This window comes from Dama dama, chromosome 23, assembly GCF_033118175.1.
Source record: "Dama dama isolate Ldn47 chromosome 23, ASM3311817v1, whole genome shotgun sequence".
Lineage (NCBI taxonomy): Eukaryota > Metazoa > Chordata > Mammalia > Artiodactyla > Cervidae > Dama > Dama dama.
Window position 1 is genome coordinate 59,497,424 of NC_083703.1, and position 71,744 is coordinate 59,569,167.

General features: G+C 47.0%; 1 protein-coding gene and 1 non-coding gene across 2 annotated transcripts; both read right to left on the bottom strand.

Annotated features, from left to right (window-relative positions):
• Nucleotides 1-11,815: 11,815 nt before the first annotated feature.
• Nucleotides 11,816-21,365, bottom strand: TFAP2C (transcription factor AP-2 gamma). Its single transcript, XM_061125810.1, has 7 exons — nucleotides 21,156-21,365; nucleotides 19,049-19,534; nucleotides 18,852-18,903; nucleotides 17,476-17,692; nucleotides 16,762-16,880; nucleotides 14,440-14,584; nucleotides 11,816-13,332 (listed from the first exon to the last, which is right to left on the bottom strand). Exons 1-7 carry the CDS (start codon nucleotides 21,201-21,203, stop codon nucleotides 13,047-13,049), a joined length of 1,353 nt encoding a protein of 450 aa, XP_060981793.1. The 5' UTR covers nucleotides 21,204-21,365; the 3' UTR covers nucleotides 11,816-13,046.
• Nucleotides 21,366-32,125: 10,760 nt separating this feature from the next.
• On the bottom strand, nucleotides 32,126-32,232 carry LOC133045285 (U6 spliceosomal RNA). Its single transcript, XR_009690165.1, has one exon. It is a non-coding gene; the product is annotated as a U6 spliceosomal RNA (small nuclear RNA).
• Nucleotides 32,233-71,744: the final 39,512 nt, after the last annotated feature.

Here is a 71,744-nt window from a genome sequence, read left to right on the forward strand (position 1 = left end):
GCCAAAAGAAAAGAGAGAGAGATCATAAACTGGAAACTCTCTTTCCTACATTATAGTCAGAAAATCTTTAAGGAAAAGCAGCTGAAAGTCAAAGTGTTGGTTGCTCAGTCATGTCCAACTCTTTGTGACCCCCACAGCCCACCAGGCTCCTCCTGTCCATGGGATTCTCCAGGCAAGAATACTGGAGTGGGTTGCCATTCCCTTCTCCAGGGGATCTTTCCAACCCAGGGATGGGACCCTTGTCTCCTGGATTGCAGGCAGACCGTCTGAGCCACCAGGGAAGCCCCTGGAAAAGCAGCTAAGTGATTTCAGAAGAAACTGTAGACTCAGTAGGGAGCCTCTACCATAAGTTCCAGAATCCACCTTCCCATATGAGTGTTCTGGGGCCAAAAGCCACAGAGCAGCAGAAGTCTGGTGAGACATTTTTGGATTCATAAACTCTGGATCTCACTCTAATTGGCAGCCCGGCCCATAATTAAGGTCTTCTTACCTCTCTTCAGGGACCATTTCCTGAAAGCCTCAATCAATGTAATTGTGCTTCCTCAGAAACCACCACCCAGCAAAGTCAACCACAAATCACAAAGCAAGCAGCTGGCCCAAGTGCTTCTGGCTGCATGGTGATGATGCCCTTGGGGTTGGACATTTGATCTGGTCAGCTCTATGTGGGCAGAGGCTGCCACCACCTAAACTGTGAATTCATGCATTTACAGGAGAGAATCCAGATAGACCCCTCTAGCCCACCTACAGCGGGGCGCACACTCAGTCCTGCGGAAACCAGTGTCATTTGCAGAGGAAACAAGACTCCTGCAGAAAAAAAAAAGACTCCTGCAGACTCGGGAGTTGAAACTGTTGGGTCTTTCTCTTTGGCCTTCTTTTTAAAAAGCAATTTTATAAATGTTGTAACTTATATACCACAGAAGTCACCCACTGTGTGTACACAGTGCTGTGACTTTCATTAGCTTTTGGAGTTTGCATCTCCATTGCCTCTATCCAGTTTTAAAATATTTCTATCATTTAAGAAATTTCTACTTGCATTGAAATTTTTACGTGAAAGTGTCAGTCACTCAGTCGTGTCCGACTCTTTGTGGCCCCATGGACTATAGCCCTCCAGGCTTCTCTGTTCATGGGATTCTCCAGGCAAGAATACTGGAGTGGATTGCCATGCCCCTTCTCCAGGGGAATCTTGGGCTTCGCAGGTGGCTCAGATGGTAAAGAGGTTTTTAAAGCCAATCACTTTTACAGGTGGCTCAGACAGTAAAGAATCTTCCTGCAATGCAGGAGACCCAGGTTCAATCCCTAGGTCAGCAAGATCCCCTGAAGGAGGGCAAGGCAACCCACCATAGTATTCTTGCTTGGAGAATTCCATGGACAGAGGAGACTGGTTGACAGGCTATATAGTTCATGGGGTCACAAAGAGTTAGAAACGACTGAGCACATAAACTGTAACTCCAGAAGCTAAACCTTGGGCAATCCTAGGGTAAAATGTTCTCATGAAAGACCCAGGTTAGGCCCCATTTTTCATGGGAGGGAGCTCTTTGGGTAGGTTGCTACTTAAGTTGCATACTGGGTGCTATTTAATTTGCATGCTGTACCCTGGTGCCTCACAGGATGAAAAAAAAGGCATGAAAGTGGACAGTTGGGAGCTTCCCCAGAGATCACGTGTGGGAAAGAATAAGACAAGAGGTTTCACCTAAGAGAGACATCACTCACTGAAAAGTTGACACAAATCTTTTATAATCTTTTTTTCTGATCACTGATGTGTCAACCATAGCCAGCATCTCAGGTTGTCAGGCTCTGGGCCCCTGAGATGTTGACAGCAGTTGAGGGATGGAGGAGGGATTAAATGATGTCCTCGGGACTTCCCTGGTGGTCCAGTGGTTGAGACTCTGTGCTTCCAATATAGGGGTGCAGGTTCAATCGCTGGTCAGGGAACTAAGATCTCACACGCTGCACAGCACAGCCAAAAAATAAATAAATTTAAAAATAAATAAATAAATAAATGATGTCCTCAAGTTCAGGTAACAGTGGGTTAAACAAAAGTTTCTTCACTGCAGGATTTACCAGAGCCTTCGGTTCCTTAAAGAGGACAGTTAATCTCCAAAAGGGAGATTTGGACCACAGAAGCGATTTTTCAAGGAGGATGGTACTGGTGTTTATGAAGTACCCCACACAGCTCAGGCTTTTGCATGGTAGCAGGCAATATATAAGAAAAGATAGCAGGAGACATTACACGTTGGGTGCCTGCTTCAAAATACTGTTTTGGGGCCTTTGTGTCAATCTTCTCTTTAAATAACGCAAAAACACATTTCGCAGAAGGTGGGTCTGAAACTGCAGTCCCTACTCTGATGTCTCAAATCACCTCCCTGATGAAGTTATCCCTGTCAGATTCCTCACAGACACAAACACACAGTAAATGCTAAAAACAATAATAATAATGTCATGGATGAACAAACTGTCACATGTAGTTTCATTCACCTAATCATTTGAAATGATGCCTAGCTCTGGTCCATCCATACAATGGAATAAATGGTTCGTCCATGCAATGGAATACTATACATCTACACAAAAGAGTGAGTCACTTCTTTATGTATCAACTGGTAAAGATCTTCAAGAAATATCCTTAAGCAAAAAAAAAAAAAAAAAAAAATGGAAAACTGAAATGAAATAGTGAATATAAAACATTTGGCCTAGATTCCAGTGCCTAATACGTGATAAACAAACAATACCTGTTATTATCAAAATTCTTTTAAATAACCATTTGAAGGGCATAAGGAATTTACCATTTAAACAAATTTTGTTTTTCCAAATCAATGGCTTAGCCAGGGACCTCTAAGGTTCCTTCCACTGTTAACAGTCAATAAAGTTCTGATGAGCCCCACCCATAGGCTCAACCCCACCCTCACCTCCTGGACAGACACAGTAAGCTTGAGGAATTTTTAATTCTGAATTAGACAAGACCAGCCCCACACAGCATGCTCATTTCTCTGCTTCCTGGTCCTGGTGTGACAGGGCATCTGGAGGCGTCAGTCTTCAGAGCTAGTTTGGAACTCATCTTGAGCCCCAAAAGCAGCCACCTCCAGGGCCCTGTCTTCTTTTTTTTTTTTCTTGGCTGCAGCTTGGGGGACATTTCCTGACCAGGAATCAAATCCAAGCCCCTGTGTTGGGAATCTTAACCACTGGATTGCCGGGGAAGTCCCAGGGCCCTGCTTTAGTGTCTAGCTGTTGTTGGTGTTCAGTTGCTAAGTCATGTCTGACTATTTGCAACCCCATGGACTTCAGCACACCAGGCTCCCCTGTCCTCCACTATCTCCCAGAGTTTGCTCAAATTCATGTCCATTGAGTCAGTGATGCTATCTAAATATCTCATCATCTATTGCCCCCTTCTCCTTTTGAATTCAATCTATCCCAGCATCAGGGTCTTTTCCAACAAGTCAGCTTTTCACATCAGGTGGCCAAACTACTGGAGCTTCAGCTTCAACATCAATCCTTCCAATGAATATTCAGGGTTGATTTCCTTTAGGATTTAGTGTGTAGAGTTCCAGCCAAAAAAAAAAAAAAAAAGCCAGTGGCAACTTCCATGGGTTTTTATTCCCTGTGATTGACTTTCTGGGTCTTACTTGCACAAAGCCAACATACTGAATCTTCCGCCATCTCAGTAAATTTTGCTGAGGCCCAATCCTGGGAGTTTTACATGATCCCTCCTGATCCTTCAGCCCAAATATCACCTCCTTGGTGAGAGTTCCACATAAAGCAGCCCCTAGCCCCACTTCATCACCCCCAGCAGGCCCGTTCATGTAGACTCTACACTGCAGACTCCAGGGATGAAACCCTGTATCCAAGAACCTACCAATAAAGACCTCTGTGAAATGGCTGGTAAACAGGTACGCTCCCCGCCACTTTGTTTATAACCAAAGAAGACTAGAAACTTTCTAAACCCGTCAGAACAGGATGAATTATCTGTGCATCATGCACAAAATGACATCCTGCAAAACAAGGCAGCTCTATATGAACCAGTGAGGAGCCATCAAGGTGATAAATCAAGTGAGAAGAGTGAGGTGCCAGACTGTGTGTACAAAATGCCACCATTTGGGTTAAAAAAGAAATACATGTCATGGTGTGTATGTGCCTAAAATAGCTCCTTACACACACCTAACTGGTAATGAGATTCGTCTCCAGCCGGGGAGATGGGGGTGGGAGGGAAACACCCTCATCTCTGTGTACCGTTGCATTTCCTCCTGGGGACCCCACTTTATACTAATAACAATAATATAAAAAGCTACCCATTGCCCTGATGTGATCTATCTTCTATGTCTGGCCCCTTCCTTAACGGCTCAGAATCCGAGGCACAGAGAGTCCCTCCCAGGAAACTTCCCTTGACCAGCAAACCTGAAGGACAGGCTGCTGCTTCCCAAGACAGACGCTGGAGTTGGAGCGCCAGCCTGGGCTGCCCATCCATCAAGGAAGGGACCTTGCCCAGGCAACTCACCACTTGGAGCCTCAGTTTCTCCATCTGTAAAATGGGGCTGTAATGCCTACATCCTATGGTTGTTGGGAAGAGTAAACTAGTTTAATATGAAAAAGGTCTAAAACAGCAGTTGGCACATTCTACATGCTGGATAAGGTAGTATCTTATCCAGACAGGAAAGCACGGGGTCAGAAGCAGAGCCCCTGGAGGCAGCCAGGCCTGTTCTGGAAGCTACGAGAGCTTCAGCATCTCGCTCACCTTTGTCTGAGCCTCTGGCACCTCATCTGCAAGTTGGGCTAAAATAGGATTATTAGGTGGGTTTCCCAGGTGGTGCTAGTGGTACAGAACCTGCCTGCCAATGCAGGAGACATTAAAGAGTTCAGTCACTGGGTCGGGAAGATCCCCTGAAGGAGGAAATGGCAACCTACTGCAGTATTCTTGCCTGGAGTATCCCATGGAAAGAGGACCCTGGTGGGTTACAGTCCATAGGGTAGCAAATAGTTGGATATGACTGAACAACTTAGCAAGTATGCATGCAGGGTTATTAGGGAATTAAATAACATGGTGCATATGTGTTTTCTGCAGGTTGTATTACAGTAAGCGTCACATTTTTAGCTGGTTTTTCTGCATTTTCTTTCTTTCTTTTTCTTTCTTTTTCCTTCTGACCACGCACACAGCTTTCGGGATCTTAGTTTCCTGACCAGGGATTGAACCCACACCTTGGCAGTAAAAGTGTGGAGTCCTAACCACTCAGCCACCAGGGATTTCCCTAGATTTTATTTGTGTGTGTGTGTGTGTTTTACTAAACCTAAAGTTTTTATTTTCTTTGTAGATTTGATACCAGGTTTTGCTGGTTTTGACCACATTCAAAATGTGGTTTTGCTGGGTCCACCGAGACGTATGGTGGTGATGGTTTAGCCACCAAGTCATGTCCGACTCTTGCGACCCCATTGACCAGGCTGCTCTGTCCATGGGATTCTCCAGGCAAGAACACTAGAGTAGGTTGCCATTTCCTTCTCTAGGGGACCTTCCCAACCCAGGAATCAAACCTGGGTCTCCTGCATTTCAGGCAGATTCTTCACAGACTGAGCTATGAGGGAAGCCCTGTTTTGACCACATTCAAGTTAAAACATTTAAACTGGACAACATGACAGAGAGTGGAAGATCGTCTGCCAGCCACCCTCAACCCCCAGCCCTGGTGTCAGCCTCCCAGATCCCTGCCCAGGATAACCACTTCCTGGGTGCTCATCTGTACTCCCAAAGATATTCTAAGTGTTTACAAGAGTGTGATATGTATTACTTTTGTCAACAATAAAAAGGAAATTGTTTGTGACACTTTAATTCATTCTGTCATCAGCTAGAAGTAGTTAGCAACAATGGATAGTGAAAACAATAATTAAAAGGGAACAGTTGAAAAAATTCTGTCTTTCTAAAGATCTTCTTAAACAGTTGGTGTGTGCCACCAGTGAATTTTTCCTGTTTTGTGGTTAAACGAATATGCCTGGATATTCGCGATGCATCAAAATCTCTGCTGGAAGAAAATCAGAATTCCTGGCCAAAGAGAAAAAGAAACAGAGGGAATGCAGGGGGAGGTGGGAGAGCAGCTTCCTACCCTTCCTCGCCTGTTCTCCAGGAAATTGCTTCCAGTGAGAAACTGCACTGATTCCAAAGTTAGGAAACAGGTAAAAACCCTTTTTTTAAAAAATTTTCAAAAACAAAGATAAAAAATAGTTGCACAGGGGTGCAGGTCTCTCTTGAGATCTTAGCACAGGCTTTCTTTACTTATTCATCTAAATATGTATTTTTCACATAATATTTATTCATTTGTGTAATTCTGTATTACATTCTGTCATCAGTTAGAAGTAGCTAGCAACAATGGATAGAGAAAACAACAATTAAAAGGGAACAGTTGAGAAAATTCTGTCTTTCTAAAGATCTTCTTAAACAGTTGGTGCTTGCCACCACTGAATTTTTCCTGTTTTGTGGTTAAACGACTATGCATGGCTATTAGTGATGCATCAAATTCTGTATTCATTCATTATTTATTAATTTATTTATTCATTATGTACTTATGAAAGTAAAGCCTATTGGTTTTTTAAAACTTTTAGACTCACATCAGGTAGAAACTGAGACGGTAATCCACCTTGAGGAAGCAAATCCTGTGATCCCTTTGAGTAACGCTTCCAGGTTTTATTTACAGCACCATTTCTCTACCTCTGGATGGCTGACACTCCGGGGGATCCTTTGTGGGGGGAGCTGTCCTATGCCCTGTAGGGTGTTTAGCCATCGACCCACTAGGATGCCAACAGCAATTTTCTCTCCCCCTACTCTTGACAACCAAAAATATCTTCAGACATTGTCAAATGTGGGGAAAAATCACACCCCGTCTTCAAGTCCTCAGGCCCAAACATGATTCCCTCCTGGTTCCTCAAAAAGGAATGGCTGGGCTAAGTTGTAATGAAACGGAGCCCCACTCTGGGCCATCACCACCCCCACCTCCAAGAGGAGATGGAGGAGAGGTGGGGGAGGGGAACGGGAGGACTGGGACAAAAATAATGACACAGTGACAGGCTCTGCTCTCATCAGAGGCTAAACATCCAAAGTCAGGGTGTCCGCAGGACCACGCTCCTTCTGAAATCCGCGGGGAGGAGCCTTTCCACCTCTCCCAGCTTCGGGAGGTGGCCAGCCACCCTCCACCTCTGCCTCCGACTTCACGTGGCCATCTCTGCTCATATGTCTGTGCCTCTCCTCTCTCTGTAAGGATACAAGTCATGATGATTAAGTCCCACTGGACTCTAGCACAACCTCATCTTATTTACCCACAACACGCCTATTTCTGAATAAGGTCGAAACCAAGGTACAGGGGTTATGACTTGGACATACCCCACTTCTAGGGAGTACAGTTCAACTCCTAACATCTGTGACGTCCCAAAGGCCTTCTAATCTCAGCAAGGGCCAGATGCCAAGACACCTTCTTCAACCCACCACTTCTCAGACTCGCTTTTGGGACCATTCCTTAAGACCAAGATCTTCCCTTGGAAAATGTTGGAAAGCCACAAGGAACACTCAGTGCATCATGATAAAAGAGAACAAGGGAATCCCTTCCCAATCCCCAGAGGTTGGGACTCCGAGTTCTCACTGCCAAGGGCCCTGAAAGCCCAGGTTCAACCCCCTGTCAGGCAACTAAAATCCCACAAGCCTGAGACGTGACCTTGTAAACATTCTTACCAAAGGTCTTCCTTAAACACGTTCCTGGAACTAAGCCTTTCAACTCTTCTCAGTTTTCACACTTTTATCCCATCCATCTCCCACATCAAAATGTTATCCAAAAGAGGCAAGAAAACTAGTGTTTATGACATAATTGAACATTCGATGAAACTATGGACCCCAGTGTAGTTTTTAAAAGTCATGAGATCAGGTTTGTTTCTGCAGATTATGTTCCATGTTACTAGAAGACAGAGGTTTGATACGCCTTGCATCCATGGACCATGAACATAATGCCAACCTGGGTTGGCAAAGCCAGGAAGGGGTCAGGTTTTGGTGACTCCAAGTGTCACCAAGCCTCCCAGCCTGGTGGCCTATGGATTTCAGAGAAGTACATGAAAACTGTCAACTGGAAGAGAAATCCAAAGTATCTGAGATCTGAGAAAGTAAATCAACAATGATCAGATCATCAGAGAGCAGAAGCCACCCCTGAGAATAGCACATGGGTGCACTACGGCATTGAAATTTTGAAAGCAAACCTTTCTTATCTCCAATTAAGGAGACAAACCTCACCACCCACTCAGCACAGGCAACTGGAGAGGCATTGGCTGAGGGTCATGGCCACCCCAGGGATCACAGAAAGCTCCCTCACCTGGAAACCATGCTTAAAAGTACCTCAAACTGTTCTTCCCCTTGTAGCCCAGGACAGCTGTTTCCTGGGTTCTCCACCTGCTATTGTTATTCAGTCGCTAAGTAGTGTCTGACAGTTTGTGACCCCATGGACTGCAGCACACCAGGCTTCGCTGTCTTTTACCATCTTGCGGAGTTTGCTCAAACTCATGTTCATTGAGTTGGTGATGCCATCCAACCATCTCATCCTGCCACCCCCTTCTCCTCTTGCCCTCAATTTTTCCCAGCATCAGGGTCTTTTCCACCTGCGGTAAAGGAAGGCAAATTAAACTGCCACTTCACCACCCCAACACACCCCTGGGAAAAGGAAAAGACTAGAGATGCTCCCTGACTTACAAGGATTTGACTTATAATTTTTCAACTTAAGGATGGAACAAAAGTGACTGCCATTCAGTAGAAACCATACTTCAAAATTATAATGTTGCCCTTTTCCTGGGCTAGTGAGACCCTCTCATGATGCTGGGCAGCAGCAAGGGTCAGTGACTGATACACTCACAACCATTCTAGTTTCCACCTTCAGTAGAGTAGTCAACAAATTATATGAGGACTTCCCCTGCAGTCCAGTTGTTAAGACTCCACTTTCCAATGTAGGGAGTGAGGGTTCAATCCCAGGTTGGGGAATTAAGATCCCACATGCTTCCAGGGAAGTCCAGTTGTTAAGAATCCGCCTGCCAACTCAGGGGACATGGGTTCAATCTCTGGTCCAGGAAGATCCCACATGCCAGGAGGCAACTAAGCCTGTGTGCCACAACCACTGAAGCCTGGGCACCTAGAGCTGCAACAGGAGAGGTCACCACAATAAGCCCCACTTGGAAACTAGAGAGCAGCCCCCACTCACTGCAACTAGAGAAAGCCCGCGCACAGCAACGAAGACTTAGCACACCAAAAATAAAGAATTCAGCAAATTAAAAAAAGATCCCCCATGCCAAGGGGTGTGGCCAAGAATTTAAAAAAAAAGAAAAACAATTATGATATATTCAACCCCTTACTATAAAACAGGCTAAGTGTTAGATGATTTTGCCCAACTGTAGGCAGAACTGTGTTCTGAGAAGGTTTAGGGTAAGCGAGGCTAAGTGAAGACAATTGATAGGTCAAGTGAATTAAATAATTTTTTAAACAATTGAGGTGTAGGAAACTCCCTGGCAGTTCAGTGGTTAAGACTTGGCACTTTCACTTTCAGGGCCCAGGTTCAGTCCCTGGTCAGGGAAATAAGATCTTTCAAGCTGCACAGCACAGCCAAAAAAAAAAGCTGATGTACAATAATACACTTTGAACTTGAAGCAATTTTAACTTCTGATGAGTTTATTGAGATGTAGGGCCATCCTCTATCAAGGATGATCAACCCGGAAGTCTTCAGGCATCACAGCAATCCATACAGGAATTCCTAACAGCTGGTAACCAACACTTACCCCAGGAAAAAGGCAGTGGGTTCCCCACCAGCATTCCCACCACTACTGAGCCTTAGGAGTTTCTGCTTCTCACCCATCTGTGACCTTATCTTGTTTTGTTTTTTAATATCCAAATACAGGATCTCAGATCTCACCCTGACACTAGACCCCCAAAACGGAAAGAATGATGGTTGTTATGAAATCATTTCAAATGAGAAACAGACTAATCGTCCCTTTCCTAAGTCACAACTTAAACTGTATGCACATGGAGAGAAGACAGCCATGAAGGGCTATTGACAACACCCTATCTGACCTTCCAGAGAACCTCTAAGTGTCTGTGAGACAGGCAGGCATCTATCTCCAAGGTGCCCAGATGGGCAGCTATCCAGTCTGTAGATGCAGAGACCTGCTGAGTCTCTCTCCTAAATGAACTCTGGATCAGGCGTGTCTTTGAACCGCAATGGGTTTTCTTTCAGTGCAACCATGAGGGAAAAAAAGGAGCATCTTCATTCTTCTCCTGGAGTACAAAAAGACTTCAGCAGCATCATGTGTCTTCATAAAAAGCAAATCAACCTGTCAAGGAGCCAGGAAGGCAACAACAGCACAGGGTGAAGGGAAAATGGAGAAAGAAACATAATTCTTACCAACACAGGGCTTAAAAACAAGAGACTGTATGTCTGACGGCCTGAGGTTAGAGGCCATGGGAGTCAGACGTGCCCAGAGGGCAGGAGAGAAATCAAGGCAGCCAAGATTTCGGTAGGGACCTCGTAAGGGTGCTCAGTTGCTCCCCATGGCATCAGCTCAGAGTGTTGGGAAGTAAAACCTGTTACCACACACTGGACCCAGGAAGCCAGTGGCTGTCCTGCTGGTGTTAGGTGGGAGCAAAGAAAAAGAACTGAGCACTGAGCCAGGCATAAGCCCTGCTTTATGACTCATTGAATCCTGGGTTGACTTTGGGGTGATTCCAGAACATTGTCTGCACGGCAATTCAGCACAGCTCCTCAAAGCCAGCGTCTAGTCCAAAAGCAAGCAGAGATGCTGATAAGCAAATAGTCCTTTTTCCTTCAATCCTTTGCTCCCTTCATCTCCTCTTAACACCCAAGGTCTCACATCTCGATTGAGAAATAACTGCCAATGTGAGACCTCTTTTCACTGCTCTAAAGCAAAGCAATTGTAATCCTGAGATAGCAACCAGATAAATCCAACTTAATGGGAATGTTCAATGGCCAGGGACAAGCTGCCAAGAGCAAAGTATTAGGTTGGCAGAGTTTAAGTTACTTAATAACATCCAATGCCAATATTAAATCAGGAATTGCTAAGCATTTGGTAGAGTTATGAATCAAGGATTATGAGTCTGGAGTTGAAGCAACAGCCTTATCCGACGTGGAAAACCCTTTTGCTCCCACACTCCCTTTGAAGCCCAGCCACTCAGGCCAAACTATAAACATATCACTTCCTGGAGGATGTGCCAGGCCACTTCAACTTGAAACCTAAGGACTGTCGGTGAACATCCAAGATCCTAGCAAACATCCCACAAGCACACAAGCCCTGCCAGTCTCTTCTGCTCCCCAAGGACAGAAACCCAACCTCTGATCTGCGCAGCAGACAAAATGATTAGAATGTCTATGTGCAAGATCATGTTTTCAAAGATGGAGAAATTTCATAGAGAAAACATTCAGGGCACCTACCACACACCTCCACTGCCTGCATCTGACTGAATGCCTAGTCCTCCCAAGGAGGATCTGCCCAAGTCTTTACCCACAATCATCTCATGTCCACTCTCAAAATTTTGATGCAACTTAACCATATGAACCATGTTTCTCAATAAGTGGCCTTACACAAGACAGGATTCCCAAACTGCAGATTCCTCTTATTTGTCGATCAGCCATCCCTCACACATCTCCCAGCAGCCGTTATGTCAGGGGAGATGGTACGAAGCTGAGAGCTGCTGAGCGCATGGCATGGGGTGACGGAGCAATCTTACAAGGGATTCCCCTGGCACACAGCTTTGCTGCTCGGCTACAGTCAAACCAGAAATGATCTCAGGTTCCAACCAGACTTTCACAGCTTCTATCGAGAATACTTTTTATTATACAGGTTTCATATACACAACAATTATTTAGGGAACATTTACAGGCAAGGAGTTCAATTCCAAAACTCCATTTTCACCCACACGCACTGTACCTCGAACTGTACCTCTTCGGGGGGTCAGCCCAACAGGAACAAGACAAAGTTATTGCTTTGTGGACAGACAGCTTCAATTAAATAAGAGTCTTCCAGAGTCAAGAACAGAGCTGAAGATCCTCTTAACTCTTAATACCCTGTGTACATAAGAATAAAACCTAAAGATGTGTCTTAGATTACCCCGTCACCTTTAAAAGTTAATATTAAAATCGAATCCCATTTCTCAAAAAGTCATAAGAAGTGCACCCATATTTACAGACCCCATTAAATTATGCATAAATAAAATCTGTACACTCAACGCAATTTCTCAAAATACAGAGCCTCCTCTGGGACTGGGGGATGACAGACAGCAAAAAAAAAAAAAAAAAATGCTCCATGCCTACCCTTTTCAAGTTTCACTAAGATGTGAAATAAATATGCAAAATAAAGCTTCCATACCTTAAAGGAATGTCATTTCAAAGAGTCTCCTCCTTGAAGAGTTAACTTTCAAAGTTTTTTTTTTTTTTAAAAAGAAAAAACATAAAGTCATCAGCAGGCTTTGTTTCTACAAGTTTCGTAAAACCCGAAGGGCCCCTTTGAACAAGGGGTTTTAAAGTGTTACAAATGCCACCTATTAACCAGTTGCTAGGTGGACAGAATCCTTGCCTCCTATCAGTATGCAGGACAAGTCTAAAGAAACTACATAAATACTTTCACCTAAACACTAAAAGTTATTGTTGATCTGAATCCCATCAATTTGACCTTTCAACAGCTGAGTGAATGTGAGTTTTTGTTAGCCCGGGGATTTATTTAAAAGGTTCGAAAACTTGTAGCACCACTTCCAGAGTAAGGAAGAATGGGGTTCCAAAAAAATAAAATAGAAGCTTAATGAGTAAAGAACCAGCACTTCCAACATCTCGTCCAGAGTTAAGGAGACGCTTCAGCACTCCCTAAACACTAAGGAATCCAGGAGGGCACTTGAAGAGCTGGAAATCGACAGAGGCCCTTTTTCATGGGAAGGTGGGTAACAACGCTGCCCCCCAGGTAAGTGGGGTGCCCAGTCTGTCCTGGTCGAGATGATCTGGGAGTCCTTTTCCTTCCAAACTCTTCGGCCCTTGGTTCACTACCCCCTCGTTTTACTTCCTGTGCTTCTCCAACTTCTCCAGGGTTTTGCTAGAATCGGCTGGACTCTGGTCTCCGGGATTCATGTAGGATTTGTCTATGACTATCAGGGCCTCTTTTATGTAGTTCTGCACGGCAGACACTGCAGCACAGATGGCCTGGCTGCCAAACCCATGGGTAATCAGGCTGAAATGAGACAAGCAGTTCTGAATGTTGGTCTCCAGGACTGGGGTGGGTCGGTTGTTCCCGTTGGGAGTTCGGTCTTGATTGAGAAGATCTGTAAATTCCTTACACACTTGCCTGTGAAAACAGTCAGTGCACACCGCTGAGCTTGAGCTCAACCTTGGCCTGTGACAGGTAAAGAGCAAAGACTAAACTACGTGGGGGTGACACCTGGAAACGAAGAGAAACAGGGGCTGACCTACCCAGTAGGTTTTAAACTGACACCAATGGCCTAAGCTGCTGCACTTAGCACCTATTCTGTTCAAGGCCATAAACTAAACTCCTTTAAGCACTATCTTATTTAATCTTCCCTGCAATTAGAAAAGATAAAAAGGATTAACACCAGAATGCAGTGGCCAAGGTCACCAGGACTGGTAAAGAGGTGGAATCAGAATTCCAGCCCAGGAGAGTGATTTTTTTCTCTGATGCAGTCTGGTTCCTATAAAACAATTCTGTCAAGAACTGGGAATTTATTTCCCTGAAAGTCACTCTGTGATACAGGCTGGTTCATCGGCTCTCTCTTCTGCCCTATTTCCCACTCGACTGGTTCTGCTTCATTTACCATGATTTTAAAATCAATTTACTGTTGGTTTCGATGAGAAACCCCTCAGCTGCATTAATTTGTTTTTGAGACATTTAATTTGCCTACGACTCCTATACATTCAACTGGGCCGTTATGTTTTAAAACACAAAAGAGACTTCCCGGGTGGTCCAGTGGTTAGGACTCCCACTTCCACTGCAAGGGACACGGGTTCCATCCCTGGTTGGGGAACTAAAATCCCACATGCCACGTGGTATAGCTAAAATAATTAAAATCAAAAAACATCTTGTTATCAGGAAGCAGAAGGCACATCATCGCTACTGGATGTGACAAAATAAATTGTTTCTAACACATTTTTGTAAGACATGCAAATAAGATAAAAGAGTAAGCTTAACTATTTTGAGCTAAATAACTAAGCAGCTGAAAAACATTCACTGTGAGCCATACTCTCACTGTTCTTAGTCTTCTAAATCCTACCCAAAAGTTACCCTGTTTGACTCTACTTTTACAGTCCGACATTCCTTTTGCTCAACACCCTAATTTATTTAAAGAGCATTTCTTTCTTGAGCACCAGGGGCTGTGCTGGCCTCTGGGCTTCAAGGTCAGAGCATCAGGGCATCAAATTCTCAAGTTTGGATACTTACTGTGCGGCCAGCAGCATGTTCTTCCTAGTTGCTATCTCATTCCGCCCACCGAGATGAGGTCTGGTTAAATACTCAGCCACAGATTTACTAGGAAATTCTGCTTCACAGACATAGGCAAAGTCCCGAGCCAAATGAACTGCCTCACCTAGAATAATCGGCAATGGTAACAGACTTTAAGGTGCCTGTGGTCACCACGGCAAACTAGCCCTTCTCCCCTTTCCCAGCACTATCAGTCTATTCAACCCTGAATATTCACCAGAACAACTGATGCTGAAGCGCCAATACTTTGGCCACCTGATGCAAAGAGCCAACTCACTGGAAAAGACCCTGATGCTGGGAAAGATTGAGGGCATGAGAAGGGGGCGACAGAGGATGAGATGGTTGAATGGTGTCACCGACTCAATGGTCTTGAGTTTGAGCAAACTCCAGGAGACAGTGTGAAGGACAGGGAAGCCTGGTGTGCTGCAGCCCATGGGGTTGCCAAGGAGTTGGACACAACTTAGAGACTGAACAATAATCAGTCTAGTGGTCATTCTGCATTCTAAAATGAAATCATACATGGGGCCAACAATCCAGCTGGTAAGGAGAACTTCCTGGGTACTTTCAGTGGGTACTCTTCCCTAGGAATAGAGGGTGAAATCATACAACGTCAGGGAGGGAAAACTGAAATTTTTAACTGTTCTTGACCAGTGTAACCCAGTCCTCTGCCCAACCTGAGCAGATCATGAAGATACTCTGTTCTCCATGTTTTCACACCATGTTTTCTGTGTCCTTGTGCAGAAGTCAGAAAATTTAAGGGAGGTGAGCATGTTTGTCAAAGAAGCAAACTGGGATAAAATCTTTGTTTTTAAACAAGGGCGCCCCATTGCTGGTTGAGCTAAGTCTCTAGAATGTTTCTTTAAGAGAGGGACTTCACTGGCAGTCCAGTGGTCAAGCCTCCATGCTTCCAATGCAATGGGGGCACAAGTTTGATGCCTGGTCAGGGAACTAAGATAGACATGCCTCACTGTGTGGCCAAAAAAAAAAAAAAAAGAGGGAGGAGTGTATCCTACCAGAAATGTCAGGAGCTTTACCTACCAACTTGGCCTGCTTACCCCCTGTCTAAGTTACTGGGAGCGGACAGTGAGAAAACCAAGCAGTGTGGTAGGGTGGTGGTGGTCATCTCCCACCTGAGGAACCCACCAAAGTGTCTGATTCCAAGATGTGGAGCTGTTAGAGCTTTACAAAAACCCAGATGGTGGCACCCCCGCTCCCCACTGCCCTCCCTGACTCACTAAATCAGAATCTGAGATCCATTGTTCTGGTGCACACTTTCTCATTCAAGCACCCCAGCTCGGCTGGTGGGGAAACCTTGGGGAGCCGCATTTATGCTCCACACACGCAGAGCCCACCATTCTCCAAGCAGGACAGCTGGTCCCCAAGAGCATCTAACAGGCAGCTCCTTTCTCCTGGCCCTGACCTCCAAAGACAACTCATAAAAAGGTAGAGCCGGGCCCTGCCAAGTCTCTTTTAGCACCGCGGTGGCACCGCATAAACCAGGGAAAGAAAATGTTCAAAAGATCGCCTGGCTGCCAGGAGACCACCCCTCATTGGCTGCCCGGGCCCCCAGCGCCCCGCTGATTGGACGAGGCGCTGGCGATAAGCCTCTCCCGGCTCAACTCATTCTCCTGCGCGCAGTAACAACCAGCTTGTTTTGTTTTTAAAAATAATTATTTCACTTTTCCCTCGCCCCCTTTGTAAAGGCCGTATTGCATTCTTGGCTACTTTCCAGGTTAGTGCGTGTAAGCCCATTCAAGAAACTGAAATATCACATCCTAACTATCTTAGCATTGGAGAGGGGTACCCATCTGTGGGCCCCATCAGGGTTTTTTTCCCCCTATTACTTTTTTTTGATGGGGAAATTAACAAAGGAGTTGTGAATTGGACCAGTCTCACTGTATACAAGGGCTTTTCTCTTCATTGACCATAATCCCAATATTCCACAGCTACAAAAACTAGAAACGGTATTTTTACCCAAAGGAACCAGCTTTAAAAAAAAAAAAAAAAAGAAAAGAAAACAACGAAAAAACATGTACCAAATCATTTCATCTTTCAGAAACTGGTTCACCTGATAGGAAATTTAACAGTGATTTTCTGGGGTTAACATTTGATTAAATGACTGTGAGTCACTGCAATGAACACATGGCAAATCACTCCTTGCATCCCTCTCTACTTGTGACTAAGAGTTGTTTTTAAGCTTTTCTTTAGAGAAATATTAAAAGACACAATACAACACCAACTACAAATACCACAAAACGAACAAAAAAAAAAAACTCCACTGACCTTCCACAAGAGACGTCAGGAGGGTGACGTGAGCCGCTTTCCGTCTCCCGGCTGGAAGATTCAACCCAATCTTATCCAACTTCTCCCGCAAGGACCGGCCACCATTTTTAGACTTGGCTCTAAGCAAAGAAAAAAAAATTCTATTCTCAAGAAACCACTTTAAAATGCTGAAATACCTAAACTGCTGCTATCAAAACAGAAATCTGTCAGAGACCTTCGACATTATATCATTCCTAATCAAGTGATGCAGGGAGTCCTTATCTCCATAAAATTAAAAAATCTTTCTTAGCATCGCCAGCATTTTTGTTTTTTAATAACAGAACACTGCAAGTTGTACTGTGAGCAGATAAATTTTCACTTGTAGAAGCTGCAGCAGCAGCACCCCTCCCCACACACACACACAAAACTACTCCCCTGGGGAGAATCAGACCCATGGAGCTCCTCTACCCTAAATACAGATGCTACCACTTCATACATGGAATCAAATTCCAACCAAATGAGAATTTATTAGCATTGTTTTAGCACTTTTTTCTACACTTGCCACTTTCTAAAAGAGATGAAATGTACTAAGCCATCCCCCTCCCCCCAGGCGATTAGAATTCAGTGTTAGGTATAAAAGTTACATAAATGTTAAAAATACCTCCCTGGTGCTTTTTTATTTTTCATCCCCCACCACCGACCCAACCACCATGCCCACAACGTGTCCCCATGTACCTTCTGAGAACACCTCCCAGTAATGAGGCATTTAAGCACTCAGGCGGGGACAGCCGCCTCTGGACTTCAGCAACTGTCACTTTGTATTTAGATGTAGAGCTGAGGAGGGACAGTCTTCCAGGGACTGAGCAGAAGACCTCGCTGGGATTCATCACAGCCCCCACCAGCTCCTTCTGACAAGGGAGACTCAGGGGGTTCTTGGTCATGGAAATAGGACCTGTAAATGAAGATCAGAAGTGGCAGTCCCAAGCAAGAGACCTTTTCAAATCACTCACCAAAACTGAAGGAGCCCTTCGACAGTAACATTGCATGTTGGGCTATAAACTGCAAACAGATTTTTTTTTTAAGCTGTATTCCTCAAGATAATCAAATCTGAAATTCACAAGTTAACACCTTGGGAAATTAATTAGTCAAAATCTGGGTTTGCATTTTCTAGCCACTATTATAATCTGTTTAATTAGAACATTTGTTTTCAAAAGACTACTTCTTAACTAAATGGTGATTCCCTCCCCCCACCACTCAAGGAATATCCAAAATTGCAGGACATATTCCAATCGTTTGCTAAAATCTTTTAATGCACAGCAAATTTTTAAATACAAATAAATCTGTTCTAAGTTTACTGGGAAATTCAATTTATTTTATACGGGTTTTGTTTTTTTAATTTTTCCCAGTTGATTTCAAACAGTTTAACCTCAAGTAACAGGTCATTAACTACCCTTGATTTAGGATGACTGTCTTTCCCAGCAAAATCAAACTGGTAATCCTGGCTAGATGTAACTTAATTTCATGAGCCACTCACTCACCAAGTAATTCCATTTTCCAAACCTCCTCCCACCTCATCCCAGAGATCACCCAGCCCCATGCATTTTAAGGCTGTATGTTTTGTAGGCCAAACTGCTTCCCACCATCTTCTTACAGATCAGAATGAAGGCCCTTTACCTTGTATTTGAAATCAGGAATAAAATCACAGCAACCCATCCAACAACTAAAATTGTCACAGGACCAATCACTCCACTGATTTTCCAAATTAAATCACAGGCTTAACTCACTCTGGAGTTCTTTCTGGAGCATTGTACAAACACTCTCAAATCCAAGAAGTGACACTCCCCAGGGGAAAAAAAATTAGCAAGTGACAAAACCAGAGATTGAGAGGCAGCACCCGAGAGCATCTTTTTCCATTTAGATCTTAAATGCCCTCTCTTCTCACTCCTAAAACCTATCTGCCTGTCACTCCCTCCACCAAGTCAGATGTCCCAAGTCAGATCCCAAAGGCTCCACCTTGCCAGTAAGTTAATAACTTCACAGCGCAGTTAAAAACCAGAACAGGGTAGACTGTGTGGACCAGAGGAAGACAAGGACTGTGGCTCATTGCGTACCTTTGCGAATAACTGTCTGATCATGCAGAAGTAGGTGCTGGTCGTCCACATTCTGAGGGAGAAATGAGAAAGTTTCCTTAAGTTCGGGGAGAGCCTGGCGGGGGGCCGGGGGCCGGGGTGGGGTGGGGGGTGGTAAGAGGAGAGACGCGGTGGGGCGCACAGATCCGGGACGGAGCGGGCAGGGCCGAGGCGCTCACCTGCACGTCCTCCATCGGGTGTGCCATGTCGTGGAGCCCCAGGTTCTCGGCCAGGCCCGCGGCGTCCAGGGCGTGCGAGTGGGGCAGTAGCAGGTCCGAGCGTCGGTAGGCCTCCCTGCGTGCGCTCACGGCGCCGCCGTCCAGTCCGGAGAGATGGGGCAACAGGCCGGCCGGGCGCCCGTGGTGCGAGGGCAGGCCGGCCCCCTCCTGGCTCTGGCGGCCCGGCCAGGCCTGCTGCTGGCTGCCGGTGGGCGCGGGCTGGTGCAAGGGATTGATGGCAGCGGCGTACGCCTCTCCAAGGTGCGAGTAGGGGTCGGCCGACTGAGAGTAAGCCAGCTGCTGGTAGGGAGGCGGAAAGTAGGGGGGCGGCTGGTATTCGGCGACTCCGGTATGGGAGAGGGGCGGCGCGGGGCTGTAGAGATGCTGCCCGGCGGAGGAGAGGTGAGGCAGGCGCGGGTTCCCATTGCTGCTCGCGTCGTGGCGATCCTGGGGCAGAGAAACCGAGACCCGGTTAGGACGAAACCCCGCTCCTGCGAACTGAGTTCAGCCGCCGCGCTGGGCCTCTGGCGCCCGGGAACCCACTGCTCCCGCCCAGCCCGACCCCGCGGGGCCCTGCCCTCGAGCCAAAAGGCCCCTGGAGGAGCAACGTGCCCCGGGGGAACTTCGTTGTCAACCTCGAGTCTGCAGAAGAAAAACTGGAGAAAAGACCTGGGGGAAGGTGCCCTCGGGGCCTGGCGGCAAAGGTCTGGGCGCTCTGTCGCCCGAGGCAATCGGGGGCGCCCAGTCCTCATCCCAGGTCTTGAGGCGGGAGAGGCTGAGGCAGGGATCCTGGGAGAAGGTCTGCACGCTGCGCAGAGCGCGATCGCCCACAAGTCCGCACATGCCAGCGTTGTCCGCCAAAAAGTGGGGAAGAGGCGCGCGCGCGGATAATGCGCGCCGCGCAGGAAATGCGCTTTTCCCCCGCCCCAGGCACCCTCCCTTCCACGCCCTCAGGACAAAGACCTCCGGGCGAGAGACCCTCCCTAGCCGGGCCGGCCGCCCAGCGCCGCCCCAGGGATTCGGGGTGGAACCCGCTGGAGCCAGGCGTGCGCTCCCGGGCTACCGATGCGGGACCACGGCGGAGTGAGAGCGTCCTGCCCGACCAGCGTCAGTTTCCGCATCAATCCGGCACAGAAGGAGGAGGAAGGACCCCGAAAATTGGGCAGCCTTGCCTGTGCACGTTCCCTGGCCCCAGGGCTGTCCGACTTAATTCTGAAAGGACGTGTAGCCATGTGTCCCCGGGTCACAGGGGTAGCGGGAGCGGGGGCTGGGGGACCCGGACAGACAGGACGCCGTCGCCCCCTAGCGGAGGTGTCCGGGCCTGCAAACTGGAGCAGCCCCTCGAGGTGCCCCGGACGCACGGCTCTCGCGCGTCCCCGCAGCCACCGCTTGCCTTTCTCCCGGGGCCCAGGCGCACGCCTCGCGCTGCCTGCGTCTTCTTCCTCTTCCCGCTCTCCGCCTCCCTCCCTCCCACTCTCCGAAACTCTAGCTCAACCTGTCCGACAGGATGGAGCACTCCCGAGCGCTTACGGCCCCATCTGGCCTCAGCGCGCCCCCCACCCCAGCCCCCACTTCTCTCGAAAGCCAAACTTCTGCTGTTTTCTTGTCTCCCCGAGGGGGTAGCGGAGCAGGTGACAAGCCCGCCTCGGAGGAGACTCCGCAAAGGTGTCGCCGGCAGGTCGTCTCGTCTAACGCCTTTGGACGGAGGTTTCGTGCGTAAAAGCCACCTCTAACAGTTGTAGACCCGGCGCTCTTCCGAGAAAACGGGAAGAAGGGCTGTTTTGCTTCGCGTGAAACCGGCCGGTAAGCTTTGTGGTAGGATCTGCCACTCTCTTTCCAGGCCCTTTCCCAAGGCTGGATATTTAGGGAAAGGCCCGATTCGGGAAGGGGACCCCGGAGAAACGCACTATAGGGGGCGTCCGGAGAAGTGGACTGTGTCCCATTGAAGGGCAAGCGGTGGGTGCCTGTTTGCTGCTCCTGCGCCCTCGCCCCCGACCTCGGTCCAGTGGCCCCCGCCTCCCGGACTGTACTCGGGTGGGGCCGGGCTGCGCCCCTGTGCCCAGCTCACCTCGCAGTCCTCTTCATACTTGACATTATCGGTTATTTTCCACAACATGGCGTCCGGCGTCCCCCAAAACAATCGCCAGTTAAATCCAGGTTCCCCCCACCCCCCGAGCGGTAAATCCAAAATTGGGGTCACGGTGGCCAGGCGTCTGCCGCCGCCCCCGCCGCGCGGGCCTAGCTGTCCGGGTCACTGGGCGCGCATCGGCGGCTCCGCGATTGTAAATGCTGCCGCCGCGGGTGTGAAGACCGCTGCAGGGGACCTGGAAAGCCGCGCCCGCACTGTGTGTCCCGGCGAAAGCCGGGGGATCGGGGAGCCTTAATGAGAAGGAAATTATCATAACTCCTCCCCGGGGGCCGGCGCGAAGGCCCTGGCGCCGGGCGGGGCGGCCCCCAGCCAGTCCCAGCCTAGCTCCGCCCCGCACCCTGGCCGGGCGCCGCGCGGAGTCCCACGCTGCGGGGGCCTAGGAGCAGAGTCCAGTGGAAGGTACCTTGCTGACGGCCGCAAGCCTGAGTCCAGGGTCACGCCTGCCATCAGTCACCCTCACCTCGCACACACCTGAAACTGGCAGAGCTGGGAAAAGGGATCCGAATCCAAGAGCCCCCCCACACACACCCCCTTTCATCTAGGCCGCCGTTCCCCATCTTCTGAAAGACACCGTCACGGGCAGTTAGAGACCCCGATTTAGGGGACGTCTCAAGACCTGAGGTCCCCTCATCTCCTAAAACGTCCTGACCACCCACTCCAGGGAGACAAGGTTTACTGTGGGGTCGTGCTGCCGGAGACCCAACCCCTCCGCGAGATGACCCCTCCCCCGCACGGCGTGGGAACAGTGCTCTTGGGTTCCTCCGAGGGGACGGGGTGGAAGGCCTTCTAGGGAGTCCGCCCCAAGCGCCACCGAGCGGGCGGGCCTCTACACCGGTCCCGAAGTCTAGGACAACTTTATGCCGCCATCGCCCGAAGCTCCATCTCCACGGCTGGGCTGCGGCCGGGAGGGAGGTGGGGGCACCCGCGGGCCCTCGCCCCGCCTCGCCCTGCCCTGCCCTGCTCAGCGCCAGCTCGGCAGCTTCCTCCGACGGGCCGGGCGCTCGGAAGCCTCAGCTTAACAGGGAAACGAGGTGCGGGGCTGAATACAACCCTAGTGTCATAGGCAGGGGAGAGGCAAAAGGTGGGGGCAGAAGGAGGGGCCGTAGAAGGACCCCCGCTGGAGAGGTGAGTTCCCCTCCGTTTCGCAGATGCAGGCAGAAAACGAAAATTCCTTCCGCATAAACGCTGCCTCTCACCCCATTATGTATTTGCCACCCAGTCTTGAAGGCAGAAAGCACTATTAAAGTTTAAAGAAACGAAATCCATTGGCCCAATAATTGTAACTGACCTTTTTTTTTTTTGCTACAAAGATAAAGTCTCTAATTCTTGAGGGGGAATTTTGTTGGAACATCCTGACTGGATTTGGGAGCTGAATTTAAACATTCACAGGGAATCAGAGAAGGGGGCTCTTTCCATCTGATTCTGAATCCAATACTGCAGTTATCAATACCTGTTAGTTCAGGGCCCCAATGGGCCTGGAGTGGACGCTGCTACCAGTCCACGGAATGAATGCACCCACCTCTTCCCTACTCCTGCTTGGGTTGGTTTGTGCTGTAGCATTTCTTAAAACCCAAATGGGCTTAAAGTAACCAAAATAAAAACAGGCGTCTTCCAAGCGAAAAGTTCTCCCTGGCCTTAGTAGGCAGACTCAGGTGATTTGCTGACCAAGTGGGAGGACAAAACCTGGAGGTGAAACCACTGGGGGCTTTTCGGGTTTGCCTCCGGGCTTTGCACTAGAAGTACAGACAGAGGCAATGCACACAAGGACCCCTGACAGCTCGCTTTCAAATACCGGGGCCTGGAGGCTAAAGGAAAAAAAAAACTCAGAAGCAGCGCTCCTGGGATTCGAGAATGGGGGCGGAATCGGACCCGGCGCGACAGGCCTGCTGGCGCCCTGGGCGTGGAAGATTGGGGTCCCAGGCACTTTCGAGGGAGGTTGCGGCGCGTCCGGGCGCCCCAGATTCCCAGACCAGTGACGCACCTGGTCTCCTCCACGCCGGGCCTTCCATCCCCGGCTTTGACTCCAAGACCCGGCCTGGGTTGCAGCTTGAACAACTTGTCTCATCCACGCCAGCAACTGCGCCGCCGGGCAGGTTGGGCGCCAAGACCAGGCACCAAAGTGCCAACCCCGACCCCAAGACCTGACAGCCCTTTCCGCGACAGCGCTCGCCGAAGGCAGCCGGAGGGACGGAAATTCCTCGCAGCCCTGGGGAGTCTACGACGGAGGCAAAAGGAGCCAATGGGCCCTGAAGGGAGCCTCGAAGGCAGTGAGGTTTCCGAACGGCTCGGCAAAGGCCATTCATTCATTCCCAAGCCAGCGCCCTGGGCCTGGACGCTGCCCCTCCCCCAAGGGACACGCGACTTACGCGCGCGGGACGGGGAAGGCGACTCAAACGAACCGCAGTCTTCCCCGCCAGGCGGACCCTGCCCGAATACGCACAACCTTCGGCTTCAGGGACGGAGTCCAGGAAAGCCCGCGCCCTGGTCGGTATGTAGGAAACCCCAGCCCTCCCTGGAATTCAACTTTTCTGCTCTGAGCCTAGACAAGTCAGCTGACGGCTCCCGCACTCAAGACAGGCCTCCCCGCAAGGCCCCCACCCGTCGCCGCGTGAAGACGCGTGACTGCGTGGCCGCGCCCTTGGGCAGCCACCGCCAGAGAATGATACCCCCACCGGACCCTCTGCGATTTCGCAGCCGCCTAACTCTAAACAAAACTTGGGGATCGTGGGGACCAGCCTCGCCGCACGCCTTATATCATCAGGATTTGGGGTTGGAGGGTGGTCAGTGGCTTCCCTCTGTCGCCACCTAGGGAGCCTGCACTCAACATACCCGCTTGAAGCCTGGACCCCAGCCCCCAGTCCGCTCGGTAGGCGCTAGAGACCGGAGGCGATGAGGCGTAGGCGAGGACAGTAGCGCTACGACAGTGCGCCACCTCTAAAGATGCGTCTGGAAACGAGGCTTCCAGCCCCAGGCGACGGGCCTCCGCCTCTCCCACCCACACCCCCAGCGCAAGCCCGGGAAGGCGACAGGGCGGGTCGGGCGGGATTGGAGCGGGCCCACGACTCCTCTTTTCGCCCCAGGGAAGGGGCGCCCAAGCCGCAGGTGGAGGCCCGAAGCGCCCCTTTGGGCGCTGAGCACCCAACAAGGTGCGTGTCCCGCGCCGCGGAACAGCGTGGGCTCCAGCCGGGACCCCAGTGAGTGGTGAGACCCGGTGAAGCAGAGTCGAAAAGCCTGCAGCCACCCGGGAGGGCCCCCATTCATGCCCCATTCCCACACTCTCTCTTCGCGGCAATGGCACCCATCGGAGGGACTCTTGGCGTCCAAGAGCATCCGAATTGTACAAGCCCACTCAGGCGCACGCTGGGGGCGCCACATGCACCAATTCACAGTCACTTCAAAATAGCAATCAAATAAAACTAGCAATTGTTTTAGTGATGTTCAAAGTGGCGGCTACACACAGCTTCTCGTCTTAGCCCAGGGTCCAACCCAACACTTTTCTGTTCCGTGCCAGGCCGGTCCTCGAAGGAGTTTCGCAGCCCTTAGTTTCTCCTCGCAAACACCCTCTCAAATCAACAAAAGCGTAGCGTCGAGCCGAGAGGGCCCGGAGGACGCCAGCTTAAGAAAGGCTCGCCGAGCGCAGAAGTCTTGGGGAGAGTTCCTAACTCGACAACCATCGCCCCGTTTGTCGGAAGGCGAATTTTTAATCGTTTAACTATCTCAAAACCACAAATTTGCCTGCTGTTCAAAGTCGCTTATTCTAGCGGCTCTCGGGCACCTATCAGACACATGCTGGGTCTCGCCTCCCCTGCCCTGGGGGACCCCCGCCCTCAAAGGTGCCTGTTACCTCTCCACCCACTAACGTCTCCGGGCCCATCCAGGTGCAGCCTAACCGCTCGGGGGCGCAGGCAGGAGGGCTGAGGCGCGAACCCAGTGTCCCCGGAGGCTTTCTCGGCTCGGCGTCCTGAACACCAGGCACCTCCAGGCCAGCTAAGCCCGGCGGCCCTCGCCTATTTATCAGGTCGCCGCCAGGCGGGGAGGAGACCCACTGTGTCCAGGTGCCCGGCGGCGCGGATTCGGCTTCCTGAGCCTAGACTACGCAGAGCCTAGGGGCCACGGTGCACCCCCCCACCGACGCCCATCCCACCCAGGGAACTCCCCACCATCCCCCACCCCGCCCCTGGCAGCCTGCCCTCCCGCACCCCTCTCCCTGCCGACCCCTGGATCTGCCCTCCACCCAGCACCTCTCTTTTCACCTTTAGGTACTGGAGATTCATGTTGCCAGCTCTTCGACCCTCTGCGAGCTGAGGTTTTTTAAGAATGGGAGCTACGGCGGCAACAGGTCCCCAAGGGCCGCGTCGTGTGCCGTAAAATGCTCGGAGCGTTTATTTAATTAACGGAAGGGGGATGGGGGCACAATTCACAGCCAGAACGGGCTATCGCGATTGGAAGACACACCTGAAGGCCCTGGTTACTCCTCCCCCGCCCTCCTCCCCTTGGAAACTGTAAAATCGCCAATTGAAAAGGGTCTTCCCAGCGTTCACTTGTTTCTAACAAGCGGTACCTAGGACTTCCTCCGTCACAAAATTATTTTACTGTGTAGTCTACATCTTGCAGGCAAGGGACATTTTAAATGTATTTTGTCCCCAAAGCCAGATCTATTAGCATTTCCGTGAATTCTCCGGGGGGCCGGGGGTGTCAGTTCTGACATTGACAAGAGGCGCCTCGCAGGTTTCCGGGTCCAGGTAAAATTGAATCAGGGGCAAAGAGTGCCCTGGAGGAGAAAGAGGTGGGCGGGTTTGGGGTCTTCGTTAAGCGCCATCGACGTTTGTTTACACCTTGGTTTTCACATGCTATTTGCCTTAAGGTAAGAGGCAAAGTACCTAGGTTATTTTAAAAAAGAGAAAACACACACACCCCTGATAGCCCAGTAAAATGCAGTCTTCTTAAGGAAGATTATAAGCACAAAAATAAATGTCATTTGTTGACTGTACCATCCGTTTAAACATCAGGGGACCCACCGTGACAACCCAGGTCAGCAGCAGGAGAAACTAGCTTAGCAGAGCAGTTGCCCTTCAGCATCTGAGTCCTTGATGGTTTTCACAGAAATCTTCCCAGGCAACCAAACAGCTTCTTCTCCAGAGAGGTGAGTTTGAAAACTTACCCAAGACTCCTCTACATGTGCTTTAGAAGTGAGAGGAAAAAAGTGACAAGAAAACTTCAGGTTTCAACCCCACCCACTGGCAATCTCTCCCAGACATTCTCTGTCTTCAACAATCTTCAGAGGCACTGTTATTGAAAGACACCAAGAAATTTTTATAATAGAATCATCCATGTAGAGAAATGCACATTTTTGCATTTCTCCAAACAAAAAGTCATGGAAGCACAGCCACAACTTAGTGTCAAGGGGTTTAAACATTCACTTGGCTGCCAATTTGGGCAAAAAATGGGCAGAATGTAAGACTACAGGGAAAATAGCTTAGGCGAAGGTGTAAGTAGGATTTTGATCATCAGTACTGTTCTGTTCTAAGATCAACATATGCTGTGCTTTTTGGTCACTTTTAATTCCCACTGGGAATAGTGAAAAGGTCATAGGCCACATTTTGGGGTATAGTTACACCCAGGAAATAGGATGGGACTTGTTGGGGGAAGGTTATGAAGAGAAAGCTGACTTTTTTTTACTTCATTCTGTTTGGGGTTTTGTTCCTACCTGTGGGTAGGGGTGCAATTAATGTGTCTGGTATCAATTATTTTTTATTTTACTTATTTTTGCCTGCACCGCACCACTTGTGGGATCTTAGTTCCCCAACCAGGTATTGAACCTGGGTCCTCAGCAGTGACAATGCCAACTCCTGACCACTGGCCCACTGGGGAATTCCTGCCTTAATATTTTTTTTTAAATGAACATACTACTCACTGTTAACATCCTGGTTTCGTTTCAAAATTTAAACCAGAAAGGAAGATTGTTGTTGTGTCTCTGGTCTTCTCTTGTTATTGCTGCTATGATTACATCTTACTTTTATAACTTTTTTAAAAAACGCAATCACTGTGAATGCCCAAATGTGTTTATTTGACCTCAGAAGCTGAAGCATCTTGTACTGTCACAATACATAATTATGAAATATTGGCACCTGGAGAGGGTGTCAATCACCCCTGGGTCTCTTTAAACAACTTCCACTAGTGGGGTCTGCAAGGAAGCTGGAGCAAGACCCCATTCGGCAGGAGCGCTCAGCGAACAGGCAGCCACCCGTGTCCTTTCTCCTCTGCCCTCTCGTTTAAATCCTACAATCTAGGCTGCAGTCTCTCCAGTTTACCCCTGGCATCTCCCTCACGTGGCACACCAACGTTGGCTTTCCTGAACCTGGTGCCAAGCACTTGAGTTCTACATGTAAGAACTCATTTCATTGGGGCCGTCAGCCTGAAAACAACAACATTAAAAAAGCCAAAATGGCACCATGGCAACACAAGGATCTAAAGGGGAACCTAGCCAGCAAAAATCCACGGCAGATTAAAACCAGAACCTAAAAGGAAGAAAAGATACTACTCTTTAGATCCACTCTATAATATAAAATAAATATCAGTTTTGAAGTCCTTTTTAATACCAGGAACGCCAACAAAAAATCTTAAAGATATATATATATATATATATATATATATATATATATGTTTCTTTCTCACTTGAACAAAATCTGTAGCCTCCAAAACTAAGAACTGGAGAACTGGAGGGACTTCTCTGATGGTCCAATGGCTAAGACTCCGTGACTGGGTTCCATCCCTGGTCAGGAAACTAGATCCCCCATGCTGCAGCTAAGACCCAGCACAGCCAAATAAATAAATAAATATTAAAAAACTAAGAACTGAAAATATTGTATACCATATCTTGACAATATATTGTCAAGAAAATGACAATGTATTGTCAAGAAAATGACAGTATATTGTCAAGAAAATGTATTTGGCATTTTCTTTTCATGAGAAGCTTAGATGGGCTCAAAGATTCAGAGCACTGCCCTGCCCTAATTTATCCCACTTGGCAATAATGAATTTTCATCTTGCTGAAAAACGTTCTGTGGCTGCATAAGCAGACCTGTTATAATGAAGTCCATTTTCATTTATTTGTCCATTGAAAAGCTATTTTTCATTAGGATCTCAGGCATAGCATAAAACAGTGATTCCCAAAGTGAAGTCTGGGATCAGGACGATGAATATCACCTAGGAACTCGAAGTTTGGGGGTCCCACCCCAAGACCCACTGAATCTGGAGTTCAGTGGGCAGAGCCAGCAACCTCTGCCTGGACCCAGCCTTCAGCTGATTCTCTCTAGCTCCTTGAGACCCACCGGCTTAAATGATTTGTAGGAAAACAAGTGTGAAATTATTTCTTCCCCATTCATATGTGAGACCCAGAAAGTGTATATAATGAATCAACTGCACATGTTCCAAAACCATAGCTGCATCGTTTAGGGGATCCTCCATCCGTCTTTGCGGTGCAGGTCACCTAAACTCTTTCTGTGTTGAAAGGATGTGCTTTAATCTTATCACACATTGACCTTTTAAACAACCAGTTTACCCTGCTCAAAACCACTCATGCAGACTCTTTGTTTTAAAGAAACAGTTTTTCATTCATGCATACAAAGTTATAAAAATTCTATCAGTTATATGGATTTGGGACTTAGGGGAAGAGGAGGTAAAGAAGTTTTGAACATGATTAAAAAACAAAAAGAATTTTATTGTTGCTTCCTATTATGTCCCCTCCCCCACCCAAAGGATTAGATTATAAATATTATATTCAGGAAAATGCTGAGGCCCCATAAGACGTGATTACTTAAAACCAAGACTTCCCCAGCCCCATACTATCCAAACAAGCTAATCACCCCTTTCTCCTAGGGGCGGTTCATGTCTCACCATACCGAACACTAGAAAACAGGCGTTCCGAATGCCTTACATTTCCTATCGCGTTAAGGACAGGTGGAACTCGTGATGCCCTGCACATCCCGGGATGCGCCGCACTCTGACCTGGTGAAGACCACAGGCTTTGGTCCCGCTGTGTCTGCTCCAAATCCTGACTCTGCCTCAACTCGGAGTGCCTCAGTGTTTCCATCTGCACAATGGAGATAGTAGTGCCTACCTCCTAGGAGTGAGGATGAAATGAGATCGCATAAGGAGAGGGTTTAAAATAATGCCTAGGAAATTCCCTGGCGGTCCAGTAGTTAGAACTCTGAGTTCTCACTGCCCAGGGCCGGGGCTCAATCCCTGGTCAGGGAACGAAGATTCCCAAGCCTGGCCAATGTTAGCGTTGTACAATATTGGTTACTAAAATCACGGCTGCATTCTCTTCATCCTTAGAGCACAGGCCGCTCTGTCCACAGCCGAACCTGCTCCCCAGGATGACCACTGGCTGACCCACAACCCCCTCATCCCCTCCCACTCTCAGCCACCTCCCTGCACCCCTTATTCACCCAAGTTCACCTCCTAGGTGCACCTGCCAAGTTGGTAGCCCTCCTTTTAATCAGCAAGTGAGAGGCTCTTGGAGACATTCATCCCTCCAACAGACAGTTAAACGTAGTTACAAGCATCTCTGCCCGGCTGTCAGCAGGTAAGGAACCCACCCTTCTGTAACCTCTAGTCTAGTGGGAACTACATATCCATCCAACAATGTTTTGAGGCCCTCCTATGTGCCAAGTTCTACTGCAGTTCAGGGGATAACGTTCACAAAACTGACAAAATCCCCAAACTTATGAAGTGTATGTTGGCAGGGGCTATAACTTTAAATGAACAATTACAGAGGGCAGGGAGGGAGAAAAGGAAGGAGGGAATTAAAGAGGGAAAGGAGGCAAGGAGGGATTGCTAAGAGGAGAAATGTTAGAACAGAAACCAGGGTTCCATAAAGGCTGGAGAGGAGCTGACTAGCCTGTGGGTCAGGCAGATGGTGCTGAAGAGCTGACTTTGGTCCAGAGGAGAATGGAAGGAGGCCCTCTGGACTCTTTGCTCCTATTAGCTTCAGGGTATTCAGCCCAGAGTAGATGTTTAGAGAAGAAATGCTGTTCCCCTCTTGGAGAAGCTCACCGGGTGACCACTTTCTTCATTGACTGGGCAGGTAGCTTGCCTCTCCCATATCAGGGGACAGTGGCAATGAGGCCAAGTCCCTGCCATCGAGAGGCCCAGGGTCTCTGGAGACAGATAGGACATATAACATCAGATGGCACGGGAGGAAAAGCAGGGGCCAGGACAGTGAGGAGACTGGGTGCTTCAAGGATGTAGTCACGTGAAGGAGGTGATCTCTGAGCAGGCACTCAGCGATGGGTTTGTTTCAAATGCAAGCACCAGAGGAAACAAATAAATGAGAAAGTCCCTAAATTGTCCCATTCCCAGAGATAAACATCATTAAAACACAGAAGTATAATTCTACACGTTCTATCCATAATCTATATTACACATGATATAGAAGATATCACAAATGTTACATTATATCTATATTTTAAATAAATTTTAAATAATAATAGCAGTACTTTATTTTCTGCAATTTGCGTTTTTGCACTTAGCTGTAGAATGGGGACTTCTTTGCATGCTAATATATGTAGATTTGGGACTTCCCCGGTGGCTAAGATGGTAAAGAATCTGCCTGCAAGACAAGAGGCCTGGGTTGATCCCTGGGTTGCAAAGATCCCCTGAAGACGGAAATGGCAACCCACTGCAGTATTCTTGCCTGGGGAATTCCATGGACAGAGGAGCCTGGTGGGCTACAGTCCATGGGGTCGCAAAGAGTTGGACACTGAGCGACTTTCATATAGAGATTCACTTCTTTCCTTTTTGCTTTCCTCCTCATTTTTCTTCCGTCTTCCTTCCATTTTTTTTTTTTTTCTGTTATGCTGGTTTGAAGTTTAATTAATGTTTATGCGAGCTGCCACATTAGAATTGTTTACCGCTTCTTGCTTTTGTCCGTTGCATCCTAGCTGACCTGCACCGACACTTACCACGTGTGCCTCGCTCTTCCAGGTGCTTTGCATGGAGTGTCCCACTTAATCCTGCAGGAGCCCCGTGAGGTGAGAACTATTACTATTTCCATTTTGCCTGTGTAGAAACCCAGAAACACAGCACTTTAGTAACTTGCCCTTCAAAGCCAGGGAGGAGACAGAAGTGGGTAAATAAGACCATAGGTGCTAACATGTCTGCGGAAGACTAAACTCATAGCCTAACAAGTTGAGTCAAGCTGTCTTTTAAAATAGCCTGTGGGACAAACAAAATAGGGCCACAGGCTTTTTAAGGCCTGGGGGCTGCCAGGGCAAGGCTGCAGGAAAGAGAGAGCCTGCAGACAGGCAAATGTGATGCCTATATTCCAGGGGTGATGCCTAGAAGTGGGGTTTGGGCGCCAGAGCCTAGGGGAGCAGCATGATCTAGTCTTTTTTTTTTCAATTATTTTTATTAGTTGGAGGCTAATTACTTCACAACATTTCAGTGGGTTTTGTCATACATTGACATGAATCAGCCATGGAGTTACACGTATTCCCCATCCCGATCCCCCCTCCCACCTCCCTCTCCACCCAATTCCTCTGGGTCCTCCCAGTGCACCTGGCCCGAGCATCTGTCTCATGCATCCCACGTGGGCCGGTGGTCTGTTTCACCATAGATAATATACATGCTGTTCTCTGGAAACATCCCACCCTCACCTTCTCCCACAGAGTCCAAAAGTCTGTTCTGTACATCTGCGTCTCTTTTTCTGTTTTGCATATAGGGTTATCATTACCACCTTTCTAAATTCCATATATATGTGTTAGTATGCTGTAATGATCTTTATCTTTCTGGTTTACTTCACTCTGTATAATGGGCTCCAGTTTCATCCATCTCATTAGAACTGATTCAAATGAATTCTTTTTAACGGCTGAGTAATATTCCATGGTAAAAATATGGAACGCTTCATGAATTTGCGTGTCATCCTTGCGCAGGGGCCATGCTAATCGTCTCTGTATCGTTCTAATTTTAGTATATGTGCTGCCGAAGTGAGCACGTGATCTTGTCTTTACATCCCCACCAGTGGTGTAGAAAATGTGTCTACCTCCTCCCACTTACAAAGTGGAAAGACTTTATTCTACTGATCCTTAATTTTTTCCAGAGCTTCTCTGGTGACTCAGCGGCAAAGAATCTGCCTGCCAATGCGGGAGACTTGGGTTCAATCCCTGGGTTGGAAAGATCCCCTGAAGAAGGAAATGGCAACCCACTCCAGAATTCTTGCCTGGAAAAATCCCACGGGCAAAGGAGCCTGGCGGGCTACAGTCCATGCAGTCACAAAAAAGTCAGACATGACCTAGCTACTAAACAACAATGACAATTTTTGCTAAATGGCTGGCTCAACAGAAAATGGTACATTTGATTTTCATCTTTTCTATAATTTGCTGGTCATGTGTGTGATTTCTTCCACAGACTATTTATGCTACTTGCCCTTTTTTCTATCGAGGCATCTTTTCTTCAGTATGCTTTCAGCCCTCACTTCGGGAGCACATATACTAAAAGCAGAACGATATTTTTTTTCAATGATTTTCACACATCCTTGTTCATGTTTCAGTCTTTATTGCAGCTGGTATGGGAGCAGGGAGGTGAGTGGGAAGGGAGATGTATTCACGGTCTAAGGTAGACAGACCTAATTTTTTTAATTAATTAATTAATTTTTATTTCTGGCTGCGCTGAGTCTTCATTGCTGGGTGAGGGCCTTCTCTAGCTGCAGCGAGTGGGGGCTACTCTCTAGTTTCGCTGCTCGGGCTTCTCATTGTGGTGGTTTATCTTGTTGTGGAGCACAGGCTCTAGGGCTGGCAGGCTTCCGTGGTTGTGGTATACAGCTAAGTTGCTCCACAGCATGTGGCATCATCCCAGACCAGGGATCGAAGCCCTGTCCCCTGAACTGGCAGGTGGATTCTTAACCCCTGGAGCACCAAAGAAGTCCCAGACTTAATTTTTATTTTTCCCAAGAGGAGAGATGCTAGCCAATGGCCCTCACAGTAAGAATGGGCAGAAAGAAACGCCCCAATTAATCATGTAAATTGATCTCTGTCCACGTGTATTTTTCTGCCCTCTCATCTGTCTAAAGTGCCAGTGCCAAGCTATGTTTTGATGATTGTAGCTTTTGCCCTGTTTCCATAACTGCCTCATCTCCCTGATTTAAGTCTTCCAGAAAAATCTTGGAATCAATGTGTCAGGCCCTTCCCCACCCCCAACACACACACCCACATCCTCCTCCCCCCACACATACATCTTACTTCCATCTTGAGTGGAATTGCTCAGAATGGTATAGCTAGAAAAATCTGGTATCTTTGTACTAACAAGGCTGAGATTAGATGTCTTTTGGGTCTCGGAAGAGACTGGAAGAAGTTAGGCCTGGGGCCGGGCTCTGGATTCAAACTAAGATTCTCAGCGGGGGTGATCTCCCCCTACCCCGAGGGGACATTTGGGAAAGTCTGGAGATACTTCTGGTTGTCACAGCTCGTGGGGTAGGCCCTCCTGACATCTCCCAGGTGGACCCAGAGTGCCCAGGATGCCCCCATGACAGAGAGTTATCTGGTCCATAATGTCCACAGCATCGAGGTTAAGAAGCCCTGCATTATTTTGCTTTGTTCATCCCAAGCCAGTCGGGGGCTGGAGGATGGACACCAAGGCACCTGTGTCCACTGACTCCCGGCGGCCCTGGCCTGGGGCTGCTCACTGCAGCTGGGAGCTACTTGGTGGGGGGAGGGGGGTGTTTCGGGGGTGGGGGGGAGGTTAAGCTGAAGCAGTACCTGGGGCCGTGCCATGTGTCTGCACCATCCCCACCCCTTAGGTACACTCCTCATGGTGAAATCACTCCTCAATTTGCCAGGCCCCAGTGCAAAATGATAATTTTGCCAGACCCTTGTTCAAAAGTGAGGAATTCCAGGAGCATCACAGCAGAGCATTAACCCTAGCACAAGGCCCTTCAAACTCAGCAACCTCATAAAGGCACACAGCCAGGAAGCCGGGCTGGCTCCCTCCGCAGCTCAGCAAAGTCACTCTGCCCCCATTCAACTCTCCCTCTGCTGCCACGACCTGCATTTTCTACTGAAGGATACATCCTCAAGCTCTAACCATATTCTAAGTCCTCATTCTAAAAACCACTGCATAGAATTTCATAATTTGAACTTTGGTGCTTTGCACCAGTATCAGGCCTAGAGAAGGTTGATGTTCAGTCGTTAAATCGTGTCCAACTCTCTGGGGCCTATGGGCTGTAACCCACCAGGCTCCTCTGTCAGTGGGATTTCCCAGGCAAGAATACTGGATTGGGCTGCCATTTCCTTCTCCAAGGGGTCTTCCTGACCAAGGAATTGAACCCAAGTCTCTGCTTGGCAGGCAGATTCTTTACCATTGAGCCACCTGGGAAGCCCTCAAAACATTTGTTTTATGAATGAAAATGCACCTTTCCTCTAAAATGTAGACTCCCTGAGGGCCAAAGAATCTGTCTGTCCCATTCCCTGTATCTACAACTCGCCAGCAAAGAGTAGGCGCATCACTAATATTGGTTAACCATAAAATCTCTTTGACTATACAAAGTCAGGTCTTAGTTTCCTTACCTTGAAGAGGGAGTGGATGAGGGACAGAAAAGCTATATAACTTGCCCCAGGCCACACACCAAATAAAATCCAGGGCTACAGGCTTCAGAGTCTGAAAAGCCTGAGCTGAGCAGAGACACTGAGCTTCCAGAGAGTTATCTAGCCAGGCAGAGGGACAGGAAGGGGAAGTTTGGAGAGGAATATGGGGAGGGATGAAAGGAGACAAGGGGAGGAGGTCAAGGGAGCCAGAGCCGGGGCAGCCATGACTTCAGGGGCGCTGCGGGCTGCTTGGGGTTCCCCAGACGCGTCTGGTCCTGCTGCCCTTGGCGGGTGTGTCCTGTGGCTGTGGGGTCCATAAGACCCTTTCCGAGGGTCATGAGAGCACGGCTATTTCATAACAGTGTGCGATGTCGTTTGCTTCACTCGGTCACTACGCTGGAATTTTCCAGAGGCTATGTGATGGCCTATCACAGAAGATAGGAGAACCCAGTTGCCTTCTATTACGCCAGGCATTAAAGGGAGCTGTAAAATGGATAAACAAGCTGACCAACGAACAAATCCCAACCACTGTTCTCAAGACGTTTCTTCTTTAGTTTTAGAAAATATGGTTACTTTTTTCATAAATGTGATTTTAGGTTGATATGTAGTGGGTGTATTATTGTTACTTTCAAATACATGTTTTGTTTTGTTTTTTCAGTTCTACCAGTTTATTGCTACCAACCCATCTCCCTCCACCCTCGTGCACACATGCTCAGTCATGTAATCCCATGGACTTCAGCCCGCCAGACTCCTCTGTCCATGGATTTTTCCAGGCAAGAATACTGGAGTATTCCTTCTCCATCAAATACATTTCCTTCTCCATCAAATACGTGTTTTAAGTGACTCAGTAATTTCTGATACAGTAATTACTGATAACCCACATAATCAATTTCAGTTTTTTTCAATGTAAAGAGGTCCTTAGATGGAAATGTTGAGAATCTCTACCCTTTGGTGACCTTGGTTTGTCACCACCAAGCACGCGCTCATTTACTGCATGATTAAATAGATATATGGAGGGATAAATAAGTTGATAAGTACATGAGTGAAGAATTGTGTTTTTGAAATATCTGTGCCCCTACATTCGCTGCAGCATTATTTACAATAGCCAAGATATGGAAACAGCCTAAATGTCCATCAACAGATGAATGGAAATATATAAAAATATATCTCCACACATGTGTACACATACATGTGTACAATGGAATACTATCCTGCTACAAAAAAGACTGAAGTCTTTCCATATGCAACAACATGGATGGACCTTGAAGGCATTATGCTAGGTGAAATAAATCAGGCAGAGAAAGACAAATTCCATATGATCCTATTTATATGAGGAGTCTTAAACAAAAGTGAAATCAAGACAACAAGCTTAAACATACAAAAACAGGTTGATGGTTAACAGCAGTGTGGGGCAAGCAAAATGGGTAAGGAAAGTCAAAATTCCCAGTTATAAAATAAATAAGTCATGGGGATGCAATATAACGCATGACAACTGTAATTAATAAGACTGCATCGCATATTTGAAAGTTGCTAAGAGAGTAGATCTTAAAAGTTCTTATCATCAGAAAAGAAAATAATTCTGTGACTTATGTCTGGTGATGGGTGTTACCTCGACTTCTTGCAGTGATCATTTTGCAATATATACAAATCATCATGCTATACTGTGGAAGCTAATATAATGTATGTCAATTACACGTCATTTAAAAATCAATAAATTCATTTTTTAAAAGAATTATATTTTGGATACATTAGAGGATATGAGATATACTGCTCTGAACATCCCCAGAAGGAAGGGGGGAGGCGAGCAAAGACAGCTCCCTACCTCTTAACAGCTAGAGTTTCCTCTTTTGTAAACGAGACAGTAAAGGGTCCCCCTAAGAATGCTATGCTTAGGTTCCCTTAGTCAGAGAAGTCAGCAAAGGGCCGGGCCTGGAGAAGGAAGGGTGGGTTATGAATACAATAGAAACCTTTTCGATTATGTGTTACTTTGCATCTACTGTGGGTCCCTCCCTCCCCACCGTCGTCGATGCCATCTCACTTCTAGATTTATTTGCCTTTCTCCTTCTGTTTGACTGAAGGGGAACAGATGGTTCAGGGACAGTCTCTGGCGAGGTCAGAGAGTCAGCCTCTGCACCTCTAAGAAGGCTGGCAGTGATGGGAGGAGTGGGCAAGGGGAGGAATTGCGGTCAGGCATCCAGCGCCAGCCTGATGGTGGTGGCCAACATCCCAGTGCTAAAACCCAGCACTACAGAGCATTGACTGCACATCCAGGACCTTGCAGCACATCCTGTATCCCTCGAGAAACTTTTAAATCTCCACCGGCCAGACAAGCCCAAGTTTTCCTGGTTGACGGAGTTGGGTGGGCAAGCACAGGATACAGTGCTTATTTCTAAGCTCTAGGAATTGGTGGAGCCCCGGAACCAAGGAGTTTGGGTGCTAAATTCCACCAAGTCTTAAACCAGACCCCAGAGGAGGAAGGGGGCGGACAGAGCAGAAACCTCTGCCAGGCCAGGCATTCTCAAGCTCTTGGGGTTTGTTTGGGGCGAGAGGAACGAAAAGCAGTATCCGGACTCCGAAGTGGGAGTTTTGACCTTAAAAGGTCACTTGCTGAAGCACTCAGTGTCCTTGTGCTTCTAGGGCATTGGCACCTACCTAAGAAGGCCTGATTAATTGGTCCCCTCCTGGACCGGGGCTGAGTCACCTTCTCAAACCAGCCTCTCCCCTGTCACCCGGCTCCACAGTGTCCCTGCACCCTGCGATTCCCTATCTCTGTCCAGAGTTGTCTCTTTTCCATCTTTCATTCCACAAATATTTATGGAGCGCCTACACAGTCCCAGGCCTTGTGCTGGGAAGCTCAGAGGGAACAAAAGAGGCTCCAGCCTCTGGCTTCGGGGCTTCCCATCGCTGGTGGGAGACAACATCTTGACAAACAACGGCACAACTCATCCCTTTACCGAGACGTCAGTGCCCGAGAGAGACAGGGCTGCTGGGGGGATAAGGCAGCCCAGCCTATCCTGGAGGTGAAGCAGGTGCTCAGGGGAGGCAACACTGAAACCCAGATGGGTCAGAAGGACAGAGATCAGATCTTTAGAGGAAGCAAGGGGGGAAGGGAGGGTGGGCAAGCCCTGGGGCAGCACACACAGCTTAGGAGTAGGGAGCCGCTAAGATGGAGTCAGAAGCTCTGTGGTTCAGTCCACGCACATTCTTCCTGTTATCTCCAGGCCCCACTGAGCACTCTCCTACCAGAGGCTGTTTTGTAAATGAGATGCTTTTCTGAGGCTGGTGGTGGATGAGCAGGTCCCTCCGTCTTAAAACAGATGTACCTTGAGTACCTCGGTACCAGGGGATGGTAGGGAAGGGAAGCCTCCGAGTTTACTATGGAGACCACCATGAACCCCACACCTAAGACAGGTCAGACATCAGGAGGAAATGCAGAAATAGGAAGTGAAGGGGCGTGTGTCTTAGTGTGTATGTGTGGGAGTGGGGAGGATGACCTGCAAATGTGGAGGCGGCTCCCTGGCACCCAGGAGGGACCCCAGGCACACAGAGGTTCAAGACTTGTCCTTCCCAGCCCAGGCAGATAGCTCAAGGATGAGACTCTAACACCAGGTGCCAAACCACTTACCTGATGGAATCACCTTTTCAAAGAGTCAATGACTCCAGCCAAAGCCATTCACAGGCTGTGGAAGGTCTGGGTGCCATGAAGATGTGGGCAACTCTGCTGTAGAATGTAATGGAGCAAGAGCCCATAGAATCTATGGGGTTTGCTGGAAGACTTTGTAACTAATATGTGTTTAGTTTCTAAGATGCTACAACTGGGACTTCCCAGTTGTAGGAAGGACCACTAATCCAGTAGTTAGGACTCAGCACTTTTACTGCCATAAGCCCACGTTCAATCCCTGGTTGGGGAACTAAGATCTCACAAGTCACAGAGCTCCTTCAAAAAATTAAAAAATAGAATAAAAGGCTGCAAACAATTTCATCACACACTCCCACTGTGTAGAGAAGGCCACGTCCTCACAAGGTCACATTTGTACATTAGGATAAGTATGAACGCCTCTCCTAGCCTCTCCCAACCAGTAACCATGATTAAGAAGTTTGGGAAGGGTCCTTTGAGTTCTTTTTCTATTTAAGCCCATTTTCTGCACACAACCTATAAAGGAGAGCTTTTGCTTTCCTACTTGACGTGAGTTTTCCACGTGGCAATATTCTTGCTCTTCTTCTTCACTGTTATCTGCAGCTCCATCTCATTTTGTAGCTTCTGCACAATCCAAGGGTGGAGACAGTTTGGTGATGACTAATCTTTCCCATGTTGATTGTATTTCATGCTATTTGCCCGAGCTTCCATCACACTATCTTTTTACCTGTCTTATGTCAAGAATTCTCCTAGAATTGTGTTTGAGGTTTGGGTATATGGAATTGTGGTGTGTACATTTGTGTGTGTTTGAGTTTGGAGGGAGAAGACTCGTGTTACAGTTTGCAAATGGAGAGACATATCCATCAGCACTGATTTCTACATTCCTTCTCTTTTTAGATTCCCTTATAGGCGTGGGGCTGTCGCTGTCCTGCATGTTGGTTAAACCCTCTATTCCTACCCCTGTTCCAAGACAGAGGGCAAAATCTCTCAGACTGGTTCCCACACCTGCCTCATCTCACTGCCTTCATCCTCCTTGAGAGATTCATAATCTATCTGGTCTGCTCCAGTCCTCCACCTCCGCTCTTCCCTCCTCCTCCCAAAAATCTTGCTTTAAGTAGAATTGCTCTAAATGTACAGACAGGTCTTGAGACACCTGAGATCTTTATACTGATGAAGCTGAGATTAGGTCCCTTTTATGTCTAGGAAGGACAATAAAACACCAGCCTCCTCATGCAGAGCCCTCAGGTGAGAAAACTAAAAATCTGGATGGGTGACCCAGAGGATGGCCACAAGGGCATAGAGTCCTCAGTGACTCACCTGTGCTCTGGCCTCTGGCGGGCTTCCTGGATTTCTTCCAAAGGACACAACCCCAGGCAAGGGTGTGCCGGCAGGGCTCCCAGCCCTGAGGGGACGCACCCACCGCAGGGTCCTGTGCAAGTTATTTTCAGTAGCTGTTGTTTGTGTCAACCTCTATCCTCATAGGAACTCTTCCTGTGGGTAAAGATGAAATAGATCTTTTTTTAAATAGCTGATTCGTATATTGATCACTTGGGTTCAGGCCTTCCCTGATAGCTCAGTTGGTAAAGAATCCACCTGCAATTCAGGAGAACCTGGTTCCTTTCCTGGGTCAGGAAGATCCAATGGAGAAGGGATGGGCTACCCACTGCAGTATTCTTGGGCTCCCCTTGTGGCTCAGCTGGTAAAGAATCCACCTGCAATGCAGGAGACCTGGGTTCGATCCCTGGGTTGGGAAGATCCACTGGAGAAGGGAAAAGCAATACAGTCCAAAATTCTGGCCTGGAGAATTCCACGGACTGTATAGTCCTTGGGGTCACAAAGAGCTGGACACAACTGAGTGACTTTCACTTTCACTTTCATATTGATCACTAGTAAGTGCTTTCTTTCATTGTTCAAAACCTTTGAGTAGACTTTTATTCAATGAATATTTATTCTATACCTCATGTCCTAGCCAAAGAAAAAAGCTATGAACACATCCAACATCTGGAGGCAAGGACCACTGAGCAAAATGAAGAAAGAGGAGGGAGGCAGGTGGGATGCTGGGGTGGTGGGGACAAGGCCTCAGGAACCAGTGCAATTTAAACAGGGTGTCATAATGGAAAAGAAGATAAAAAAGAATGTGTATATGTGTAACTGAGTCACTTTGCTGTATAGCAGAAGTTAATACAACATTGTGAATCAACTATATACTTCAATAAAAAATAAGTAATAAAACAAAGGGAGAGAATGGATACATGTATATGTATCCTTTGCTGTTCAGCTGAAACTATCACAACATTGTTTGTTGTTCTGCTATACCCCAATACAAAAGAAAAATTTTAAAAATAAATAAAACAGAGTCTCAGAAGAGACTTCACCCAGCTTATATACATATAATAACAACTTGCAATTATTTTGTTTAATTATAAATTTGCCATCCATCTCTTCCACAAGAGTGGGAGCTTTAGAATAGTGGGGTCCTCTCTGTCCCCAAGAACCTGGTTGATGCCTGTGGCATGTCAGACTCTCACTGTGGGTGTAATCCTTGAAGGAGACGCATAGCTAAGCAAGATCCAGGTCTCAGGGAGAAAGTGGATTAATCCAGAGTGGGCTGGATATGTTAGTGCAGTATACTTACAATCACTTGTGGTTTTCCTTGAAATGGAGGTTTGGTTTCCATGGGTCTGGGATTTTGCATTTCTAACAAGATCCTGGGGATGTGGTGGCCCTAATTCTCAGATATCACTGAGTTTGTTTAAATGCCTTAGGGTGTTGGGCAACTTTAGGTCTTCCCCGGGCCTGACTAAAAAACACAATATGAAAGAGGGACTGGTTTTTTTTCTTTTTTTTTTTTAAGAGGGACTGGTTATTAGATGGCAAGAAATGGGTTAATTTCTATCGGAAACAATAACCATGTTGGGGTTAGGTGATAAGAATAACAATAAACAAACGAATAATCTTTATCTGTTTATTTTTAGGTGGAATGATACAAAGTCTGGGTTCATTTAAAAATAATGATGGGAAAAAAAAATAAAAATAAAATAATGATGGGGGAGTGGAGGAGGAGATGGATGAAAAGTAAGTGGCAGGAAGTAGTGGTGATCGAAACATCGAAGAGTTTGAGGGAGGGGTGAGTCTGAGGGAGGGGCGGGTGAGGGAGGGGTGGGTCTTTACTTTGGGATGGGTTTGAAAAGTTCTCCAATAATAACAAATAAAATGGAAGTAAGATGTGAGCTCCACTTTCAAGAGAAGGCAATTGAGTTAGAGTTGAAACAGGGTCACACACACAATAGCTGCTAGTACGAATCTAATTAACATCATTCTTATTTAAAAGACTGGAGTTCCACGAAGTCAGTGTCTCAGTAACCTGCAGAACAGATCAGATTCAGAAAGAAGTGTTTCATCTGTGGATTCTTCTTTACCTTTTTGTGGGAGGTGTGGTCTAATTCCTTTCTCCTCCTGGGGCCACACCCAATGCATAACCATCCAACTTCATGAAAACTGCTATTAACATTTTATTTTAACACAAATTATTCTCTCACAAAGGAACGATTACAGATCTAAGGAACCACTGTTTATGCTGGCCCTCTGGGAGGGTGAGGGGATGTGAACGGGTGGGAACACGGATTTGTATTCCCACTTTATAACTCTCTGTTGATTTTGTTTGCTTTAATGTATTTTTTTAAGTTAGCCACTAATGCATGAATATATTTTGGTCATAAAACATTCATGAAATATTTATAAATGTACAGCTACAGAACATATGAATGTCCATCTCCTTGGCTTTCTCCTAGAAATCAATCTTACTCCTGAGTTTAATCCCCAGATAACTGATATATCCTTGGAATCCTTTTTCTTTATGTTGTTGTTGTTTAGTCGCTCACTTGTGTCCAACTCTTCTGCGACCCCATGGACTGTAGTCTGCCAGGCTCCTCTGTCCATGGAATTTCCCAGGCAAGAATACTGGGGTGGGTTGCCATTTCCTTCTGCTGGGGATCTTCCTGACCCAGGAAGTCAAACCCCTGACCCAGGGGTCAAACCTGAGTCTCCTGCATTGGCAGATGGATTCTTTACCACTGAGACCCAGGGAAGCCCTTTTTCTATATATCGAAGTATATATCTCTGTGAACAGCTTTTATAAAGATTTTATTCTTTGCTATTTCAAACAAACTTACCACCCAGCAATATAGTTTGCCATGCTTCTGCATTATTAGCTATCGACATCTTTCATTTTTAAAAATACCTGCATAAAAAATGGATTTCAAATTAATCAATAAAAACAACCAATATTTCTCTCCTGGGGTTGAGGAGTCCTGCTGGATGACCTGAACTTGAAGGGTTTGTTATTTAGTAACTGAGAAAATATGTAGAAGAATCTAGAACTCTTACCATATCAGAGGGCAGTGAATCTTTGAGGCACCCCCCTCCTCGTAGTGTGGTGATGAAGGGAAGGCCTGGATGGCCCAGCGGGAGACAGAACCAAACAGCCTCCACACAGCAACGTGGTCTGAGAGAGCCCAGTGGATGATCGTGATTTCTCTGCACTTCCCAGGTTCAGCTGACTGTGAAAGGTGGTTTGTTATCAAAGTTTAGATAAAAGCAGCCAAAATGACGCAGGCTCTGCTCACTCACAGGCTGTTACTGGAAGAAACAGCACTGATGCACCGCACAGATGGGTAGTGGAACAGGTTTGTCTGTTACTGAAATGCTGGAATTCCGAGCAGCCTGAGAAGACTCTCCTCTGGCCACTTGGAGATAGTGCCTGTTAGCAGGCAAATGCCCTCCAGCACGTAGTTATTAGCATGTCTTAAGCCTTTCCTAGGCTCCAGGCCGTAGGCTAAGCGTTACCTTGCCGATCCACAAATAACCACTGACCACCTACTATGCATCTCGCAGGATTACAGGCATTGGGCATAGAGCAGTGAACCCAACAGACCTTGTGTCTGCCTCCACGGGCTTGTGGTCTCAGTCCAACACACAGAATCACAAAGTGTGAAAGCCTCATGAGGAGAGACATTCCAGGCAAAAGAAACAGCCCATGTCCTGCTATGCAGCTCGACCCTGAAAATGTTCACCTATCAATTGGCTTCCTGACTTTGGATAAGACAGTTAATGGCTTAGGACTTCATTTTCGTCATCGGTAAATTACAGGGCAATCTTCCTGACCCAGCGATTGAACCCAGGTCTCCTGCATTGCAGGCGGATTCTTTACCTTCTGAGCCACCAGGGACGCAAAAGTGTAATAGTCACAGATCATCATACTGCCAGCCCCAGAGGGGCACCGTTTCCATTCATATATAAGGACCCCTGAGAATCTTGGTGAATGACTGGAACCCCACCCCCACCTGCTGATCAGGGGCTGGGAAGGGCTGCCTTTGAAGTGCAGGCACCCCGTCTGGGCTCTGGTCCCTAATCCTGCCCGGAACCCTAATCCAGGTGGAAGTGAGCTTAGAGGTGATGGGAAATTACCCTCTTCCTGTGTCGTGCCAACATCATTGACCATGAACATGTGCTCTTCTGACAAAAATACAAATTTAATTTTGTATTAAATGATCTAGTATTGGTACAAGGGCAATCAGAAAAGCTAATGGAATTGAATAAAGCCCTTAATACCCTATTCACATATATATGGGGCTTTGTTGCTATTGTTGTTTAGTCATGTCGGACTCTTTTCGGTCCCATGGACTGTAGCCCACCAGTCTCCTCTGTCCATGGAATTCTCCAGGGAAGAATACTGGAGTGGGTAGTCATTTCCTTCTCCAGGGGATCTGCCCGACCCAGAGATTGAACCTGAGTCTCCTGCTTGGCAGGCAGATTCTTTACCACTGAGCCACCATGTGGGAATTTGGTAAACAGTAAAAGGTGTCATTTCACATCGTGGAAAAATAACCTGTTATTCAATAGTGACATTAAGGAGAGGCATTTGGGGAGAAAAATTTTAATTCCTTGTTTCAAAAATGAGTACACTCATAGCAAAGAATTAAACGCACAAAGTGTTAAAGGGGCAGGAAAAAGTTTAGTAATGGATGTGACTGTAACACTAAGACATAAAGAAAAAACACTGATGAAACTTACCACCTAAAAATTTCTTTTTTTTTTTAGTTCTACCACTTTATTGCTACCAACCCATCTCCCTCCACCCTCGTGCACACATGCTCAGTCATGTAACCCCATGGACTGCAGCCCGCCAGGCTCCTCTGTCCATGGACTTTTCCAGGCAAGAATACTGGAGTGGGTTGCCATTTCCTTCTCCAGGTAAAAATTTCAAATGTATTTTAGAGCCTAAGAAATGGAAGCAAAACCCCTGTGTGCTCCCCTCCCAGTGTAGGAAGGAAAACAATATAGTAGTTACCACCCCAGGAAAACAGAAGTTGGAATATTTCCTTCTTTGCCCGCTTTTATTCTTGAATTTCCCATATAGGCATCTATGGATCAAATCCAGGTATAAAACTTTGTATCTTTTTGCAACCTGTATTTTTCCTCACAAGGGTTTTATCTGGGAGCTCCACCTGTGTTGATACAGGAAGCTCAGCTGCAGAAAAATACAAAACTGCAACAGTAGCTGAGGATGGTTGCATCTTCCATGCCCAGCTCTGGGGTGTGTTCCCTTCAGTGTTACCCTTGCTGGGAGTTCAGTTTATTCCCTTTAACAGAGGCCAGGGTCTAGGCAGAGGGACTCTGGAGAGCCCACTGGAAGAGGTCCTCCATGCCCCCTGGCCTACACCCTGTCCTCAGCAGGGCGGGCTCCCCAGGGAACAGCTGAAACTGCAGGTCCCTGTGGGGATGACAGTGGCCACTGCAGCCCAGAACAGAGCTGAGAGGAGCTGGGTTTCTGGAATGGTCCCTCCCCCATCCTGCTGCATTTACCCCAATCGCCAACTTCCTAAACTCTAGAACCATGGTTCTCAAAGCCTGGTTCCCCCACAGGCAGCACCTGCAGGACCTGAGAACACATTAGAAATGCAAATTCCCGGACCCCACCCCAGAACTCCTGAATGGAAACTGGAGGCGGGTCCCAGGGATCCCCCAGCAGGTGATGATGTGAGGTCAAGGTCACAGACCCCTGTCTGGAGGGGGACCAGGCTCCCTTTTAGCCTTGGTTCAGCTGTGAGTAAGCCTCATGGACTCTTAGTAAATCAGTCGTCATGAGATGAGCCAGCAGTAGGTGCTCAGTAAGTACTGCTAGTGGTGGTGTTCAGTCGCTAAATTCTGTCTAGCTCTTTGCAACCCCATGGACTGGAGCACACCAGGCTTCCTTGTCCTTCACTATCTCCCCGAATTTGCTCAAACTCATGTCCATTGAGTCAGTGATGCCATCCAACCATCTCATCCTCTGTCACCCCTTTCTCCTCCTGCCTTCAATCTTTCCCAGCATCAGGGTCTTTTCCAGTGAGTTAGCTCTTCACGTCAGGTGGCCAAAGTACTGGCGCTTCAGCATCAGTCCTTCCAATGAATATTCAGGGTTGATTTCCTTTTCAGCTAACTGGTTTGATCTTGCTGTCCAAGGGACTCTAAAGAGTCTTTGCAGCACCATAATTCAAAGGCATCAGTTCTTCAGCACTCAGCCTTCCTTATGGTCCAGCTCTCACATCCATACATGACTATTGCTAATGAGTCCTTAATAAACACTTCCTAAATGTTCACCCTGGGCTGGGGTCTGTGCGTGGGGCTCCTGGGCACAGGGTCCAGTGGGGGAACCTGTAAGCCAAGAAGCCCGTTCAGGAGCCCAGTTCAGAACAAGGACCTTGACGCTCACTGAGTCCAACTGGGGTTTAGGGCAGAAGATGTGGGGTTGCATATGGAACTCCATATCCAGTGAGAGAGCGCAGATTTATATTTCCCTCTGGTCTGAAATGCCAGTGCTAATATATTTACACTTAGACATACTAAAATAAGTAGCTTTTTTTTAAAATCCAAATATTTAATGAGCACTTATTATGTGTTAATCCCCTAGTCAAGGTGTCTGATATTTATCTTTGAAGTAAAGTCCTAATAATTAAAATGAAACATATGCATGTCTCAGAAAACAAATAAGAACAGGACAGAAGGGCAGAATATAAAGGTTAATCTCTCTATTCCCCTAGCCATTCACCTCCTAATTTTCACATATTGTTTTTAAATTCTGAAACATTTTTGTTCATTTGTAAAACAAATGGCCCACTCTTCAGTTTTCTGAGAACTGCCTGTTCACATCTTTTGTCTATTTTTCTACTTTTTACTGCTCTTTTGCTTGACTTTTTTCTTTTTGATTTCTAGGGTTTATATCCTGTATTCTGAAGCCCTGCACATATTATGGTCTTTTCACATCAACTATCTTATTTATTGCCATTTGAAATCCTCTTTAATGCAATTGACTGCATCAACATTTCCTTTTTTCTTAATTTTATTTCATTTTATTCTTTTTTTTTTTTTATCACACCCTGCAGCATGTAGAATCTTAATTCCCTGACCAAAAACTGAACCCACATACCCTGCATTGGAAGCACAGAGTCTAAACCACTGGATCCTCAGGGAAATCCCAATATTTTCTTTTAAAGTTTTGTTATTTTTATCTTGATGAAGAATCCTCCCTCACCAAGATATCGTGGTATTTTCTTCTGTCTTCTAAAAGTTTTCAGTGCTGCATTTTTATATTGAGTTATCTAATCTATCTGAAATTTATTTTGTGAATGATCTAATAATAGGAATCTAAGTTATCTTCTTTTAATAGCCAGTTACACAGAACCGTTTGCCAACTAATTCATTTCCTCTCTACCAACTTATCACATACGCATCCCCACAGAAGGGGGTTTTCCTAGTGGCTCAGACGGTAAAGAATCTGCCCTCAGTGAGGGAGCCCAGTGTTCAGTCCCTGTGTTGGGAAGATCCCCTGGAGAAGGGAATGGCAATCCCCTCCAATATGTTTGTCTGGGAAATCCCACGGACAGAGGAGCCTCGCAGGCTGCCAAGAGTCAGATACGACTGAATAACTAACACTCACACAGAAAGTTGGTCTTTTCTGAGTTCTATTCTAGCATATTCATCTGATACACCTGTTGTACTTATCACATTGCTTCTGAGAAAGCTTAAAATCTTTTAAGATGTATTCTTTCTTGTTTTATTTTGAGAAATTGCCTTGATTCTTCCTGGCCATTTCCAAAGTAACAAAATTCCAAAGTCTAAAATTCATAGAAAACATGTGCTTTTAAAATCACCCTTGCCAAGTTTTGGGGCTAATTCATTAGCATATTTTTATTGGCTTCCCTTGAATTTAGAGATTATTTTGAGGAAAACTGACCTTTATGTAAAACTTCTAAGCTTTGTAGCAAAGCATTATAAATTTCCCCCAAATTTTTATGTATGTTTTACTAGATTTATTCCTAATCAGTTTTTGTTGCTGCTGTATATCATTATTTTAAGTATATGTCTAGTTCTTCTTTCCTTTTATCTATGAACTGTATTGATTTTTAAAATATTAATCATTTTTCTAGTAATCTCACTCAACTCTTATTTGTTGTAGTGGTTTGTTGAATTTCCTGGATTTTTTTACAGTGTCAGCCATGTTATCATTGAAAAATGACATTTTTGTTTCTTTCCTTTTAATCCTTACAGTCTCTTCCTTCTTGTTTCTTTTTTTTTTTTCTCAGCAGAGGATGGCTTGGCTTGGAAAAGAATATTTTAAAATGTATATAAATGTATAACCAAATCACATTACTGTACAGCAAAAATTAACAAAACATTACAAATCAATTACAGTGGTGGTGATGGTTTAGTCACTAAGTCATGTCTGACTCTTAGGACCCCATGGACTGCAGCCCACCAGGCTCCTCTGTCCTTGGAATTTCCCAGACAAGAATACAGGGGTGTGTTGCCATTTCCTTCTCTAGCGGATCTTCCTGACTCAGGGGCCAAACCTGCATCTCCTGTATTGCAGGCGGATTCTTTACCACTGAGCCACCAGGAAAGCCCTAAATCAACTCTATTTCAAACAAAAAAAGAGAGAGATGCCTGTGATCCAAATAAATCAATGTACAAGAGAACAGGAAGATGGTCTCGGGTCCCTGGGCAGAACCTTGGGTATAGTGTTGAATACAAGTAGTAATAGGGAGATTTTTGTCTTCTTCCTAACTTTGGTGAAGTATTTCCATCATTAAGAATGTTTTCTATAGACTTGTGGTGGATACTCATTATCAAATTCAATTTCTCTTATAGAAAGAGGATGTTGATTTATTTAAACTTGAAAGTATATGGAATTTTATCAAATGTCTTTTACACATCCACTGATATAATCAAGGAGCCTAAAAATATTCACCGAATGCATTGTTTTCATCTTCAAAACAACTCAGTGAGTCGGGTATTGGCTTCCTCATCTATAAAGTGCACAGATGAGGTGCAGAGAGGCCACCCCACCAGGTGACGTCGATTTCAGAATAGTAAGCAGAGCTGTCGATCTTTAGAGCCTGTGATCTTTTTGCTAATCCTCCAGGTGGCCCCTGGGAAGGTCAACAAAAACCTGGGCATTAGTGGAGCTCCAGGTTTGTGCAGGGTGCAGAGAGGAATATTGAAAACAGCCAGAGACACTCCTGGAGGTTGGCTCCCTGGGGCAAAAGGATTCTCCAGATTAGCTTCATGGCCTCGGTCACTTCATCTATCAAATGGGAGCATCAAGGTGCCAGTGCCTGACATGGTCAATTCCAAGTAGTCAAGAGATCTGAAAGTCACCGTGGTTACCTGGTGACCACATCTACCATCAGTAACTGGTATCCAGAGAGGCCCTACCAAGTGTACAATGGCACATGACTTAACAAGGTTTAACAGGGTTGCTGGAAAAAATAGAGGATTCCTAGTTAACTTTGAACTGTGGATAAATAACAAACACTTTTTTTTTTTAAGTATTAATAGTCCTACAAATGGGCTTCCTGGGTGGCTCAGTGGTAAAGAATCTGTCTGCCAATGCAGGAGACACAAGTTCGATCCCTGGGTCGGGAAGATCCCCTGGAGAAGGGAATAGCTGCCCACTCCAGTATTCTCACCTGGAGAATTCCATGGTCGGAGGACCCTGGAGAGCTATAGTCTGTGGGGTTGCAAAGAGTTGGACATAACTGAGCAGCTAAAACTTTCACTTCCAATGCGAGGGCACAGGTTTGATCCCTGGTCGGAGAACTAAGATCCTACACGCTGCACAGTGTGGCAAAATATAATTTTTATTAAAATAAAAATTATTCATTGTTCACCCAAAATTAAAGTGCAGGGCAGATTATATTTTTCTCTCTCTCTCTGTCAACCTGCCTAGAAAGAATGCTTGACAAAAAGTTTAACCTGAATCTAATTAAGCCTGTAAACCCAACTTCCAGTTTACAGAAAAGAAAAGGACTAAGTTAAAGATACTGCATGGACTGTAGCCCACCAGGCTCCTCTGTCTATGGGACTTTCCCTGCAAGAATACTGGAGTGTGTTGCCCTGTCCTCCTCTAGGGATCTTCCCGACCCATGGATCAAATATTTGCAGGCGGGTTCTTTACCACTGAACCACCAGGGAAGCCTTTCCAGTACTATATTATTTGACTTTTTGGTCAAAAGTAGGAATAATCAGTATTATAAAAGAAAGCATTTATGTTTATGGTAAATGAAACTAAAACAACAGATAATGGGTACAATCTCCCATCCCTCTCTAACCCCACCTCCCAGAGGTCTGGGGTAGGGTTCCCAGCGGGATTAGGGAACAAGAGGCAACCAACCTGAGTGCCAGCATCTCATATAGGCAGCTGTGCCCAGCCTGGGGTGCCCACAAGTCTGTGGAGCTTCTGGGTGGTCCTGACCCTTTCACTGGAAATGAGGACCACCCAGCTGGCTGTGTCTGCCAATTTGAGGGCCTCACCTCCTCCTTCCCAGGCTCTGCTCTGCCGGCCGGGGTGTGGTCAGTGTCAGAGTCAGCGTCAGCAAGAGGTTGAGAGAGACTGGATCAGCCGCGGCCCACTTGATGCCTGGGTCCCCTCAAAGGTGCAGGGAAGTCGGCCTGGGGGGGTCCCATCTTCATGGCCCACTAGCAAGTTCCCTAACCTCTCCGAACCTCAGTTTTCACACATCTGAAATGGAAATGAGGGACTTCCTTGGTAGTCTAGGAGCAAAGGCTCCATGCTCCCAATGCAGGGGTCCCAGGTTCAATCCTTGGTCAGGGAACTAGATCCCACCTGTCCTAATTAAGAGTTCACATGCCGCAACTAAAGATCCCGCATGCTACAGCCAAATAAATATAATAAATAAATAACTAAAATGGGAATGACATTCTCAGCCTCTTGGGGTTTGGGGAAGGAAGAAGTGAGAGGTAATACCTTCAAAGTCCTTAATGAGTGTCCAAAGTGGGAGCCTTGACTTTACAAAGGGACTTGTTTTGCGGTGTGTTCAGCATGTAGGGTTCTGTAGCATCAGCACCTGAGGAGTCCAGGCTGGCAGATCGCCTCTCAGATCAGGGTTGAGTCAGACATGTCATCTTCTCAAACTGTGCCCGCCCCGCCACACGCTCCTGTCACCTGGGGTCCACAAGGTCCCTTTGCCCTGTGGTTCCCAGCACTGCTCCGAGTCATCTCTTCCCCATCTTTCATTTTGCAAATATATATGGAGCATGTGCCACGCTCCCGGCACTATTCTGGGCAATAGGGATAGAGCAGGGAACGAAACAGACTAAAAACCCTGTCTATCTGGGGGTTTGTTCCACTGAAAAGACTTAATAAACTAATGTCAAACACAGAGAATGTCAGAAGATGCCAACACTGACTTAAAAACACAGTCACAACCTACAAGCTGAGTTATGTCTTAGCATTAAATTCTGTAACTTGAGATATCTGGTTTTCTTTAAAAGTATTCACACACACAAAAAAAATATTCACAAAAACTTTTGATGTTTGGACTACCTGCCCTGGGTTACAAACTTCTATATATAACCTGACTCCTCCGTCCACCTCCTTGGAGCAGTTCACTCAGGGTCACTTGAGATGCTGTCTCCTGGGCTTGAAGTCCTAGAAATTCCCACCAAAGAAAACATAACTCACCACTTTTAGGTTGTGACTATTTTTTTTTTTTAAATCGACACCAAGGACTAGAGAAGAGAATTAGGCAGGTGGGACAAACGGGGGGACTTCCCAAGAGGTATTTTAATTATGACAATTTGTAGTGCTTCACGTATCTGGCATTTTCTTATTTATTACTTGTTGGTCAATCAACACCTCACTACCCTGACTCTAGGATAAGAGCCCGAGGACATGGGGCACCTGTCCTTTATCCACTGCTGTATCCATAGGGGTTACCTCTGTCCCTGACGCATCCAATCACTGAGTATTTATTCACAGAATCACAAGAGGAACACCCATCCTCAAGCAGTGCTGAGATCTCAACAACAACAAAAGTAAGTTAAGGTTGGGGCTTCCCAGGTGGCACAAGTGGTAAAGAACCCACCTTTACCACTTTTTACCTTTTAGAGCAGGAGACATAAGAGACAGTTTCGATCCCTGCATCGAGAAGATCCCCTGGAGGAGGGCAAGGCAACCTACTCCAGTATTCTTGCCTGGAGAATCCCATGGAAAGAGGAGCCTGGTGGGCTACAGTCCACAGGATTGCAAAGAGTCGGGCGCGACTGATGTAATTTAGCATACACGTTAAGGTGGGAAAAGCTTGAACTGGCTGAAATCCTCATAAGAACTTCACTCAAGTACCTTAAGGGCACTTTGCCCATTGCTCACAGCTTCCCAGTTTTCCTTTGGCCTTAAGGAAAAGTTGAAAACTACAAGTGGACCATGAAATAAGAGCGAGGTGGCCATCTAATGGAAGATAAATGTGATTGAGGCTCACAGTAACTGTTGGTTATGAGGAAGTATTAATTCCCCTATCATCCAAAGGGACTGGGGGGCTAAACATCAGGATGGTGAGGCCACAAACAGGTGTTTTTTTTGGGGGAGGGTCAGAGCCAGCGTGACCATATGATTTATCAGACAGGGAGATTTCGAGAATGAAAGGGTTTGATATTAGGAATTCCCCCAGCTCAGGATATACCCTTCAGGACCACCTCAAGGAAACCTGAAAACAGATCACTCTTAGGCGGGTGGCTCTCAGCCAGGGGTGGTGGTGGGGGCGGGGCAATTTCGCCCCCAGGGAACATTGGGAAACATCTGGACATATTTTCAGATGTCACAACTTGTGTGTGTGTGTTGGGGGTGGTGTTAACTACAGATGTCTAGTGCTTAGGGGTCAGGGATTCGGCTAAACATCCTCCAGAAGATAGGATGCCACCCCTCTCCCACCACAAAGAGGTATACAGCCCCCAAAGTCAGCAAAGCCAAGAATGGGGACCCCTGAAGGAGTCAGACATTTCATCTGATGCAGACTGCGGTTAGGGTTGACTTTTCAGCCTTTTTTGAAGGGGTCTGGGTGGAACTGTCACTTTAATTTAGTACTCCTAGATGGCACAACCATCTAACTTGACCAAGGAAACATCTGAGCAGTGAACGCCAGCACCCACTCACCAGCGGTGGAATTTCACTGGGTTAATGTCTGCTGTTATAACTTGCTCTTTCCTTGTTAGTGTCAATGCTGTGAGTTTGTTTTAAATGACTTGAGTAATATCTGAATACAATCTTTTTTTTTTTTTTTTTAATTCTGAAGAGGTAACTGATTGAACTCATTTGCATTTCTAGCCTCTCCTCTGAGTGTCAATTCGCAAGCACATGTAACTTAAGGCAGGCTTTGTTCTCTCCTCAGTCCCTGATGTCATCTTTGGCTTCTGCCTCATTATTTGAAGCACCTGGGAGGCATTCCATTGTATGGATGCACCCTGCTGAACCCCTTCCCCCCCCCAAATGGACCCTGAGGTTATTCCAGTTTTTCCTGTCGTAACAAAGAGAGATAAAAGGCACATCCTGACTTGGACTTCTGAAGATGAGGTTGCAGGGATGGAAACAGCTGAGTCACGGGGTCAGCTCTGATTTAAGTCTTGTTAAAACTCTTCTTCAGGGGTTGAAATTTTAATGCCATGATCTGAATATTCCCTGAATCTAAACAAATACATGCTGGGCTGGCCGCAAATGTCCCCTGTGGAAAGGACTTTTTTTTTTTTCCTGTAATGACCATACTTTGGGTTTGGCCCTCACAAAGATACTGCATCCAATCAGATGTAATTTCTAGGCTCTGATAAAACAGTCGTGTCTGACTCTTTGCAACCCATGGGCTGTAGCCCGCCAGGCTCCTCCATTCATGGGATTTCCCAGGCAAGAATACAGGAGTGGATTGCCATTTCTTCCTCCAGGAGATCTTCCCAACCCATGGATCGAGCCCAAGTCTCTGTGTCTCTTGCATTGGCAGGCAGATGCTTTACCACTGAGCCAGCTGGGAAACCCTTCTGATAAAACAGGGTTTCCTCCTAATAGTAAGAGATGTCAAGTTATGCTTTATACCTTAATCTTCCCTAGAGGGGAAGAAATGAATGATTAACACACATATATGTATTTATTTACTGTCCACAATATGGTAATTACAGGAAAAATGTCCTTTTCACTGGGGACATTTGGGATCAGCCTAGCATATAAACCACACCTGGGAGAGCCCAGTACATGGACCCAGTTTCCCCCATTTCCTGGGTCTTACTGGACTGTGGACAGTGGATGATTCAGAGCCATTTTAGGTGGAAATACAATGAAAGCTCTGTTATCCACCAGTTCTCAGGGATCTATACGGAGGCCTCCAGTGAACAGCGTGGGGATGATCTCTTCTACTGCGGAGTACCCTCTTCCTGCCCCGGTGGGTCTCAGGAAGAGAAAAGCTGCTTTGCTCACAGTCACACCCTTTCTGGAACACTGACAAGGCAACAGGCTGGTCATTTGCATGCCAAGGACAAGTGGGAGGACCCACTGTGCTCCCTGACATTCTGGGCACTGCCGCAGAGTCACAAATGACACTGACCTCGATTTGACTCCCATGTGGCTCCTGATCTATGAGGGGAGATGGATTTAATTTAAAAAGCACACAGATACGCCATCACAAAGTGCGGCACTGGGTTGGACTTGGGGTGGGGCAGTACTCCAGGCAGAAGGAGCAGCACTCGACTGGCCGTGCCCACGCCTCTCTGTTGTTCAGTCACCAAGTCATGTCCGACTCTTTGCAACCTTATGGACTGCAGCACACCAGGCCTCCCTGTCTTTCACCATCTCCTGGAATTTGCCCAGGTTCATGTCCACTGAATCGGTGATGCCATCCAACCATCTCATCCTCTGTCCTCCCCTTCTCCTCCTGCCTTCCATCTTTCACAGCATCAGGGCCTTTTCCAATGAGTCAGCTGTTCGCATCAGGTGGCCGAAGTATTGGAGCTTCAGCTTCAGTAACAGTCACCTCTAGAGTGACGAATTCTGCCCACTCAGCCGAATGGCCTGGAGCTGTCACCTACCCTCTCTGAACCTCCCCCTTTCACCTACAGAGTAGAAATAATAACCATAGCTTCATTGTATTGAATGGTCCCCATATAATTTATCATCTCCTGGATGCTTTTGAGAATAACAAAAGGACACTTTTAGAAAGTAGAAAGGGAGGCGGATGGGCCGGGGGGTGGGGCGGCGTAGGGAGGAGGAAAAAAAAAAAAGACACTTTTAACAATGATGCTGGGAGAGCAGGCAGACCCGGGTCTACCGTGGGTGACAAAGATACTTGGCCTGCTCCTGTGGGCACACGGGGTGTACGGGCTGGAGCTACTGCATACACACCCTCACTGTTGGAGTAGGAAGCATCATCCTGATTTTACAGATGAAGAAACTGCCCATCATCAACGGGGAAGTAGGTGCAGCAACCAGAATTTTTATGCAGGACTTTTTGATTCCCAAACCCAAGAAGGGGATTATTATGCTCTCCTGAGATTAGGCTGAAATATTTGCATATATAGTTGTCATTGCCAAAATGTATTCAAGTTGTCTGGCTGTAGGAGGACAGCTTTGATAAATGGGAACTATTATTCTTATAATTAGTGAGAACAAAATCTCGAATCATCCCAGTGTTAAGCAATACTGGGATCAGGTAAAAGGCACTTGCTGTCTGCTCCAAGACATATCTGCTTCTGGAAGATAAGATTATGCCTCAGCTCTACTTTCAAAACTCCACCACTTGGCCCACCATTCCAAAGCTGCTGTGTCAGAAACAACCCGATTCCAACCAGTCCCTTGCCTTGCAAAACTGCTGTAAACTCCCCCAACCAGGGCCCTAAAACCCTATAAATACCATTCCCTAATTTTCTTAATTCTCAAGACTCTGTTGAAGTGGTGTCCTTTATTGCAGGAGGACTAATAAACCCAACTTTGCTTGATCAACAGGTTTTTCCAGTGGAGTTAAGGTCCTGGCGTTAAAAATGCTTTTTTGTTATTATTCTACAAAATGGAGTACGTCAAGGCTGTATATTGTCACCCTGATTATTTAACTTATATGCAGAGTACATCATGAGAAACGCTGGGCTTGATGAAGCACAAGTTGGAATCAAGATTGCCAGGAGGAATATCAATAACCTCAGATATGCAGATGACACCACCCTTATGGCAGAAAGTGAAGAAGAGCTAAAGAGCCCCTTGATGAAAGTGAAAGAGGAGAGTGAAAAAGTTGGCTTAAAGCTCAACATTCAGAAAATAAGATCATGGCATCCGGTCCCATCACTTCATGGCAAATAGATGGGGAAACAGTGGAAACGGTGGCTGACTTTATTTTCCTGAGCTCCAAAGTCACTGCGGATGGTGATTGCAGCCATGAAATTAAAAGACGCTTACTCCTTGGAAGGAAAGTTATGACCAATCTAGACAGCATATTAAAAAGCAGAGACATTACTTTGCCAACAAAGGTCTGCCTAGTCAAGGCTATGGTTTTTCTAGTAGTCATGTATGGATGTTAGAGTTGGATGGTGAAGAAAGCTGAGTGCTGAAGAATTGATGCTTTTGAACTGTGGTGTTGGAGAAGACTCTTGAGAGTCCCTTGGACTGCAAGGAGATCCAACCAGTCCATCCTAAAGGAGATCAGTCCTGGGTGTTCATTGGAAGGACTGATGTTGAAGCTGAAACTCCAATACTTTGGCCACCTGATGCAAAGAGCTGACTCGTTTGAAAAGACCCTGATGCTGGAAAAGATTGAGGGCAGGAGAAGACGACAGAGGATGAGATGATTGGATGGCATCACCAACTCGATGGACATGGGTTTGGGTGGACTCCGGGAGTTGGTGATGGACAGAGAGGCCTGGCGTGCTGCGGTTCATGGGGTCGCAAGGAGCCGGCCACGACTGAGCGACTGAACTGAACTGAACTGAACAAAATGGAAACAACCAAGTGTGCTAGACACAATAATGGCCTCCAAAAGCTACCCACAAGCATACGACCAGAACCTGGGAAAATGACACCTTACTCGGCAAAAGGGGCTTTGCAGACATGATGAAGTATCTCGAAGTGGGGAATTATCCTGGATTGTCTGGGTGGACCCAGTATCATCACAAAGATCCTTACAAGAGGGGGCAGGAGCTCAGAGGTAGACATGTAATGATGGCGGCAGAGGCTGGAATGATGGATGCCTTCCATCAATGCCTTCCTGGATCAAGGAAGGCAGGTAGTCTCTACCAGCCAGAAAGGGCAAAAGAATGGATTTTCACTTAAAACCTCCAGAAGAAACACAGCTCTGCCAACCCATTTTAGACTTCTGCCCTCCAGAACTATAAGACAATAAAAAGTGTTGTTTTAGGTTACTGAGTTTATGGTAATGTGTTACAGCAGTCATGAGAAACAAATACGCCAAACATTCAAGAGAGAGCAGCTTTGTGATCGTTGTCAGCAGAGAATAGCAGAGAAGCCAGAACACAGGCTAGAGCTAGGCTCCCTGGGCTTCCTATCCCTCCCCTGCCACTTCCAGGCTGGGTGATGTTGACTGAGTTACTAAGTAACTGTCTGAGCTTTAGTCTTCCCAGAACAACAAGGATGATACAAGCAACAGCCTGAGAAAGTTACTGTGCTGATAAAAGAAAAGCTATTGTGGGATGAACCTAGCACAGTGCCTGGCACAGAGCTGAGGTTAATGCATCTCAGCACTGAGGTCAGAGATGGAGGAACTGGGGAATTGCTCCTCATTTGTTTTCTCAGGATGGAGCAGAGGCAAGAACATGAGTTACTGGGATAACCAGCCGAATCTCAGCCACACTGCTACTGCCAGTCGTCAGTATCCTTCCCACACTTCATTTCTTAATTCACACGGCCAGCTGTGTATCTTGCAAAAATAATTTCCAAGGATACATTGCAGGTTCGTCTGTGATCTGGCAGGTCTTGAGGGAGCTGAAGACCCTTGGGTCTGACCTTCCTCCCCCACGGTTGCTGTTCCTCTCAGGCTCCAGACATGCCTCTTATTTGGTTTAGATACCAATGCTGCTTTCCAAAACGGAGATAGGCAACCTTCCCAGACACCGTGGAGGTAGATACTGCAGTGTGAGTGCCACCAAGTCGGTGCCCGTCCCTGGAGCCACACCAGCCGAGGAGGGACAAGTAGGGAAGGAAGAGCCCTTTCAGACCCAGGAGGCTCCACCCTCCCAAGGTAGTCAAGGTCAGGACTATCCAGACGTTTAAGGAGAAGATGCAAACATGCCCATTTCTGGTCTCCAGGCTGACACCCCCACTGGGCTCTCCCTCCCTAACTCTGCTCGGAACCCTAACTCTGACATCTGCCTCAGGCCTGAGATCCGGTGGGTGAAGGGATGGGAGATTACTGGCTGTTATTTCAATGTTGTCAAACACTTTTTTCTTCTAGTTTTATTAAGACATATTTGACATTTTCAAATACTTTTGAAATAAGGCTACTCATTTTTAGCATTATTCCAAAAAAAGATTTTTTTTCCTGTAAACAAAACACTTTGTTTTATGAAACAAATACTATGATTCTAGTTCACAGATAAAAATTTAAATAGCTTCAAAGATTTAAAAATTTAAATAGGGGACACCTAAATATACACATGGATTTGGTATATGATAAAGGGTATAATTTTCCTATCGGTGAAAGAAGAAATGGTTATCCAATAAACCATATAAAGTCCCATTTGGAAAAATAAAAAAATCTGTAAAGCAGAGATTTTTTAAAAAATTTATTTTATTTTATTTTTTTTAATTTATTTATTTTAATTGGACGCTAATTACTTTACAACATTGTAGTGGTTTTGCCATACATTGACATGAATCAGCCATGGGTGTACACGTGTCCCCCATCCTAAACCCCCTCCCACCTCCCTCCCCATCCCATCCCTCTGGGTTGTCCCAGTGCACCAGCCCTGAGCACCCTGTCTCATGCATTGAACCTGGACTGGCGATCTGTTTCACATATGATAATAGACATGTTTCAATGCTATTCTCTCAAATCATCCCACCCTCACCTTCTCCCACAGAGTCCAAAAGACTGTTCCATACATCTGTGTCACTTTTGCTATCTCGAATATAGGGTTATTGTTACCATCTTTCTAAATTCCATATATATGCGTTAGTACACTGTATTGGTGTTTTTCTTTCTGGCTTACTTCACTTTGTATAATAGGCTCCAGTTTCATCCACCTCCTTAGAACTGATTCAAATGTATTCTTTTTAATGGCTGAGTAATATTCCATTGTGGATATGTACCGCAGCTTTCTTATCCATTCGTCTGCTGATGGACATCTAGGTTGCTTCCATGTCCTGGCTATTATAAACAGTGAAAGCAGAGATTTAAAATGCGAAAATCTAACTTGACCCTTAAGCATGCCATCTTTGTGGGTCAGCTCCCCAGGTGGGCAGCTGGAAATGCAGATCCCTGTGGGAAAGAACAATGAACCTCTGAGAAGTCTCTTCCATCTTCTTTCTGGGAATTAACCCATTCGCCTTATAATTAGCCATCTCCCAAAACTCTAGAATTCAAGTGTTCTCAATGTCATTCTTCATTGTTAATGTGCATCAGAGTCCCTGAAGGGATTGTTAAATGGTAGATTGCTGGGCATAACCCTCTAGTTTTTCTCTGATTCTGGGCTTCCTTGGTAGCTCAGCTGGTAAAGAATCCACCTGCAATGCAGGAGATCCCAGTTCAATTCCTGGGTCGGGAAGATCCCCTGGAGAAGGGATAGGCTACCCACTCCGGGCTTTCCTGGTGTCTCAGGTAGTAAAAAATCCACCTGCAATGCAGGAGACCTGGGTTTGATCCCTGGGTTGGAAAGACCCCTTGGAGGAGGACATGGCAACCCACTCCAGTATACTTGCCTGGAGATTCCCCATGGGCAGAGGAGCCTGGTGGGCTACAGTCCATGGGGTCACAAAGAGCTGGACATGACTGAGCGACTAAGCACAGCTCTGATTCTGATTCAGTCAATCTTGGTGGAAGGAGGGATGGACAGGAGTTTGGTGGTGCTGACTCTGCTGGTCTGGGACCACACTTTGAGGACCACTGGTCTAGAACTGGAGATCTGAGGGCTTGCGGCACGGTGCCTGACATAGCCAGCCAACGCTGGGTGCTCAGTTAATATTCAGTTGACAGTCTTAAGAGCCCACTGTGTGAGGGTCTCTGTCCAAGACCAGGGGCCCTGCTGCTGAACATCTGGAGGAAAATCAGGATGTTCCTGGCCTCTGGGAAGCAGAGTCCAATGGCACCTATAAGCAAAGGAACCCATACTTGAACCCAACATAGGTAGTGGGAGCTGGCCCCACACTGAGGAAGGCAGGCCAGGGGGAGGGAGGGGGAAGTGAACACTAGCAGGTAACTGACCAGGTGTATGACCTGCAGAAGTGCCTGGTGACCATGGTCCAACGCTGTGAACATAAAAAACCATAAGGGTACTGCTGTCTGCCAAGCCCTGAACCAGAATCTCTAGGCTCATCCTAACCACAAACCCACAGGGAAATGAAGTCCAGTCAAGGCAGTTTAACTGGTTACCAAGCTGACATGATCATGATATCTTCCCATTGACTTAAGCCTAAGTTTATGCCCTTTGGTCAAGTTTTACACTTTCTTTATAAAGATTTTATACATCTTTTGCTAGATTTAGGCTGAGTATGCTTTTTGTTAAGAGTTTTGCCAATCATTCTAGTAATACTTCCTTATATTAAAAGGACCCAATTTCTATGGAATGGTCATCATTTGCTTGAGATATTGCAATGGTATTTAGACATATATATTTGACAGATGCTGATATATTTGATACATATATTTGATACATTGATGCATATACATGTAAAGTTTATATGGCAAAATCTTAATATAGTCTATCAGTTTTTCAACTTTTCTATATGTTTGAAATCTTCAAAATAAAAAGTAGAAAAAATTAAAAAAAGAATCCAATCTCAATCACACTTTGCCCCCAGTTGTCTTGTCTTTTCTCTTTTCCATTCGGAGACTTTCCTCAGTCTTTTCTCAGCTTTCATGACCTTGACGTCTTTGAAGATTACAGGACAAGTATTTGTTGAATGAGGCTTCCCAAGTGGTGCTAGTGGTGAAGAACCTGCCTGCCAATGCAGGAGACGCAAGAGACGGAGGGTTTGAACCCTGGGTCAGGAAGATCCCTGGAGGAGGAAATGGCAGCCCACTCCCTCCCGTATTTTTGCCTGGAGAATTCAAAGGACAGGAGCCTGGCAGGCTACAGTTCCTTGGGGTTCCTTGGGGTTCCTTGGGGTTCTTTGGGGTTCCTTGGGGTCACAAGGGTCGGACACAACTGAGCACATACGCACGTGTTTCCTGGGATGAGACTCCAGTTACATGCCTGCCTGGAATTTCACAGAAGGGATGTTGTATTCTTCTTGTCTCTTATCAGGAAGCATACGATTTCAACTTGTCCTGTGACTGCTGATGGAGCACTGATCTCTAGATTAAGGTGTTTTGGTCAAGTTTCTCCACAGTAATGTTACTTTTCCTTGTCTGTATTTAATAAGTGTTTCAAAGGGAGAGACTTAATTTTCCATCCCTATTCTACTTTCACTAATTTTAGCATCCATGGATGTTTCTTGTCTGAATTATTCTTACGATGACTGCCAACAAGTAATTTTCTAATTCCATCTTCTCTTTACATTTAATTAGTTTGCATTGCACTGTTAAGAAGCACTTCTCTTTTCCTCATTTACTTATTCATTTTTAGATGTGTGTCAGTGTGAACTCAAGGATTCCTATTTTATTCAGCGGATTTTTTTGTGAGTTTCTTTTGTTTGTGTGGCTGTGCTGCTTGCGGGATCTTAGTTCCCCCACCAGGGATCAAACCCACGCCTCCTGCAGTGGAAGTGCAGTCTTAACCTTCGGGCTGCCAGGGAAGTCCCCAGAGAGTGCATTTTAAAGTGATCTCTAGTTTATGGGGTGGCATGAAGTACAGTTTTGATATTGGCTCTACAAAGACCTTCAACTGGATCCCAGAGATGTACAACCAGTCTAATACAGACACGAGGCACTGTGGGAGATAAAAGATGATCCCCAGTTCCAAAGAGTGGGGTGGGAAAGGAAGCACTTGAATTCATCATCTTTCACCCCCTCGTTTGTCCATCCCTTGGTCCCATCTGCAATCTGTGAAAGGGCTCCGGCTGATTCCGATCCCCAGTCTTCGTGAGAAATGCTCCAAAAGAAACTCAGAGACAACAGCAGAGCCAGACTGGGACTTTCCTGTCCACAGCATTGAGGACACTCTGGCAAGGATGACCCAAGGCTGCCAGTGGACACCAGGTATACGGCATCCAGAAACTCCAGGAGGGTCGACCCACCAAGCAGCTCAGGTGTGGGATCTGATGTTCTCCTTTTGGGGGTTCAGCCCGGAGGAGTCTCAGATGGCATCTGCCCCTCCCCGTGCCGAACTTCTGGGGCAGATTTTGTTCTTCGCAAGATGACAGTGTTGCCATCGACCTCAGCGAGCTGGGGCATTTCCAGTGAGGGATGTCCCTGCCCCTCTTCCCGTGAGTGTACTGTTAGAGGGTGGGAAGAACCCCCGGAGGCTTTCACGCTTCTCTCCTTCCCATCCCTGGAGGCTTCATTCATCTGGGTTCTCGAGCAGGTCGGGGTGGGGAGCAGCTGAGGGCTGGGGGTCCAGTGGAAGAAGGTGCCTCAATCCGGGTCCTGAATGTATGTCAGGAACTGAGGCAGGAGCTTTATGCCAGTGACTTGGTGTCTTCTATTTCATTTTTCACAAAGCGATGAGTGGGGGTAGTTGGTTTGCTCTGGGAGACAAAGATGTAAGTAAATTCTGAGGACGGTCGGCCTAGGAGAAAATACTTCCTAAAAACCTCTTTTTTTTTTTTTGCCCATGCCATGCGGCTTGCGAGATCTCAGTTCCCCAACCAGGGATTGAACCCAGGCCACAGTAGTGAAAGCCCAGAATCCTAACCAGTAGACCACTAAGAAACATCTTCTCCACCTCTTTATATAACACCCTGCACCCCAAAAGCTCAAAGCTTCTGGTGACACCGTATGTGTTAGCGGCTGTGAACCCAGTTCCCTGAGCTGAGCAGACAGGTTCAAGTCTGGACCCTGCCAGAGAATTCCACTTGCCAGGCTGTTGGGAAGATAAAATGGGGGAAAATGGAATAATAAGGCTGTGAAGTGCATAGTTCCATCATCCCTCTAAGACAACAGATGTTTGGTCAGAATCAGACAAAGGACGGCAAACTGTAGCCACACAGTTTGCTGAGATGGAGCAGCTCCTGAAAAGGCGGCCAGGTCGAGTGCAAGGTCCCTCCCCTCTCTCCTCTCCCTGAATCACAGCTTCCTCTTCTGTAAAGTGATGGGGTTTGGGGCAAGCTCTTCATTAAATGCCCCAAATCCCACACACTGGGGTGTTTCCCGGAGCACCCAGTACCACTCCTAGCTTCCCTGGGCACCCCCTTATCCTCACATTGAAGATGCAGCTTCTGTCCTCACTGCACCCGCTTTGGCAATGCCCTCCTGGGACCTTCTGTCCACGAGGGTCCTTGCCTGTAACCAGAGCTTCCACCGCACTGCTAAGCCGACAAGCCCAAAGGCCGACTCCAACAGGATGAGTCTTGAAGAGTCGCGGCTTCTGCCTTCTTTTCTCCGGAGCCTCAGCTTCTTTCTCTGTGAAATAAGGAGGTCACTCCCTGTTGATTCAGTGGTAAAGAATCCGGTTGCAATGCAGAAGACCCAGGTTTGTTCCCCAGGTCAGGAAGATCCCCTGGAGAAGGAAATGGTTACCCACTCCAGGATTCTTGCCTGGAGAATTCCATGGACAGAGGAGCCCGGCTGGCTACATACAGTCCTTGGGGTCGCAAGGAGTCAGACACAACTGAGCAACTAAGACACACACACATAATGACCCCCAAATCCCTTCCAGGGCTAAACATCCAAGCCATCCAGGCCTTTTATGTCCTTTTTTAAGGTAACACTGAAGGAAGATGCTCTTCCTGCAACCTCTGAAGGGCAATCTGCTCAACCGCACTCAGGAGAGTTTGCAAAAGCCAGTGACAGCGACAACATCATTTGCCCTGAGATGAGAGCATTTCTGTCTACATGATTTGGGTAAGAAACATGAATCCTCCTGGGTCGTACAACCTGGGTGGTCAAGCCAGGACTTGAACGTAGGCCTCTAGACCCCAGACAAGTCTGGTAGCACCCGTCAGTGGGGTTCAGATCCTGATTCCACCCCTGCGTGGAGCACTGGGAACCAGGATGGGAGGGTGCAGTTCCTACATTATATCACAAGGTGGCGAGCTGACTTCAGTCATTGCCATTAACGGTGGGGATTAACGGTGAGGAGGGGCTCCTTCTGGGTCACAGTTGTGCATTTACACTCGTTGCTTTCTCTCTCCAGTCCTGGATCTGGTTTTCCAGAGGTTTGCAGTGATCTTTAAAAAAGCAAAACAAACAAAAAGGAAATCAGATCAGGTGACTGGTTTAATTCCCCAAGGGCTTCTCACCACACTGAGAATAAAATCCACAAGCCCAGGTATGTCTGGCCCCTGCGCCCTGCCCCTGCCCAGCCTGCAGCCCACCTACTCAGTGCCATGCGATGGTTCAGGCAGCTCGCCTGATGCGTTCAGAGAAGGGCAGTGGGCCCCTGGGGAAACCTGCCATGCTGGCATTCTATGGTTCTGTGATCTGGAGAGTGAAAGCCCTGTTTGGTCTTGTGGGTGTGCTGAAATTAACCGCTGGAGGCTAATAACATGACACCTGGAACTCTGGTTTGAGAGTGATTTCATTCATTCACCAGCACTGATCCAGTCTGTGTGTGTGTGTGTGTGTGTGAGCGAGAGTGTGTTCATGCTTTACTGCTGCTGCTGCTAAGTCGCTTCAGTCATGTCCAACTCTATGACCCCATAGACGGCAGCCCACCAGGCTCTGCTGTCCCTGGGATTCTCCAGGCAAGAACAGGAATGGGTTGCCATTTCCTTCTCCAATGCATGAAAGTGAAAAGTGAAAGTGAAGTTGCTCAGTCGTGTCCGACTCTTAGTGACCCCACGGACTGCAGCCCATCAGGCTCCTCCGTCCATGGGATTTGCCAGGCAAGAGGACTGGAGTGGGGTGCCATTGCCTTCTCCTGTGTTCATGCTCAGTCGTGTCCAATTCTTTGCCACCTTTTGGATTGTAGCTCATAAGGATCCTCTGTCCAGAAGATTTTTCAGGCAAGAAATACTGGAGTGGGTTGCCATTTCCTCCTCCAGGGGATCTTCCTGACCCAGGAATCGAACCCGTGTCTCCTCTGTCTTTTGCACTGCAGGCAGATGATTTACCTGCCGAGCCACTGGGGAAGTCTACTGGATCCAGCCCCTCCTAGGTGCCAAACAAGTGGAACACAACTCATCAGGAAGCCAAGGGGTGTCCAAATATGCTATAACCAACCTCTTCCTCCATTTTCCAAGTGACAGTAATGATAAGTATAATATGAATAAACAGAACTAGCCAAGGATGTATTTACAATTCTAGAAGACGGTGTTATGATTTAATACGTGAAAGGCAAAAGCCAATTCTATAATCTATCATTTGGAAGGAACTGACCTTCCATTTGGAAGGAGAAAACTTAGTTTCTATAATCCAGTGGTTAGGACTCCGAGCTCCCACTGCAAATGGCACAGGTTTGATTCTGGGTCAGGGAACTAAGATTCTCTAAACTCTGCACTGCAACCAAAAAAAAGGAAAAGAAAAAAAAGCAAAAGGTAATAGTTCTGCAGGCTCACAAGATACAAAGGAAGAGACGGAAGATTTGGGAGATGCAGAGAATAATTAAAAGACTCGAAATCCTGGAGAAGGTCACAAAGGGTGGGATCTGGAGCAAGGGGAGGGACAGGACTGAGGTCGGAAGGGGAGGTTGTATGTTTCCTCCATAAACCAGGAGAATGGGAGGAGGAAGGGGACCCAGGTGGGGATGCTTGAAGGACCACACCCCTGGGCCCTGCATTTGGGAGGCAGACGCCTCTTGGCAGGACTCAGCTTGTCTCTGAGGTCTGAAGCAACTGGCCCCAGAGATGAGTCGACTTGGCCCCAGAATGGAGACCAACCCAAAGTGAATGCCCTGGTTCACCCGCTCTGAGATTGGCAGCCCTCAGCTCGCTCCCCGAGAAGGCTGGGCCCGTGGCAGCTCCACCCAGCCAGAGGCATCCAGACGGGGCCCCAGAGAACGTGTCTTCCAAGAGAGGATGTTTCAGCAATACTGCAGGGCTTGTCTCTGCAGAGAGAGCATGAGCAATCAACAAAGGGCTTAATCCTCCCCTAATCCTGCCCAGCACCTGCCCTGTGTTCACTCTGTCTGTTCTGCTTGTTAGGTTCTTACAGAAAGGCATCAACTGATTTGGGGAAAGGACTTCCCTTATGGTCCAGTGGCTAAGACTCTGAACTCCCTAATGCAGGGAGCCTGGGTTCAATCCCTGGTCAGGGAACTAGATCTCACAAACTGCAACTAAGACTCAGCACAGCCAAATAAATATTTTTGAAATGGGTTGGGGGCAGAGAGGAAGGAAGATGGGGAGGAGAGACAGCAAATGAGGAAGAGTCCTTAATGTCAGGGTTTTATGGAGAGAAGCGTCCAGAGTGACCTAGCCCATTCTTCCATGTGCAGTTGGGCGGTGCAGTCAAGGGCACTGGCAGTTGCTCCCTGCACAGACCCTCAGCTCAGTCTGGAGATGCAACACAACCCGAATCCTGGGACCAGGCTTGCCCCAGGTCTAGGTCAGCACAACGAGCCCAACTTTCCCCTGGGCAGCACCCACGTCTGGTGCTTTCAAGGCTGCCCAACAACTCCAGAATCACCCTTGTTCTGTACCTGGGGAATGAGGCTCTGAGAACGTAAGCGCCCAAGCCTGCCTGGTGAGGCAGCTGCAGAGCCAGAAACCAAGCCTCTCTGAAGGGCAGAAGGCAGGATGCGTCAAGGTCCTGTGACTCTTGCTGGTTGTGCAGTCTTAGAGAAGTTGTAAAGGACCTACCTCAAAGGGTCGTTTTGAGGTTTAAATGAGTTTATACTTGGGAAGTACATAGAAAGCATCCTAGGTGCTGTGTGATGTTTGGCTATTATTATAGGGGGCTATGGGCTTCGCTGGCGGCTCAGAGGTTAAAGAGTCTGCCTGCAGTGCAGGAGACCCGGGTTCGATCCCTGGGTCGGGAAGATGCCCTGGAGAAGGAAATGGCAACCCACTCCAGTATTCTTGCCTGGAGAATCCCATGGAGGGAGGAGCCTAGTAAGCTACAGTCCATGGGGTCGCAAAGAGTCGGACACGACTGAGCTACCTCACTTCATGGAGCTTCCCAGGTGGCGCTAGTGGTAAAGAACCTGCCTGCCAATGCAGAAGATGTAAGAGACTTAGGGTTCTATCCCTGGGTCGGGAAGATCCCCTACAGGAGGGCATGGCAACCCACTCCAGTATTCTTGCCTGGAGAATTCCATGAACAGAGAAGCCTGGCAGGCTACAGTCCATAGGGTCGCATGACTAAAGTGACTTAGCATGCATGCACATAGAGGGCTATCTCCCCACTCCCATCTCCATCAGCACCCCCGTAGCAAGACAATCCAAATAAGGGTACAATCCAAGTAAAGTCTGGGCTTTCTAAGAAGACCCCGCTTCAAGACCAAACCCCCACATTTAAAGTACATTGCCACGCCTAAACCCTCCTTCTCAGGAACTAATACTCCAGGAACCGTCTTTTTTTTAAACTATTATCATTTTTTATTTATTTATTTTATTATTTTATTTTTTTGGCTGCGCCTCTTGGCTTGTGGGATCTTAGTTTCCTGACCAGGGATGGAACCCTGGGCCCTTAGCAATGAAAGCTCAGTGTCGGAGGGGGATGGGGGAAAAAAAAAAAAAAAAGAAAGAAAGCTCAGTGTCCCAAGCACTGGACCACCAGGGAATTCGCTACTATGATTTTAATTAAAATCACCTGGGGTCAAAGCAAGAGCTATTTGAAGATATTCCTCTGAGAAGTTTTTAACTTCCCTAAGAGAAAAAAATTAAAAAATATTAGCCACATTTCTGCATTACCACTCTGGAAATTTCAGCAGACAACCATAAACTGTCTTTTTAGCCAGCGCATGAATTCTATGAGCATCAGAGCTAAGAACAGTGTGTCGGGTTCAGTAGAATTGCATTCTCTTTGCTGTCCGTGGGCTCAGCTCTCCTTCCAGTCCAAATGGCAAGATGCTTTGAAAGAATTTTTTTTTTTTTCTTCATGGAGGAGAAATGAAGAGCATCTAAAGGGAGAAGCATGTTTTTTTCTCTACTACTCACCGCTCACACCAGATGTATGGGGGGGGGGGGCGTTTCCCACAGTTTAATTCATTAGGATACTAACTCCTCAACCTCATAAGACTGACCCATATATATGGAATCTGGAAGGATGGTACTGATGAACCTATTTGCAAGGCAGCATTGGAGATGCAGACATAGAACAGACTTACACAGGCAGAGAGGAGAAAGGAGAGAGTGGGAGGAATGGAAACAGCAGCATTGAAATATATACATTACCAATGCAATATAGATAACCAATGGGAATTTGCTATATGACACAGGGAGCCCAAACCTGATGCTCTGTGACAAACTAGAGGGGTGAGATAGGCTGGGAGGTGGGAAGGAGTTTCAAGAAGGAGGGGCCGTATGGCTGATTCATGTTGATATATAGCAGAAACCAACGCAGTATTATAAAGCAATTGTCCTCCAATTAAAAAAAGAGAGAGACTGACCGCACTTTGGTTGCCAGTCACAAACTCAGGCCTCCAGCACTTCTGACCAACTGGCTATAAATTGGGGTTCCCATGAACACCTCTTCAGGTTTGATAATTTCCTAGAAGGCTCAAAGAACCCAGGAAAAGCTGTGCACTTGGTAGATTGCTGGTTTATTAGAATGGATGTGATTCAGGCATAGTCAGGTAGAAGAGACAGGTAAGTTTCGGGGTGGGGCCCCGAGTTGCCAGACCCTCTCCCACCTCTAGGTGTTCAACAACCCGGATGCTCTTGGAATCCACTGTCCAGGTATTTTTATGGGTCTTCCATCAGGCAGGCACCCTTGAGTAAGTCTTTGGCAACCTGCGATTAACTCAACTTCCAGCCCCTTTCGCTTCCCCAAAGGTCAGGAGGTAGGGCTGGAAGTTCCAGCCTTCTAAGCAGGTGGTGGTTCCCATGGCAACCAACCCCCATCCTGAGGCTACCCGGGAGCCCCAGTCACCAACCATCTCATTAGCATAGAGCAAGACATTTTTTTACTCCCAAGATTCCAAGGGGGTTAGGAGTTATGTACCTAGAAATGGGTGGGGGGAGAGGCCAAATGCATATTGCTTATTATGCCACAGCATCTTTTTATTATTATTATTATCTTTAAACTCTAAGGCACTTTGAGTATGATTTACTAACAGGCCAGGTCACTGTCACTTAAAACAGAAGCTCCTGACCCCAGCAGTTCTGTCCTTCAACTTCTACATCCTTGCTTTCTCATCTCTTGGCAGGATTCATACCCTCCCACCCCCATGACCAGGAAAATGTTGATTGGCAGGTGGCAGGAGATGAAAAGTTATCCTTTTTCTCCATCTTCACATCTAAGCCAAGAGGTACTGCCCTGTTTATCACCAGTCTGTATTAGAGTTCTGCCATAAGTTCAGTTAATAATAATGAAGCTGGTCTTCCCTGGCAGTCCAGTGGCTAAGCTTCCACTGCAAGGAGCAAGGATTCAAGCCCTGGCTGGATAACTGAGATCCCACATGCCCTAGGCTATGGCCTAAAGATATTTAAAAACATAAATAAAGACTTCCTAATTCTATTATGACCATGAATCATTGTATAACCCCAGGAAAAAAAATAAAGTTTAAAATAAATTTTAAACCAACTCTAAAGCCGCCCCCCCCCCTCCATTTTTTTTTTTTTTTTTAAGGCAGTACTAGTAACCTGGAAAATTATTATAATGATTGCTTCTTATTTCTTTCTGGCTTTTCCAACCAATCCAGCTAAAAGTTGGTTGCAAGGTGACATGTGCATGTAGGGTGTTTGACATGATAAATACAGGTGTAGAGCCAAGCTTGACAGCTTCAGCTTTTCAAACACCACTGTTCGTTCAAGAAATACTCTCTTGGCTCAGGAGGAGAAAGGCTTATATTTTTCAAGTGAAAATGGTATAAGGAAACTTGACAGAAGTCCAAGGTTATAGGGTGCAAAGATGCTAATTCCTCTTTTATGACAAAAAGAAATGCCTAAGAGGCAACACTTTCCAAACAATTTGCTTTCCCCATTGGCCCTGAAGGGTCCCGGGTGACAAAAAGCCCCAGCTCCTCTGCAAATCCAGGTTGTGTTTCTACTTAAGAAAAGTAAACCCAGAGGAGAATCTTGAGAGTGCCCGGAAACTAGAAAAACTGGTTCAAGCTTCCCTCTTGAATCCTCCTCCGAATCCAACAAGTCCCCTCTCCTGCCCCCACACCCCAAGCTTTAATGTATCATGACCCCAGGCAAGCAAGGGATTCTTTAGCAAAGCTTACACTGTAATTAAGGAGGAAACTTTTCAAAGAGCTCTTTTTAAACAGTTCGGTGTGGCTGGGACCAGGTTGCAGGGACTAGAGGGCCAGTGGGATTCCTGAAGAGGTGGCCTTAACTTAGGGGTTTGCAAAGTTGCAAGATCTTGGGTCTGCAGACATGACTTAGAAAATGTCCATTTTTCAGCCCTTCAGAGCATAGAGACCAGGACTGGGCTGGGAGAGAAGTCGGGCAGGGCTTGGGGAACCCTTGTCCTGTTGCATTTCAAATTCAGAAGGTGTCTTCCATTGTTGGCAAACTTTTTAAGACCGTGCTGTGTGGTATGCGGGATCCCAGCTCCCTGATCAAGAATCGAACCCGGCCCCCCGGCATTGGGAACACAAAACCTCAACCACGGGACCACCAGAAGTCCCAGCAAACTCAGTTTTGAGAGCATTTGCCACGGAAATGAACGTTCTCAGTAGAACAACTTTGGAAATGTCTATGGAAGGGAAAGGTTTACCAGGTGGCTCGGTGGTAAAGGATCCGCCTGCCAATCTAGGAGACTCAGGTTCTATCCCTGGGTCTGGAAGGTCCCCTGGAGAATGGAATGGTAACCCACTTCAGTATCCTTGCCTGGGAAATCTCATGGACAGAGGAGCCTGGCGGGCTACCGTCTGTGGGGCCGCAAAGAGTCAGACACGACTGACTAAGCAACAACAAATGGAAGGGAAGCAAAATGCAGTGACTGAAAGTGGTGGTGAGGAAGGGTGTTTACTGACTTGGAAGACATTGGTGGTCTGTGACAGGGCTGGTAAACAATTTCTATAAAGGGCCCAATAGGAATTTTAGGTACATATGGTCTTAAAGCAGCCTCAGGCAGTATGTGAATAATATGGCTGCTGTCACTACAACAGAGGAGTTAAGCAGATGGGACACAGACCAGCTGGCCCTCAGAGCCCCAAATATTTACTGTTTCCGGCCAATTACAGAAAAAGTGTGTGGGCCTCTGAGTATACTGGATGGACTACAAGCCAATGAAGGAAGGCACCAGGAGAAGCAGCACTCCTACTCTGTCATCATTGTCAAGGTGAGAGAATTGACTCAAAGGAGGAAGCCACTGGCTGCCACCACCACGAGCCAGGTGGTACAAGGATGTGACTTACTCTCTATGGGATGCTGGCTCATATTCCCCAGCTGCATCTAAGCTGCAAGTACCTGACTTTGGCTCCCCAGTCTGGCCCCACCTACCCCTGAGCTTTCACTGTACATTCCCATGAAGATCGTATTTGCTGTCCCTTCCCTCTTTTCCTCTGTCCTTTGATGGGGGAAACACATGCCCACCATGCTCCTGCTCCCAATCCACAGCTTCCCCCATGCTTTTATTTACGTATGTGGCTGTACCGGGTCTTAGC

What these genes read in the sequence shown, in the direction of transcription:
- TFAP2C (XM_061125810.1), bottom strand. Translation starts at nt 21,203, where the DNA reads ATGTTGTGGAAAATAACCGATAATGTCAAGTATGAAGAGGACTGCGAG. An exon ending in ACCCGATGGAGGACGTGCAG is followed by an intron (nt 18,904 to 19,048) that starts GTGAGCGCCTCG and finishes TTTCTCCCTCAG; the next exon opens with AATGTGGACGACCAGCACCT. An exon ending in AACATGCTGCTGGCCGCACA is followed by an intron (nt 13,333 to 14,439) that starts GTAAGTATCCAA and finishes CTGTTTTCACAG; the next exon opens with GCAAGTGTGTAAGGAATTTA.